The 72,089-nt window shown below is 42.9% G+C and overlaps 1 long non-coding RNA gene across 1 annotated transcript; it reads left to right on the top strand.

Moving 5' to 3' along the window:
- The first annotated feature begins 24,479 nt into the window (after positions 1-24,479).
- On the top strand, positions 24,480-66,142 carry LOC139037010 (uncharacterized). Its single transcript, XR_011489789.1, has 4 exons — positions 24,480-24,534; positions 47,346-47,418; positions 65,321-65,430; positions 66,059-66,142. It is a non-coding gene; the product is annotated as an uncharacterized lncRNA (long non-coding RNA).
- The last annotated feature ends 5,947 nt before the right edge of the window (positions 66,143-72,089 follow it).

Below are 72,089 nucleotides of genomic sequence, written 5' to 3'. Positions count from 1 at the left end.
AGACATATTTGTTTCTTCTGAAGCTTTAAAGAGTGCTGTGAAAAAAAAAAGAAAACATAAAGAGTGCTATGTTTACCCCCGCCACCCCGCTTATCTCTGTATGCAGGAGAGGCGTAGGGAGGGTTGGTGTGGAATTTTCATTTCTTCTCACTCTGGGATGATATGTTCAGGTGGATTACGGGTTTATTTTGGCAGTCTAGAATGTTTTCCCTTCATTTTCTTTTTCCAAAAACAGACCGTGACCTCCTGGGCACAGCAGGTGCCGTGTGACACAGGTCTGTCCACTCTCGATATTCTCTCCTCGGGAGCAGGCCCACCACGCGGCACAGCTCTAGTAAACACCCCATATTTTAGTGTGATTGCTGCCCCCTGGTATTGAGTGACAGGATATCCTTCCCCTGGAAATTGAGTGGTCTGAGAAATGGGCATGAGATACAGCAGGATCACTGGACTCTATTCCTGGAATTAATCTATGGAAGTTAGGAGACAAAAACCTTCCTTTCCAATCCGATTGCTAAAGAATCTGTCTGCCAAAGCAGGAGATGCATGTTCAATCCCTGAGTTGGGAAGATCCCCTGGAGAAGGAAATAGCAAACCACTGCCATATTCTAGCCTGAAAAACCCCGTGGACAGAGGAGCCTGGTGGGCTACCGTCCCTGGGGCTGCAAAAGAGTAAACATGACCAAGCAGCTCAGCAGCAGCAGCGAACGGGGATGCTGGGGAATGGGCTTTGGAGGCCATCTCCCTGCCTGCAGGCAGGAAGACCATTGCTGGGGAAAAGGATGCTGACGTCACAACACGAAGCAGAGAAGAAGGATTGGGAGGGAAAAAACCCTGATTAAAATTCCTATTTTTTTTCTGAAGCAAGTTCACATTAATAATATATTCTTAGAGAAATAAACATGCAATTTGGGTGAGATGTGACATCTAGAGAAAAAAAGAAAAAAAAGCTCAGCAGAATGCTCATACATATTAATTCTCCCACATTTTATTGAAGACACTTCTTGCTTTGGGGAGGCTAGTACATTTTGATTTTGTTGCCTACAGAGAAGAGGTTTAATGTAGAAATAATATTGATGATAAAAAGAGGAAAATAAAGCCTGGCCTTTATCTGAAATCATGATGACAATTAATAACAAGAAAGTAAGAAGGTTTATATAACACTTTAAACCTTAGTTTTTGAAAAGCAATTTCCATTTCTAAATCTATCTCATATTTTATATGCTTGATCATATGTAAATATGTACTATTTTACAAATATATTATTACGAGGTAAAACAACTTCTGTAACTTGTTGGTTTCATTTAATTTATCTCATTGTTTTCATTTTCAGTTATTGATGTATTGAGAATCATCTGATGCATTTTTGTCATCATTTTAATTTCTTTACCTTGAATTATCTATTGTTACGCTTTGTTCATCACTTAGGTTAACCTATGAAGCATATTAACAGTTCTCTCCTGATCTATGTTGTAAATATTTTTTCCAAAATTTTCACTTCCCTTTATATATTGTTTGACATTTTGCCATAGGAAAGCCTTTCTTATTTTCCACAGATTTTTCTAATAAAAATGTAAAATAGAGACTTCCATGCTGGTCCAAGGGCTAAGACTCCCTGCTCCCCATGTAGGCTGCCTGGGTTTGAGCCCTGGTCAGGGAACTAGATCCCACATACCACAGCTGAGATCAAAGATTCCATGTGCTGCAACTAAGACCTGGGGCAGCCAAATAAATAAATAAAAATAAATATTAAAAAAATATATAGCTCATTGTAAAGCAGTTAAATTGATATATGTGGTCCATTCACCACTCCCTGATGGCCTTGTTGTCCTTATTTAGTCACTAAATCATACCCGACTCTTTGTGACTCCATGGACTGTAGCCTGCCAGGCTCCTGCATCCGTGGAATTCTCCAGGCAAGAATACTAGAGTGGGTGGCCATTTCCTTCTCCAGTCTTGATGGCCTAGATTAGTGCTGTTTAGTAGGATGTGTAAACGTCCTGTCTGTTATCTAGTGACTGATCACATATGGCTATAGAGCTATGCAACTAAGAGAGCAAATACCTCATTTCATTCAATGTACATTCATTAAATTTAAGTAGACAATGGTGGTTACTGGGCACTGTTTTTTTATTTTGTGTGTGTGTGTGTGTTACTCTATTTTGCCTTCTAGCTTAACTTAAAAAAAGTTTCTTATTAAGCCTGACAGGGAAGAGAGAAGGCAGAGGAAAAAAGTCAAACGGCAAGTCTGCTTGTCCAGACTGGGCGGGAGAGTCGTGAGATCCTGGTCCCAGACCAGACCTCTTCTTACCTCACCCCTCCCATCTGAAACAGAATTACCTCCTACCACGGAAGCTGGAGTGCGTAGTTTGATGTCAAAAGGGTCTGAGTTTGAGAGCTGGGTTTTACTGGGAAATGGATCCGGGGTAGGGGTGGGTCACACTTTCGTCTGCCGTGCTCAGCTGTGCAGTGATCAGCTTGCTCTTTTACTTTTCTGCTGGTTAGTAGCCCACTTCCCAGGATGTAGACTGAGAGGGACGTTAAAGTGCTTTTTGTCTGGTCCAGTCTCTGCCCTGTGATGCCATAAGGCAAACAGATCCTTAGTAGGCTCTCTGCTGGGGATGCTCTGGCCGGCCACCTGAGTGGTCACTGTGGAAGTGACCTGGTCCCCCTGGTCTAGGGAGGAGGTGGGAGGTGGCCTCCCTAGTGCCTAAGTGGCATCAGAGCCACTGGAAGTCTTGAGCTGTACCATAACATCATACTGGAGTTGCAAAAGCGCTGTGTGTGATAAGCCGACTTTGATCTTATTATGATATAAACTTTGTTATTCACATTTCTCAGATGCAGAAAATGCCACAGAGTGAGTCAGTGGAAGAGCTGAGCCTGGAAGCCAGCCCCTCTGACTCCACCGTGTTATGGTTGATTTCCCACCAGATCAGGCGGCTACCTGCTCTGCGTGTGTGCATCTGTCTATTCTGTCTGAGACTCCTCTAAGTGTGCGTGTGTGTGTGTGTATTTGGGAAGAATGAAAAATATGGGCAAAGGCAGAATCTGTAGCTGTAATGTGAGAGAAGATCATAAATATAGTACATGAAATTGAGATTATGACATACAACCTCCTATCAATTCAGCCTAGATCAGTGTAGTAACTGGATGCTTCAGTAAAATATTCAAAACCATTTCCATGATAGCAGTCAAAGCAATTATTTCATCATGTCTTAAAAGGATACTCTGGTGGTGCTTGCTCTGAGAGTATAATTTCCCTGTTAGCACTAGACTGTGATACAAACAGTGGCCTGTTCTTGTGAAGGGATCAGTGCATCTAATCAGCAACCACAGAAGCTCAAAGCAGGAATACAAGGGAGTTTTCATCTTAAGTTCAACTCTGATTGGCAGTGGCTCTTTGGAGAACTGGACAGCATTGAGAAGGACCTACTGTAGAGGCTTTGGGCCTCAATAGGAAAGTATGCCATTCCTTGACTAGTGATGTCTGCCCTGGGCACTAAAGTATATTAGGGCAGGGACTGGTTTATGTCTGTTGTATTTATTGCTGGGTTCCAGCACCTAGACATGCCCTAGACACAGCACATAAATATTCATTAAAGGAATGAGTGGAAGAGAGGAAATGATAGCGTGAAAGCCAAGCATCCTTGGTAAAGAGATCAAAACACACGAGAAACCCTAGGACGCCCTCAGGTAGGCATGGGGCTCTACTTCCTGTCTTCCTGTCTTTAGCAAGCTGCTCCTAGGTCCCTACCTTGTCCTTCCAAGTCAAGGGGGAACGGGTAAGTGGTATTGCAAAGGGCCTCAAATGCTGTCCTCACAGGCTGCTGGTGCTTGAGCATTGATGCTGCAGTTCTGTCACTGCCCTCTCACCTGCTTCCTGGTCCCTGGGTCTCTTGGGTTTTTAGATTCCTCTGCTTCTCTGGATCTTCAACGTGGTCCTCCTTCCACTCTTGTCTGATTATCTTGCTCTGACTCCCAGCCAGGGCTGACTGCATTGCTAGAAATAATAGTGTTTTCTCTAATGAATGCTTACTATTTTCTAGGCATTCTACTTTATATTATTTATATTAATAATTGAAAAAACTACTCATTGATATGGCAATTAAAGGTAGTGTCGCATTTAATCCCCATAAGAACTTACTGCCAAAGATACTTAGTCTTTGCTGGGGAGGAGATTGAAGCACATAAATATTTCAACTTGCTTAAGGTCACACAGTGAGTAAATGGCAGAACTGAGATTCAAATTCACGACAGTCTGATCTCAACACTTATGAGCTTGACCATTATGGAACATTGCTTACAGGCTCACACGGAACTGCTTGGTCTTGGCACCTAGATAGACTCAGACCTCCAGACCATCCTAAGGTCCCCACTGGTCCTGGTAGGTGGAATATTTACTCATAGCTGATGCTTCTCCTCTAGTCCACAAGCAGAAGTCAGGCAAGTCCTCTATGTCCAACCCTCTGAACTCCATGCCTTTGCTAGAAATATGTCTGCTTAAATCTCAGGTGTCCCTGGCTTCCCAGCCCTCTTGAACAGGAGTCCAGAACTGGCAGCCTCTTCTAACTGCACAGAATGTCCAAGGGCATCAGTTTGCTTTTTAGCAAGTCTGGCTAATTCCCATGCAATTGTTGAATTGTTGTACGTGCTTCTCCAGGAAGCCTGTCAAGGGATTTTCTGCACAACAATCACCGGTGGAAATGCATTCCAATTCTTGCCAACTTTAACTAATAGCAATTTTCTCTTTATATCTAACCCAGAGATTTCCTGGATTCATTTTAGCTCAGTTCCTCCTCATGCCACTTTGCTAAGAGAATGAAAACTGCTGCTCTTCATTCCCCCTTCTTCCTTCATACAGTTGAAAACCTCAGCTGCTTCTTTACTGCATTAAGAAACTAGTAGTGTCATACGGTCATAAGGCATTTTACCATGCTTTACTTTATTGCGCATCTCAGATACTGCTTTTGTTAAGAATTCAGGTTTGTGCCAATGCTGAGTCGAGCAAATCTATTGGCACCATTTCCCCAATAGCATTATTTTTAAAATTAGGGTATATGCATTGGTTTTTCAAGACATAATGCTATTGCACATGTATTAAGCTAGAGTGTACTGTAAACATAACTTCTGTATGCACTGGGGAACCAAAAAAAAAAAAAAATCATGTGACTCACTTTGTTGCCTTGGTCTGGATCTGAACTCACAACATTTCTGAGGTATGCCTGTAATTTTTTTTTTAAGCTAGTCTTCTCTTTTAGGGGGCTATGCTAGTTTTCGATGGCTGCAATAACAAATTACCACAGACTTTGTGGCTTAAAGAGCATTAATTAAGAAACAAATATTTCTTTTAAAATAAAGAAATGGTTATTTAAGAGTAAAAGGTACTCTTCTGAAAGTCAGAAGTCTGAGATTTATTTCACTGAGCTAGAGTCAAAGCTGCTCCCTCTGAAAGTTCTGAGAAAGAGAACGTGTTTCCTGGCCTTTTTCAGCTTCTAGTGGCTACCAGCAGCATCCTTCCAGCATATTTAAAGTACATCACTCTAGTCTCTGCTTCCATCTTTTCCTCTATCTTTGGCTCCTCCTGCATCCCTCTCATAAGGACTCTTGTGATTACTTTGAGCTCATCCAGAGAATCGAGGAAAATCTCTCTCTCTCAAGATCTTTAATGACTTCAGCAGATTCCTTTTGCCAGGAAAGGCAACCTTGACAGGTTTCAAGGATTAGGATGTGGACATCTTTGGGAGGCGTTATTCATCCTATTACAAACTCACACATCCAGGCTGGAAGAATCTTGTTTTTGGCAGAATGCCTCATGACAATTCTACTTTGTCAGGGGCTAATTTTCACTGATTACCTTATTCTCCAGAAAGTTATGTTCCACAAAACTATGCATAGTGTAGAAAGTTTATAACATAGAGATAATTAAGAAGACAAAACAAATTTGTGTTTAATACAATCAACCAGAGGCTAGGTAAGTTTTTGGAGGAATCTACTCACCCACATGAAGAGTACTCTATGTTTCTAATATGTCATGAGAGTTTTCAGAATTTTCCTAAATGGCATCCTAATCCTTAGGTCCTGTAAAGAGGATCTTATCTCATCATTTCAGGTTTAGCATGTGGAGCATAAAGATCGGAATTTGTAAATGACTTTTTCAAGGTCTCATAATTAGTAAGTGAAGAACTCCAGGTCAGAAATTAGATTCCCTAGTTCCCAGTTCAGCGGTCCTTATCTTCCACCTTGCTGATGTTTTCCTTAAGTGGAATTATTCATTCTTGGTTCATTCACTGAAACAATACTAAGTACCTCTTCTGTGCAGGTCATTTTGCTGTTTTGGGAATACGTCCAATGTCTTTGGAGACAGAGAACACAAATGGACCTGGGGTCAGATGATGTTTCTGTGATGTACTTGCTATGTGGCTGAGGGTAAGTTGCTTAGCTCCATTAGCCTTAGCTAATTGAGCCTTGGCTCCATTGAGCTTCATTTTCCTAGCGTATTAAATGGGAGAACAATGACACCTGCCTACATTGATAAAGGTATCTTTGGTTGCATGAAACAGAAAAATTCAAATAAAATTGTTTAAACAATAAATTCCAAGAGTAAATGTAGCTTCAGGCAAGGTCTGATCTAGCATCTCAAAGCCCTGGTTTTCTCACTCTTTATTTCTCACCACTATGCCTTCAGCATTGGCTTTCATCTTGGAAGTATATCCCCTTAAGTGTCCAGAATGTCTTACAACACATAATGAGACCATATGCTCCATGTTCAAGTCCTACAGGGAAGAAGGGCACCGTATCTCACATCCCTGGCAAATTCCTGAGGTTTCTTCTGACTGTACTGCTCAGATCTCATCTGCCCGTGAACCAATCTCTGTGATGGTGGTGGCGGGGAGCATATACTGACGATGAAGTCAGCCAAGATCTACTTTCAGAGTTGGGGCTGAAGCCAGTGCCACAAAATCGTAAGGGGGAAGATGACAAGGAGGCATGGTTTCTCAAGGGAAATTCAGAGCACTGTTACCAGGAGGCAGAGGGAAATGAATGCTGGATGGTCAACAGCAGGTGTGTTCAATCAACTTTTCTCAGTGTTTTTGGCAGGATTACATGTGATAATGAACGTAAAGCATGTAACATCATGCTTGGCACAGAGGAGATGCCCAGTTAATATGAGCTTAGTATTTCACTTATTATTTCACAACTTCATGTGGGCATATGTGTGTGTGTGTGTGTGTGTGTGTGTGTGTGTAGGCTTCCCAGGTGGCTCAGTGGGTGAAGAACCCTCCTGCAATGCAGGAGATTCAGGTTCAATCCCTGGGTTGGGAAGATCCCCCGGAGGAGGGCATGGCAACCCACTCCAGTGTTCTTGCCTAGAGAATTCCATGGAGAGAGGAACCTGGTGGGCTATAGTCCATAGGGTCACAAAGAGTTGGACACGACTGAATCAACTGAGTATACATGAATGCACACATGCATACACACAAACACACACAGATATTGCTGACTGTTTCAGACGTGGATGAGATCTGAGCAGTACAATCAGAGAAACCCCAGAAATTATGTCTCTCTCTCCTCAAAAATATGTATATAGAGTAGAAGAAGTAGAAACTACAGATAAGCAACGTGAGCACCCCTGACAGCGTCCCTCTTATAGGAAGCGGGCAGATACAAGTCAGCCTTTCAGCTGACGGGAAACCGTGACCCTTAGGGGGACAAAGACTTGCTAGAAGTTCAAGTGGTGGCAGGATGGGAGCCAGACCCCAGTCCCTTGGCCCCCAGGGCAGCTGTCTTTTCCCCTTGAGCACCCTGCTCTCGTTAGCTGCCTGGCCTTTCCCAGGTGCTTCTGTAGAGCTGGACTTGGCAGCCAAACTGACACTGCTATATGGCCCTGGGAGTCCCAGGGAAGGGTACCCTGGAGCCACTATGAGCATGCACGTTAAAGGGAGCGCCTGCATCTGGAAGCCTCTGGAAGCTTCCATCCAAGGAAGTGCTGCCTGCCACTCTGTCCCTGCGTGCGCCCTGTCTGCTGTCATAGTCTGCCTCAAACCTGTCATAATACAGGAAGCTGCCAATTAGGGAGGCCACTTCCAGCTGTTCTCTTCTGTGCCCTACATTATAGAGATTCCCCCCCACTTCTGCCAAGTGTTTCCATTAGAGAGGGAAGGATCCCTATGGTAAGATTGCTCCCTGATGGCAGTAGAACACAAGACAGCCAAATTTATGTCCCAAAGCTGAAATCAGTTATCACTGACAACAGTAATAACGGTGTCTCCAACATGACCTAGTTTATTGCTCAGCACCTGGTCTCAGCTGATAAATTCTTTTTTGAGAGACTGACTGGTCATGTAGGCATCCGAAGGAAAAAAGAGCAGTAGGACTGTGATAGTTACGGCTTTAGGGAAGGAGAGAGAGAAAAGGGAGGACCAAGAGAGATAAGACACATTTATGCTCATTTATAACCAATACTCATTATTACCAATAATATCACTACTGTCTGTTAAGTGACAGTACAGGGATATGTGTTTTAAAAACATTTTCTCTAACCTTCATCAGAGCTATGCAAATCATCCCTGTTTCAGTGATTAGAAAGCCAGGGCTCAGAGAAGTGAGGCAGTTCACCCAAGGTCACAGAGCTAGTAAGTGGAAGAGCCCAGTTCAGACCTAGTTCTGTCTGATTTCAGAGCCCAAGCTCTTTACACATTGTGCTATTTCTGGTTATTATATTTAGCTGATGTCTTCTGGATCTCTTTCATGAGAGGGCTGACTTCAGATACATATGAACTAATAGTGGGTTTACATTCTTGTTTGGATTAATTTTGAGAAATGGAAGGTTCCTAAGACAGGAGCCTAGAGATGTCAAGGGGCAAGGTGTGTGCATGTGCTTCTGTGTGAATTCTGATCGTGCCCACTGTGGTTGTGGTTTGTGTCTGTAATGATATTTTATTAATTGTGGCCCTACATCTCTGCTGGCAGCCTAGAGTAAGCCAGAGGCAATAGGTTAGAAAGTGACTAATAAGGATAATTTCTTGATCGATGGGGCTTCTCTTTCTGGATTTAAAGGGGCCTTCTAAAAAGTGGTGGAGTCCCATTTTCACACTGTATCTTTAACATTTAGATATAAACCTTTTCCCCAAATAAGCCATTCCAGGTACTTGGAGGATGGCTTCTAGAATTGGGCTTTCTCTTCTGTCCCAGTTCTCAGACAGCCTGAGCAAGCAAAGCTCACAGAATCCAGCTGTTCTGAAGTGCCTCGTCCCTTGCAGGCATGCACTGCCATCTCTGGGAAAGCACCATTAGTAGTGAAGCACCCAGGTGGTGCCTGCCCACCTCTGGGTCTTACTCCTCTTTGCTAATGGCTCACCTTCAGGCCCCTTACGGAAGTGGGCAGCACACCGGTGTGTGTGGAGGTGCTTCTCCACCTCTGGGAGATGCTTTGAGGCACTGATCAAAACTTTCTGCCTTAAAATTTTTTTTTCTCTTATCTGGCATCATGTGCAAATGTTCATCCTGAGCCATTAATTTCTTTTAACTATAGCACTGAAACACATACATTACCATATGTAAAACAGACAACCAGTGAGAGTGTGACATATGAAGCAGGGCATCCAAAGTCGGTGCTCTGGGACATCCTGGAGGGACTGGGGGGGAGGGAGGGAGGTGGGAGGGGGGTTCAGGATGCAGGGGACACATGTATGCCTGTGGCCGATTCATGTTGATGTATGGCAAACACCATTACAATATTGTAAAGTAACTATCCTCTAATTAAAATAAGTAAATTAAAAAAATATTTGGGGAAATCTTATAAAATTTAAATCATCCAGAGAGGACAAACAGCTAAGGGACTATCATTTGTCACCATTTTGGGAAACTCTCTGAGTACACAGACCCTTGGAATTGGGAAGGGCCCAGGCAGGCACAGGAAGGGGGATGGAGGAGAAGGAAGGGCAAAAAGATGATTCTGTATCTCCATTTTGTGGAGAGGCAGCTGCCAACAGCTAGAGAAAAGTTCCAGCAAGAGCTTAGGCTCCTCTGATCCAGACACTGAAGGACTAGATGGCAAAATATTCCTTTTGTCAGAAAAAAAGGCAACACTTCTTGAAGAGAAGGTCAGGATTTCATATCCCTGTCAGATTAGCGTTTGGAAAATGCCAACTGATAATGTCCTTGACAACCTCCTCCCTCCATCTGATTGGAGCTCAGAGCAGGGTCCAAGCAGCCTGGGCCGACTGTCAACCTGGTGTGACCGGCAGGAACTGATTTCTTTCACAGGGTATGTGAGGATTGAATGAAGTGAAGGGTGAACCTGTTGCTCTAAAAGAGCGGGAGGTCCTTCACTTATTCTTTCTGGTTTCTCTGAAATGGTTGCTCGTAGTAAATAAGTTCAGGCTTCCACGGTGGCTCAGCGGTAAAGAATCCTCTTGCAATGCAGGAGACCCAGGAGACACCAGTTCGATCCCTGGGTCAGGAAGATCCCCCAGAGGAGGGCATGGCAACCCACTCCAGTATTCTTGCCTAGAGAATCCCATGGACAGAGGAGACTGGCGGGCTACAGTCCACAGGGTCGCAAAGAGTTAGACACGACCAAGCACACACATTCACACGAGCAAGTTCAGTAAAGGCTCCTGAATGCAGTGAATGAATGACAGGCTAGGCATGCAATCAAGGAGTGAAGCAGGGGTGAGAAAGGACACGGGGGTGGGGAACCTGACCTGGTCTGGGAGCTTAGAGGCCGCCTCTATGAGAAAGGGATACAAGAGCTCAGCTGGGAAGGGGCAAGAGTTGAGGGTGGGTGCTCCAGGCAAGAATAGCATGTGCTACGGCAGGAGTGTGATCATTCCTAGAGCTGCTGGAACAGATTCCCACCAACTTAGTGGCTCAAAGCAACACGAGCTTAATAACTCTCTTACAGTTCTAGAGGTAAGATGTCCAAAATGGGTCTCGGGGGCTAATTGGAAGCTGTCTGCAGGACTGCATCCCTTCTAGATGTTTTACGGGGACCTTCTGACTGTCTCAGAGGTTCTCAGTTCACTTAGAGTAGGTGGCGCATGTGTGTGCTAAGTCACTTCAGTTGTGTCCAATATGACCCCATGAACTGTAGCCCTCCTGGCTCCACTGTCCATGGAATTCTCCAGGGAAGAATACTAGAGTGGTTTTCCATGCACTCCTCCAGGAGACCTTCCTGACCCAGGGATTGAACTTGTGCCTCTTATAGCTCCTAAATTGGCAGGCAGGCTTTTTACCACTAACACCACCTGGAAAGCCCTAGAGTTGGTCGGTCATGAGCAACTAAGACTGCTGCTCCAAAGAAACCAGATCCTGGAAGGTCCTGTAGTCCTGGTAAGGACATTGATGTTTACTCTGAAAACAATAGGAAGCTAGAGAAATGTTTGGATTAGAAGCTTTGGGGGAGAGTAACATACTAAAATCCACCCAAGTGCATTCAGGTTTCAAAAACAAACCTTTGAAAAACAGATCATCCTGATATATATGATATACATGGCTGATAAAATAAAGATGTGGTGATGCAAAGAGCAGCCTGCATTTTCTATACCATGTTGGTTAGTTGTGGTTGATGGGGTATTTGTTCTGATAGAAAAGAAACATAGATGTTGTTTCCAAATTAGGTGGGGGTCACGAGTGGATTCCTGGAGGAGGAAATGGCAACGCATTCCAGTAGTCTTGCCTGTAAAATCCCATGGATAGAGTAGTCTGGTGGGCTACAGTCCCTGAGGTCAGAGTCAGACGTGATTGAGCGACTGAGCACACACGCACATATGAATGGATTTATATTAATGCTTTCCAACATGTTAAATACTGTGTCAACCTTCTTTAACACAACATGAGTAAGGATGGTTATATTCCTACAGCTGAATGGGGACATGAGGGAGGCTGCTCATGGCTGGAGGCCACTGACTGGTATCTCCAGGTCCCCCAAGCCTCAGCCAGTGCAGAGGGGTGCAACATCTGGAAACACCTGGGAGTCACTTGTAGCACAGGTGTGCCCTGGCAAGCGAGCAGCCTCGGGTTGGAGGACAGAGGCTGGATCTTGACCCTTTGACTGCTGCTTCCTTGTCCCTACCACCGCTCCTCTCTCGTGTCCCTTCATGCTCTCAGCCCGTCTCTCCAGGTCTCACGGATGCCACGCTGAGTGCAGCTGGTCTAGACACAACATGCTGCTTTCAATTTTTTAAGTGTGTGAGGTCTGATGGGTTAGCTTTGAAGAGGTCCCGGCTGGACCCAGCCTCTCATCAGTATACAGATTGTAGAAGTTAAGTTATGTCTCTGCTGGCTCCCTGCCGCCCCTCTGGTCTATGAGTTCTTTGGTGGGCATTGCCCTGTTCATGGAAGACCGTGGCTCAGTCATCTTTCAATTAAACTTAATAATGAAAACAAACCCTCAGACTCTTCTTGGTGGGAAAGGGCAGATGAATCTGGAGAGGCGTTAGAGGCTGAGGGAGACAGTTGGTTTGAATAAGGTCACAGATTAATTAGAATTGGGCTTAATTAACACTGCATGAGCATCTGGACGGCTTTGCCAACAAAGGGGATCATCTGGATACGGCTGACTGGTCCCTTTCTCCTTTGGGCACTCCTCCGGTTCAGGCTTTGGTCCCCACTGTTGTGAGAGGCTCTGGTGCCTGAAAGCTTTTCCAAGTCAATTATACAGGCTTCACTCTGGCTGGTTAGGTCTGGTTACGGAGCTATGCAATAGACGTCAAGGCTCGATCCCCAGGTGGGCCCTTAGTTTTAGTCTGTGCTGCAGCCTTGACTGCATATTTCCTCATCTGGGGAGGGAACACACTGCTTGGGCATGGAGTAGGTGCAGCTTCGGGGTGCCCTCCTAGGGTATTCCTGTGGAAACTGGGTGGACGAGTTTGACTTTGACAAGAACACCGACAGGGCATGCCTAAGGGCTGCCACACTCGTCCTTTTCATTGTCAAATCCCATTCTTCACCTGGCTGCTGCTTGAAAGTAGCAGATGAACTAGTTCACGCTAAGCTGGCAATGACCAACCATGGCTTAAAATGTTACCTTTACTAGAAATGCTTATATTTTGACAAGGACAATGAATTTTTTAAAATCAGTGCTTTTAAAACTATCGTGGAGGTGTATTTAGGGTTAGTGACCAACCATCCCGGTTTGCACGAAAGCTGAAGGGATTCCTGAGCTGTGGGACTTTTTGTGCTAAACCCAGAAAGTCCTGGGCAAACTGGGATGAGTAGGTCACCCAGGTCCAGGGTTTTTAGGAGAGGTGAGTGTGTGTGTGTGTGTGTGTGTGTGTGTGTAGGGGGCGGGGTCAGGCCAGGATGGCAGGGCCAGGGGTAGGCTGATAACACAGAGCTCTGGGGCTCTGCCTCTGCTTCAGCCAAAACACTAACACTCTGTATGTTTCCTGTTTTGAAGTTGTGGATAAGACCTTCCTTGAAAAGCATTTTGAAAACCTTACTCTTAAAGAATGAGGGTCAAAAGGAGTCTATGAGGAAAAAGAGCGGCGGGGGGTGGGGGGATATCTTGGGGCAGAGAGGTTCTGAGGGCCCCTCCTTTTCCCCAAGGAGGCATCACTACTCTGCTGACATGAAAGTAGGGTTTGGCGGTGGTCACAGCAGAGAAAAGGGGTGGTTAGCTTGTGCAGAGAATCAAAGAAAGAACGTGCTTTGGGAGTAGGATAGTATATGGCATAATCATTTGTATTTTTCTCTCCATTTTCCACCTTTCACTACCCCCTTTCACCCCACCACACCCCAGGACCCCGAGTTGTTAAGTTTCCTTACCTTAGGAGAGGTTGTGTTGAAGTGGAAAAACCTGCCTACACTGTGTTTTTCTTCCAGGCTTTCCCCCCATCTAACTGTTGCAATTATGTTAAGTATCTTTGAATACAAGGGAAGGGAGTAGAGGGAAGATTTCTGTAAACTTTAGGTGTTGCAAGACTGATGGTATTGAATATCAAGGCTCTAAAGAGATTGTAAGGCTTCCCTGGTGACCCTGTGTGCAAGTCAGTGAATGAGTGCTCAGTTGTGTCCAACTCTTTGCGACCCCATGGACTGTAGCCCACCAGACACCTCTGTCCACAGGCTTTTCCAGGCAAGAATACTGCAATTGGTTGCCATTTCCTCCTTCAGGGTCTCTTTCCGACACAGGATTTGAAGCTGTGTCTCTTGCTTCTCCTGCATTGGCAGGTGGATTCTTTACCACTGAGCCACCTGGGAAGGCCCAAAGAATCTGCCTGCCAAAGCAGGAGACGCAAGAGACATCACTGACTCAGTGGGCACGAGTTTGAGCAAGCTCCAGGAGATAGCGAAGGACAGGGGGCCTGGCGCGCTGCATGGGGTCGCAAAGTTGGACTGAACAGCTAATATCCATCTTTCCTCACATGTAGTATGACAGGATGAGTCTGCCTTCCTCTGGAGGCTCCTATTAGGAAACTTTACTAGTTTTCCTGTCACCAGGAACGCTGTCTCACAGCTCACCTGTTGTTGCCCTGACCCCTCATGACCGTGTAATTCTGACCACCCAATGCGCCCCCTCGTCCTCTCAACCTTTGGTTACACCTTTGGAACTCTCAGGTTATCATTTAGTTAACAGCTCTATGTCCTCTATGTCTTCTTTGAGTGCTGTATTTTTACCATAAAAAACAAGCTGTCCCCTGATGATATCGTTCGCACTGCAGACTTCCTGTGTGAAGCTTGTATCTCTCATAAATCAGAGCCTGGAAACAGAGATTGTGCCCTTCATATTTCCTTTTGCTGTTTGAAACTATTTCTTCCCTATCTTAAAAAAAAATCTCCTCCTTCCAGTTTTAAAGCAGAAGAACAGAGAAGCATTCCAACTATCTATTCTTGAATTTAAGAAAAAAGAATACTCAAAATTGAGGAACTGACATTCCATCTTAAAGAACACTAGGAGACATTTATAACTCCAGACTATAATATTTGAGGAAGAGATGTCAGAAAGAGTGAAAGTCAAAGAGTGGTTCTTCCATCAAGAGAGGATGTCTTTGTCTGCCAATCTTGCAAGTCTCATAGAGCGTTCTTCAAAATCAGTAATACACCCTTAGGGCCAAGGCTTTGCTGTTTTAGTTAGGATTAAGTTCAAGTGCATCTAACAGAACATCTAAAATAACAGAAGTGTGGTTTTCTCTCACATAAGAGAAGTCTAGAGGTTTGCTGTCCAGAGCTGGTGTAGTGGCTCCACTGTTAAAAAAGAAGCCGGGTTTTCCGCTTTTTGGGTCAGCTTCCTGGTGTGTAGCTTCCATCTTTATGGTAACTTCATGATGCAGGAGTTTGCTGGAGCATCAGTCATCACATCCACATTCCAGGCAACAGTAGGGAGGATAAGAGCTTTCTCTAGCTTTTTGTATGTTTTTAATAGAGACTTTCCAGAATTCCCTCCCAAAGATAGCCATTAGAATCTGATTGTATGTCACATATAGCTGCAAAGAAGTCCAGAAAAGGAATCTTTTAGCAGTTTAGCCTGGTGGCTTAGTTGTAAACAATCCTCCTGCAATGCAGGAGACTGCCTGTCATGCAGGAGACCCAGTTCAATCCCTGCATTGAGACGATCCCCTGGAGGAGGAAATGGCAACCCACCCCAGTATTCTTGCTTGGAAAATTTCATGCACAGAGGAGCCTGGCAGGCTACAGTCCATGGATTCATAAAGAGTCGGACACGACTGAACATCCGCATTGCTATCTCTAATGACAGAGAAGTTCTGAAATTATGAAACTGAACAGGACCCTGCAGGGCCTCCTGGGGACAGACTTCTGTGTCCCCTGCCTCTTAATTATAGAAAAACTTTAGCTTCCTAGGCCTTCCTCAAATTCCAAAAAAGCAAATTTAATCAGGGAAGTGAGAAAATGTAGAAACAAAGAAAAATAGTCAAGCAAGGCAAAATCCTAACAGTTTAGCCATAAAACAAAGTAATGGACCTTTAGTTCCTCCTCAGAGGCTACAGTTAATATCCTGAGCCATATCCTTGAGTTGTGTTGCGGATACTGAAACTCCCATCAGGTGGAAGAAGTTAATTGCATGCTGATGACCAGCATGCAGACCTCAGACTGGTTGGAACCATAAAGTTGATGATGTTGACTCCCAAAATACCATCTGGTTATCTCACCACCAAGATTGAGGGCAGGAGGAGAAGGGGACGACAGAGGATGAGATGGTTGGATGGCATCACCGACTCAGTGGACGTGGGTTTGGGTGGACTCCTGGAGTTGCTGATGGACAGGGAGGTCTGGCGTGCTGCGGTTCATGGGGTCGCAAAGAGTTGGACACGACTGAGCAAGTGAACTGAACTGAGCTGACTTCACCACCAGTCGATTAGAAGAACGTCCACAAGCTGATAAGGCACTCTGCAATCCTCACCCCTAATGTTGCCTTTAAAAACCCTTCCTCGGAAGCTACTGGGGAGTTGAGTATGAGCTGCCTGTTATCCTTTCTTGGCTACACGGTAGGCACCTTGCCATAAATCCTGCACTTTCCTTCACCACAGCCTGGTGTCAGTAGCCTGGCTTTTGCTTCCTGTCAGGTGAGCAGACCCAAGTTTGGTTCCATGGCAATAAGAAGAAAAGAGAATAGATGTTAGTAGCAGCTGTGGGTCTTGGTCTTATTCTCATTTGGGGCAGAGAGAATATGTCAGGACTAGTTACAAGGAATTTGCCAAGCCTCTCTGGTAAAGAGAATCACAGGCAGGACTGAATGAGAAATTACACAGACAAGACATAGCGACAGGAAGCAAACTGCAGATGAGGCAGGGTGGGGAGAGAGAATCTGTACTGTGAGATCAGACGGCTGTGGGTCACTGCTGATTGAGGGAAGGAAAAGTCTAAAACTGTTTAATTCCACTGACAGCTTCATATGACAAAGAGGAATCTCTCCAGTTTGGCTTCTAGTTGTTGGTGACATTTTCTATAAACATTTTTATAGAAATATTTGAAATATTTATAGAAAAATATAGAAAAATCTTTTTGGGAGGGAATTCTGGAAAGTCTCTGTTAAAAAAATGCAAAAAGCTGGAGCGAACTCTTGTCCTCCCTATTGTTGCCTGGAATGTGGATGAGATATTTTCTATAAATATTTAATTTTGTTAAGACCCATCTCAGGCTTCCCAGGTGGTGCTAGTGGTAAAGAACCCACCTGCCAATGCAGGAGACATAAGAGATGTGGGTTCGATCCCTGGGCTCAGAAAATCCCATGGAGGAGGGCATGGCAGCCCACTCCAGTATTCTTGCCTGGAGAATCCCATGGACAGAGGAGTCTGATGGGCTACTGTCCATGGGGTCGCAAAGAGTCAGACGCAAGTGAGGTGACTTAGCACGCATGCACACAAGACTCAACTCACTTATGAGTCACGGTGAAAAGAGAATGATCACAGGATGTTTGTATAAAGACATTAGAAGTAGACAGAAAAGGAATGGAAACAACTAATGGCAGACAAAGAATATTCACCAGAAAAACATTGTGAAAGAGTAATAAACAAAAATTATCATCAAACATATCATCATTAATAAGAAAATAATATAATGAAGTAATTGCCTCCAGAAAACAAGGTTCAAAAAAGTGAGATGGTAGAAAGTGATGCTCTGTGACCTGACAGAGCTTTGGGAAGAGATGGAGGAGAGAAGTAAGTTCACCAAAGGATTGAATGCAACACTATAAAGGGAAGACACTGGTGAACATAAGACACAGGAAGAAATGTAAAATACCAGGAGCATTTTTTAAAAGATTAGGACAAAATAATAGATATCGAAGACAGAAAGTCTAAAATACCCATAGCTGGTATTAACAATGAAGATAAATGAGGAAGCTGAACTAATATGTAAAGATAATTTTTAAAATTGAAATTTTAGAATTTAAGAATTAAAGAAAACTAGAATCTATAAGTAGAAAGGTCATATTTTATCCCAGAGAAAAAATTGCCTTGTTGAGAGAAAGAAAAACAAGGCATAGATTAGTATGACAGAGGCTACACTATATATAAATAAGCCAATTTTGTATGCATTGAATATTTCTGAAATTATCTCAAAAAAGTGACAGAAGCGCTTGCCTCTGGAGGGGAGTGTTCTCAGTGGAGACTTAACCAAACATCCATTTTCCTGTTGTATCTCAAAATACAGAATTTCAGCCTTGCCATCTGATATTTACTATTGAGATCAATGGTTCTCAATGGGGCATATCCCTCCTTCTGTGGGAAACATGGCAATATGTGGGGATGTTTTAGTTGTTACAGTTACAACTTGGAGGTAGTGTGAGGGACATGTTCCACTGGTGTCTGGTGGGATGCTAGTAGAGATGCTGCTCAACATCCTACAATATATCAGACAGTCTTCCTTTGTATAACAAAGAATTATCTTTCCCAAGATGTCAACAATGCCAAGGTTATGGAAGCATGGCTTAAATTATGGATGATGAGAGAAACAGAGATAAAATGTGGACTTCTGGGAAGTCTCCTTAAAATAAAGCGGGCATGCCTTTCTTCCTCCTTCCTCAGTCCTGCTGCTTAGAATGTGGATGTGATGTCAGAGACTGGGCAGCCATCTTGGGTCATAAGGAAAAGGGTCACATCCTAAGGACAGTGAAGTGGGCAGGTGGAAGAATTCTGGGTCCCTGATGTGCATTTTTTTCTTCTTTCATTATTCATTTATTTACTGAATGTTAATTTCATGTATACTATGTGCCAGGCACTGTTTCCGACAGTGAAAACATAGCAGAAAACAAAACAAACAAGTGTGTCTTTATGAAACATATTCTGATTTGTTTATAATAAAATAATAGATAAGTAAAGTATAAAGTACGTTGCATATGTGCATGCTAAGCTGCTTCAGTTGTGTTCAACTCTCTGCGACCCTATGGGCTAGAGATTGCCAGGCTCCTCTATCCAGGGGATTTCCCAGGCATGAATACTGGAGTGGGTTGCCATGCCCTCCTCCAGGGGATCTTCACGTTTCAGGGATCAAACCTATGTCTCTTATATCTCCTGTATTGGCAGGCAGGGGCTTCCCTGGTGTCTCAGACAGTAAAGAATCTGCCTGCAAGGCAGAAGACCTAGGTTTGGGAAGATCCCCTGGAGAAGGGAATGGCTACCCACTCCAGCATTCTTGCCTGGAGAATTCCATGGACAGAGGAGTCTGGTGGGCTACATAAAGTCCATGGGGTTGCAAAGAGTCAAGACATATCTGAAAGACTATCACTTTCACTTTCTTTACTACTAGGGCCACTGTGGGTGATAAGTGCTGTGAAGGACTGGAGAACATGGAAGTGGTTAAAAAGTGCCTGTTAGGTGATGTGTTTAATTTTAAATGTGATTATTAGGAAAGGTTCCAGTGAAAAGTAAAGAACTGAAGGAGAGGAAGGAGTAAGTATTATGAATATTTGTAAAGTTTCCAGCAAAAGGAGCAGCAGATAGCCCTGTGGTGGGAGTGAGCTTGGAATGTTGCAGGACCAGCAGGAAGACCAGGGTGTCTGGAGTGGAAGGAACAAGGCGTGAAGAGGGAGGAGTCTGAATTGGAGACGTGATGGGCGAACCCAATGATATAGGCTTTTGGGGCAATTATAGGACTTTGGTCTTTACTTTGAAGGAGATGGGAAACTACTGGAGAATTTTTAGCAGAATAGTGATGCAGTCTGAGTTAACATTTGAGAGGGCGACTCTGGCTGCTGGGATGAATTAAAATGGGAGAAGGGTGCACGAGGAGAAAATGATTGCAAAAAGTCAGGTAGTCAATAATGGCACCTTAGACCAAGGTGATATTGTGAAGGTGGGGAGAAGTTATTTGATTTTTGATATATGTTGAAGGCAGGCCTGGCAGGGTTGACTTGTTGATGAATTCGACACATGGTTTTAGAGATGGGATGGGGAATACATGTAAATCCATGGCTAATTCATTTCAATGTATGACAAAAACCACTGCAATGATGTAAAGTAATTAGCCTCCAACTAATAAAAATAAATGGAAAAAAAAAATAGAGATAGAGAGGAGTCAATGATTACTCCAGGTTTTTAGCTAGAGTGAAGGAATAATAGGATTGCCATGTAGAGAGAGGCAGATGCGGGAGGGGAAGATCTGGTTTTGGATAAGCTATATTAGAGATACTTATTAGAAATATATATTGTGCAGTTGATCTACCTAAAATCACCCCCTTTTTGATCCATAAAAATGGCAATTTTGTATGATTTAAGCTATATAATTCTGAAGTTCAGTGGAAAGGTCTGAGGTGAGTTTCTATATTTTGGAATCATCAGCATTTAGATGTCATTTAAAACCATGAGATTAGATGAGGTCACTGAATAGATAGGACCAGCCTGCTAAACCAAAAACAACACTTTAGCAGAATGGCTCTCTTTCCCAGGCTGGGAAAACATTTTCTTCTGTCTTCTTCAAACCCCCAGAAAGAATGCTGGAATTTTGCATTTGTGAGCATCATCATAGTTAGGTACTGGTGTTTGAATCGCCTCAGGATGGGGTTGGTCTCTGCCTGGCATGTCGCATGAAGTCATGTCCAATTGGCAGAAGAAAGTGACTAATATTGGACTTGCTTCAATTCATTTATTTCCTGCGCTTTTGTAGGCAGTTCTCCCTTTTCATTCTTTCCCTGTTCATCCTCAGTATGAAATAACTTCTTTATGAAATATAACTATATATGGAAAATTGCATAAATTCTAGGTGAATTTTTACCAAGTGAACATAGAATTGTATGTTCATAATTATAATAAATATAATCAGCACACCCAGATCAAAAGTACACATTTTACTAGCATCCCATAAACTTCCCTTAGACTCCTTTTCAGTTGTCACTAGTCCCACAAACATAATAGCTATACTATCAGTTAACACCATAACACAATTTTCCACTGTATGAATTCTGCTATGGATGGCTATTTTCTAGTTTTTGGCAGTAATAAATCATGCTCTTGTTCATGTCTTTCAGTGAAAATGTGTATTCATTTTTGTTGGCTTTCTATATGGGGATGTAATTGCTGGATCACAGGATAGGCACATATTCAATTTTTTAAAAGTGGTTATATCAATGTATCATTTCACTAGCAGTGTATGAGAGTTCTGAATACTCGATACCCTTGGCAACACTTGGCATTTTCAGTGTTTTTCATTTTAGCCACACTGAGATTTTAATTGCTTTTTTTTCCTTTTGATGATTAATGAAGTTGAGCATCCCTTCATATAAATACTGGCTATTTGGATAACCTCTTCTGTGGTGTGCCTGTTGAATTATTTTTGTCCATTTTTCTATTAGGTTATCTGTCTTTTTCTTGCAAACATCTGTTATGTATCATGGATGTGAGTCCTTTATAGGATATATATATACATCTCATAAATATATAATATATATTATATCCTATATATATAAATATATATATCATATATATATAATATTTCTTCCCACTCTGTGCCTTGACTGTTCACTGTCGTAACGGTGTCTTTTGGTGAGCAGAATTTCTTAATTTAAGAAATTAAATTATTCTCCAGGCAAGAATACTGGAGTGGGTTGCCATTTCCTTCTCTAGGGAATCTTCCTGACCCAGGGATCAAACCTGGGTCTCCTGCATTGGCAGGCAGATTCTTTACCATTTGAGCCACCAGGGAAGCCCTCTTAATTTAAACAGCATTCAATTTATGAATTTCTTCCTTATGTTTAGTGTATTTTGTCCTGTTTAAGAGATTTGTTTATCTCAAAGTCATGAAGAAATTATCCTTCATTTTCCCTTAAAAGATGTATATTTTATCGTTCACATTTTCGTTTACAGTCTATCTGAAGCTGACTTTTGTGTATGGTTTGAGTTATGATTCTAACTTCACTTTTTTTTTTATGGGTACCCAAAACATTATTTATTGAAAAGACCACTCTTTCTCTACTCCATTTTGATGTCATCTTTGCCATAAATTGAGTGATCATAGATATGGTGTCTGTTTCCATACTCTACTCCATTAATCTGTTTTTTTTTTAATACTGTACCTCTACTTACACTGTTAATTACTGTAGCCTTATAGTGTCTTGGGATGATAAGTCTTAACAACTGCCAGTATAAGTTTTCCAACTTTGGTCTTCCTTTTCATCATTATCTTGGATAGTCTTGGCCTTTTGTTTACTATGCAAATGAAAAAACTAGATTGTAAAATTCTTAAGAATAAAGGCACCAAGATTTAGATTTAGATTTTGATATAGATTGTTTTAGATTTACATATCAACTTGTGGAGAATTACCAGGTTATCAACATTGGGACGTAAAACCCAAGAACCCGGAATATCACTCAATTTATTTAATCTTATTAAATTTCTCTTAACAACATTTGGTGGTATTGCAGAGAAGAAGCCAATTCTGACTCCAAGTTGGAAACTGTTTCTTTGACTTGCTTTTCAGGGCTTTTGTTATTACAATCATACATAATGGCTTGCTTAAAAGGACTCTGCCCCTCTGCCTGACTGTTAAAGTGCCTTTGTTCAGAACCCTGTCCACCTGTGGATGGTAGGAAGGAAGAAATTAACATATCCCCAGCCTGAGTCTTGCCATTCTAGGAGATGTTTGCAAGATAATGGCCTTTTTGCTTTGCTTCCTCACCTCTCCCTGTCTTTGATCTATTAAAGAACCTGGCATCCAGACCCCAAAAAGATGGTTATTTTGGGGGGCTAGTCTAACATCTTCTGGCTTCCCTCATAGTTCAGTCGGTAAAGAATCTGATTGCAATGCAGTAGGAGACCCTGTTTTGATCCCCGGGTGGGGAAGATCCCTTGGAGGATGAAATGGCAACCCACTCCAGTAGTCTTGCCTGGAGAATCCCATGGACACAGGAGCCTAGCAGGCTACAGTCCATGGGGTCTAAAGAGTCGGGACAGGACTTAGCGACTAGACCACCACCACCAGCCTGCTGTCTTCTAGGTCAGCTGGCTTTTCAAATAAAGTCTTTTTCCTATGGACTTCCCTGGTGGCTTAGATGGTAAAGAATCTGCCTGCAATGCAGGAGACCCTGTTTTGATCCCTGGGTGGGGAGGATCCCCTGGAGGATGGAATGGTAACCCCCTCCAGTATTCTTGCCTGGAGAATCCCACGGATAGAGGAACCTGGTGGCTTCAGACCATGGGGTCACAAAGAGTCGGACAGGACTGAAAGACTAACACTACAACAACGCCTCATGGCTAGGATTCATTGGCCTGTTGTGTGGTGAGCAGAGTGAGCTTGGACTTGGTAACAGTGGTTTTCTTGTATATCTTTTGTTAGATATAGTTTTTGGCATTTGATTCTTTTTATGTTATTGTAAACGGTGCCTATTTGAGAATTTAATTTTCTTCTTTTTGGTTCAATCTCTAGTCCAGAGCCTGAAGCCTCAGAGGGTAGGAATTCATTCTTCTTTTTTTCTGTGGCAGAAAATAAGGGTGAAGGAGAGGGAGAAAGCAATTTACCCAGCAAGATAAAATCTAGAGCCATTTGGGAAATGGACTGAAAAGATGCAGGCTCACATAAGGGCACTTGAAACATCTCCAGAGTGACCACTGTTTGCAAAGTTCCAGACTGGTGGCTGTCTGTGAGATTGTGACCTGTCTTTTAACATGGAGCTGGTTTATTCTAAGAGGACAAAGCAGCTTTTTTGAATGATTCTTAAGTGATGACCAACTCTGAAAGTGTTTTGGACTTTTTTTTTTTTTGGCTTGATTTTCACTTCTTTTGATTTTCTGCCAGAGTTCTACAAACTCCTCAATCAGATTCTGTATCTATCAGTGAGGTCATTTCAGCTTCAGAGACAAATGCCTCTGCCACTCAGCGTAAACCCTTCTCTTCTTCACACTGATAACCTTTATGAAGCATGAGGCTTCACCCTTTCTTCTCTTCATCTCCTGCAGCCAGTTAATTACTTTTAAGCCAACAGATAAAAGAATGGCAATGTACATTAGTCTGTTTCTTTGGGTACAAATCTAACCCCATACTTCAGGGTTTGCGTCATGTTCCTGAGTCAGATTGCCTGTACAAATGTGGCCCAAAAGGGAATAATCAAGATGGGTAATTCAGTTTCTTTAAAAGACTTGAGAAAAGACACTAGTTAGGCAGGGGTACAATATAGTTGCTCAAGTCGTTGAATAAGTTCTTGTTTTTGCTCATGAATGTAATAGATGTATTGATTTTTGCCTCCAAGCATCTAGTCACCCTTCTTCTTTTTGAGTTGTTATTATATTTTTAAAAGTTTTTATTGGAAAAGAAGCATGCCTATTCCTTTTCATATTATATATTTTATGGTTAATGTCTTTGGTCTTCTTTAAGATATCACTGTTTTTGCCAAGGTCATAAAGATTTTCTTCTTTACTTTCTTGTAGAAATTTTGTTGAAATGATTCCACTATTGAGGGATCTTAGTTTCCTGAACAAAGATTGAACCCACGTCCCCTGCATTAGAAGTGTTGAGTCTTAACCACTGGATCACCAGGGAAGTCCCTAATCACCTTCCTTCTTAAAATGGACTCTGTTTCTCTTCTAGGTAACCACTTCTTCACTGTTTGAATGGAGATGACCGAAGCTCTGGCCCCATAGGTAGGCATTTAGCTGCAGTGTGGCTGACCAGAGGTTTGCATTTTCCCTACCATGACTGCTTCAGAAATGAGTGTATCCCTGGTGGCTCAGAGAGGGAAGCATCTGCCTACAATGCGGGAGACCTGGGTTCGATCCCTGGGTCGGGAAGGTCCCCTGGAGAAGGAAATGGCAACCCACTCCAGTATTCTTGCCTGGAAAGTCCCATGGATGGGGGAGCCTGGTAGGCTACAGTCCATAGGGTCACAAAGAGTCAGACACGACTGAGCGACTTCACTTTCACTTTCACTGTCAGAGCTAATGGGTCATGAGGAGGTAATTCTGAGAGTGTTGGTACGGAAGCACACTCTCATTCGTGATGGTGTTGATACTCAGAGATTTTGTTCTGGAAAAGATGGCAGCTTTGAATACTGTATCACCAAGTAGAGCCTGCAACTGAAGCCTGCACGTAGGCAAGCAAAACTGGGAGAGGACAAGATATCAGGCACTTGTGACTTTCTTTGAGCCTCTGAAGTTGAGACACCCTAGACTTTTAAGTTTTGTGAGCCAATGCATTTCCTTTTCTGCTTAAACCAGTTCAGCATTTACTTGTGAATTGTATGTGTGTGTGTCTGTATGTGCAACCAAAATGTTTCTAACTCATATAGTGGCAGTGGAGGAAAAGAAGAAGCTTAGCCATAGATTAGCTTAGCCTTTGTGTAGGATTCCTTTTCATTGACTTGATTCTTGCCCATATTATTCTATTTTGTAAAGGCTAAATGTAGTATAGTGACTTTTAATTCAAATGTAATAACATTTCTAAAATTATCACCTCCTCCAACTTCCTCATTTTCCATTGCCATGGGGTAGGGGACAGAAGTTGAATATAGATCAGAGCTCTTATGTCAGTATAAAAGGATGCCTTCATTGCATGAAGCCAGGTGACAAAATGAACTGAATTCTTGTTTCCATTTTCACATTCATTGTAACCAAACGTAACCTTGGACAGGTCCCTAAATCAGGGTGGGGCTCAGTTTCTTTGTCAAAACACTGGAACTGTCTCTAGGTTATTGTGAGACCCCAATGAGGCTAATGTAGAAATATTACTAATAGGATTTATTCAATTTAGTGTATTATTATTACTTTATTTTCACAGAAGGAAGACTTAGGAATGATTTTGAATATGTCCATGTTTCTAAGTCCTGGAGAAAAAATGTTTCATACTAAATTCTTGCAGTGTTTATGTATATTTCTAATGTAGTTATTAGTATATTTTCTGAAAGGCAGACATTTCATCTGGCTTTGCTTCACTGGGTTTGTCAAACCAACCAGAATGAATTTACATATAGACATTTAGGCAGTTTTTCATCCAATTAATGGCCTATTTGAAAAAAAAAAGAAGAAAGAACTAATGATAGTTTTTAGTGAGCTCCACTGGATACTTACCTAGCATTCATTCTCTCCAACTCATGTTGAATCCCATTTTTGTTTGTATTTCTTTCCCTTCCTCTGCTCCAGAAGGGACCCTGATTTCTAAGATAATTAGCACATGGCATTCCTGTGATAGTATTGGTTAGTCTAAGAGTGGAGGTCCCTGACTGGGAGAGCCTTTTCTTCTTCTCCTGCTGGATGTAGAAAGGCAGGTGTGTAGCTCCAGGAGGCACTGGCCACCATGTTGCTATGAGGAGGGAAAGCAGACCTTTCTGGAAAAGATGGCATCTATTAACACTAGTGGACATTGAGGAGAGCAGAGGGGTAGAGAGAACTTGGGGTTTTAGCGCATCATTATGTTTCTGAGCTTCCAATTATAGGCTTTCTGGCATTTCCTTATTATTTGAGCCAGTTTGAGTTCACATTTTCTGTTACTTTCAGCCAAAGATATTTTCAGTGATGCCATGTATTTTTAGAATCTTTCTGGGAACCCTTGAGATGGAATTACAGCAAAGACTGTGTGTTGGGGTGCCATCTTCCCATATTTGCTAATCTGGAGTCAGTTTTCTTTTCCTTCTTAGGAAGATCAGAACAAAGATGTTAGCAATCACTTGGATCCAGAATTGAGAAGGAATCCATCTTTGACCTATAACTATGCCAATCTATCATTGCCATTTAAAACTTGTCAGCGAATTTTAGAAGGTGCTTATTTCATACGAGGACTACTAGTGGGCAGTCAGACTGGGAGTTCCAGGGACTTGGGTTGCCAGATTTACCAAATGTCCAAGTGGCACTAGTGATAAAGAAGCTGCCTGCCAGTGCAGGAGACTTAAGAGATGTGAGTTCAATCCTTGGGTCAGGAAGATCCTCTGGAGCAGGGCGTGGCAACTCACTCCAATATTCTTCCCTGGAGAATCCCATGGACAGAGGAGCTTGGCAGGGTATAGTCCATAGGTTTGCAAAGAGTCAGACACAATTGAAGTGACTTAGCATGCAGCACCCAGCAAAACTTAAATTTCAGATAAATAATGCATATTTTTAAATGTAAGTATGTTCCACACAGTATTTGGCACATACTCATACTAAAAAATTATTTGTTGCTTGTAAAAAATTCAGAACTCTGCAACGTCAATGGCTAAAGCATTTTAAAATCTATACATATAAGTGAGAAAATGAAATTATAGGCTAAAGGGAAAATCTTACTCTCTTCAAACTTGTCTCTAAATGTATACTGGCTAAATGCATATCAGTGTTACCTAAATTTGAAATAGTCTTAAATAAGGTGATGACTAAGACACATTTATAAAATGAATCTTTAAGACTTTTAGATACTGGGTGAAGGAGATATTTTTCACAGGGTCTCACATATCACACTACACATATAACCTTTTTACTATAATTTTGAGTAAAATGGGCTCTGAGCTTAGAGCAATTATTCTTTCTTTCCAGACAAATGTGAGTCTCAGCTAAATTGCTTGATGTATATTGAAGGGCCAAGTCAGGGAATTCCAATCAGTCAACAAGTACAAAGGGAGTGAGTGGGATGCAAAGGGGAAACAGAATCAGGAGTCAGGACACAGGATGTTGGACAGAAATAGTAGGGAATGTAGCAGGGATGATGCTGGGTGCTTGCTGAAAATCTGGGCACAGCATCCAGATATCTAAGTCATCTTTTAGGTCATTCATATAGAATATGATTTTTTTTCTAGGATGCCATTTAGGGTAGAGCATCAGAAAGAACATTATTATACTCAGAATTCCCAGTAATTGTGCCTATTCCTTTCTAAGATAACATCTTAAGTACATCTCTTCCCGTTTCAGAGTTTGCGCAGAGGCCCTACAAGGTGAGAAAAATGCAATTAGATGCAGGTAAAATGTTGTCATAAAATGATGTGCTGGGCTGTTGATGAAGGGCATGCCAGTGAGAGCACAAGGGGTTTTTCAGCACCGGTGACCGCCCGTCCACGTCTAGCCCACACAAGAGGTCGGAGAGAGCAGTCAGGGCTGTGTCTTTCCTGCACCATGCTCGAGGAGGCTGGGCGTTGCTTCTCTTCACCTTAAGCCCAGGGAAAGGGGCTTCAAGGGGAACTCTTGGAAAGCTTGACATGTGATCTCTGGAATTTACAAAGCGTAAGACTCCTATTGAGCAGAGATCAGAGGGGAACTTCTTTGAGTGATGCTGTGAGCTTGGCTGCATGGGGAGTGAGCTGCATGGGGTAAAGATGCCTGGCTTGAAGTAAGGAGCCAGCCTGTGTGTGTGTGTGTATGTGTTTGTGTGTACGCGTGTGCATATATGTGTGTTCCAAAGACTTCCTCTCAAAAAGACTTCTGGGAAAGACAAAAAGACAGTGCTGCAGGGAGTCCTTGTGGGGTGGGCGGATGGAGAAGAGCCACGCGAAGTTTCCCAGCTGGAGGATTTCTGAAAAACCTGTTAAGCTGACCCATGGAAGAAACTGCTCCACATGCCAGGGGACCCAATATCAAGTTACAATGGTCCCTCTGGGCTTCCCTTGTGGCTCAGCTGGTAAAGAATCTGCCTGCCATGCGGGAGACCTGGGTTCGATCGCTGGATTGGGAAGATCCCCTGGAGGAGGGAAAGGCTACCCACTCCGGTATCCTGGCCTGGAGAATTCCATGCACTGTATAGTCTATGGGGTCTCAAAGAGTCAGGCATGACTGAGCGACTTTCACTTTCACTATGCCTACTGGGCCCTTTCCTTCTTCACCTCTCTCCCTCTGAGCCAGCGCCCAGACAGCCAGAAACCATTTCTAGAAACACGTGGAGTGGGGAGGAGTTGGGGAGGGGGGCAGAGGGATGAAGGTGGCCAACCATGCCCCTGCCCTCACTGCAGGCTCTGAGTCTGAAGCTGGGGGCACCAAGAGGGGAGGCATTTTCCCTTGAGGGAATTTCATTGAGTTTTGGTGATTATATTGGATAAGCTGTTTTAATGACTGAAGTGAAATTGTTCTTGACCTGAGGAGACTGGGAAGCCCAGGGGTCGGCTTGACTACTGTCCCAGGCTGGGGGTAAGGGATTCAGAAAGAATTGAGCTGGACAGAGGGGAAAGACTCAAGTTGTTTTATGATACCATATCCCCCATTCAGTACGGTGATTACATTGGCAAATTTTATATTCCTCCTTGTAACAATGCTCTGAAGACGAGATATTTGCCAGAATTCTTAAAGAAGGATTTAGGTCAACCTCTTTGCAGTCTGTGGGTCTCCATGGGATCTCCGAATCCTTTCTGCTTCTTCTCCATTGATGGGAAAATGTATAATAAGCATAATCCTATAAACCAGAGCTTGGAAAAGACAATATTTTTTATTTCTAAATTTGGCTGTTAAAGAAAAAATGTGTAATATTCCTTATAAAGATTTGATCAACAAGGACATGTAAAGTGTGTGGTCTGGGTTTGAAAAAAATAAAGCACAATCACCTACATTTTCTATATCATATCAGGCAGTAAGAATTGATATTCTCAATCATAACCACAGGATACTACAGGATCATGAATCTTAGACATAAATTCTTTTCAAAAGTCTCTCATTCCCATTACTGGAGTAGTCCAGATCACCATGATCTTGAATTTGAATTCTCTGGTAGCCTCCTAATTGGTTCTCTTTCTTCCAGTTTTGTCTTCCTCTAATCCTTTTTTGATACAATAGCCAGAGTGAAGGAAGTTACATGCTTACTCTTGCGGAGTTGTATTAACTAAGGAACTGCTTATTCTTGCGGAGTTGTATTAACTAAGGAACTGCTTATTGCAGAGTCGTACTCATTGCTGATGCTCAAGAGATGCTCATTCTATTGCTGCAGTCACATCTACTACTGCCTATTTGTCCTGTAATGACAATGGCTATCACCAAACCTGCTGTCATCACCATCACCATTATCATCACCACCACCATCACCACCACCATCGCTATCATTCATTGTCATCATTATCATCATCATCATTTCCTTCCACATCCTGAGTCTTGTTAGGATCAAATATAAACTCTTTAAGGGCTTTCAGAGTCCATTATCATCTTACCCCTGCTTATTTTTCAGGATTCATCTCTTACCACTTGTCTCCTTGCATGTTACACTCCAAACAAATTAAACTCCGTCCTTCAGAAATTTCCCATTCTCTTTCAGTTTCATATTTTGGCACATGCAATTCCTTCTACATTGAGCATTCTTATTCTTCACAAATTGAATTGCCCTTTAATGGATGTTTAATGAATGAATGAATGAGCAATCCCCAATAGTATGAAATAAGGATGACTCTGTTATGATGTTGGTGTGGTATTACAGGATTCAATATAGAGAATATAGTCTTACTCATCTTTATTTATTATTTATTTTTGACTGTGCTGAGTCTTCTTTGCAGTGTGCAGGCTTCTCATTGTGGAGCACAGGCTGTAGGCATGCGGGCTTCAGTAGTTGCAGCTCGAGGATTCTAGAACACAGGCTCAGTAGTTGTGGCTCACGGATTTTGTTGCTTCACAGCATGTGGAATCTTCCGGGACCAGGGATCGAACTCGTGTCCCCTGCATTGGCTGGCAGACTCTCAACCACTGTATCACCAGGGAAGTCTAGTCTTACTCATCTTTATACCCCCATATTTCAGTGCCATTTTATTTCCCATAGCTAAGTTTTCTCATAGCTCTCATAAAGAAGTGGGACAGGATAATCTCTAAGGAAAACATGCAGCTTCAGAGGACCTGTGTCAGTTTGAGGTCAGGCATTTTGGTTGAAACTGTCATATTATTTTCTGGACATATTGACAGTTCATTCTAAGGGCAATTCTTATTGTTGATATTATAAAACAACACCATTACTTAGCCTTTATCTTTTTATGGTTGTTTCTGCAGCACTGAAAACATTGCTTAGCATATAGTAGGTGCCTAATAAATATTCACTGATTGCAGGGATGAGCTACTCAGTATTGAGAATCTTTAGTGTTATCCTGTGTTGGGGCTTTACATATATCATCTCATTTAATCCACACAAAAACTCTAAAAGGCAGGCATGTTCCTACCCACTTTAGGGATCATGAAACTGGGACTAATTGGGGCTCAGGAAGCAGCCCAAGTTTTCATAGTTAACAGCTGGCAGAACCAGGATTCAACTTAATTTGGACTCTTTCTGAAGTGTGTGGTCTTTCTGCAGTGTCGTGCTGCCTAATTTTTCACTCCCTGATAATCTTTAAAGTTGGGCCAGCTTCCTCATGGTATTTCAAATATGGTGTATTTTTGTGTGAGGGATGATAGCAGGGAGAAGGATGTACGAAGTAATAACCATCATCATGGTAGAGGTTCTATTGGAATGTAAAGAGATTTACTTAAAAAAAAGATGAACCCTAAATAAAGATAATGAAGATTTAATCTAGCTGAATAACTATGAAATCTCTTTAATGCTATGATGTTAATAGGGATAACTCAGATTCTCCCAGAATAAATGAATCCCACATATTTCTTCTGCCTATACAAAGAGGTCAAGCAGGCAATTGTAGACGTTCCTTATGAGCAAGCTTACAGCACGGCTACCACCCTCTTTCCATCTCCTCTCCTGTTATTGGCCAGTCTGATCAGAACCTGAGTGCTCGGGATTTTCTCTTATTCCTTTCCATTTTATGATACTGTTTTTATCCTGTAGTTTATGGCTCCCCTTGTACCTGCCAAGCAAACTGGCAGAATTTAGCTGCTCCTCCACTCTGATGAATTTGAAGCCTTTTGAATTTTGCTGCAAGCTTTCTAATGATTTGCTCACAATGGAATGCTTAAAAAAAAAAAGAATTTAAAAAGTTTTACTTTTTAAAAATGTGGTAACTGGAAATATTTAAATTATACATACAGCTCACATTGCATTTCTTTTTAAAAAATTTATTGGAGCATAGTTGCTTTATAATGTTGTGTTAGTTTCTGTTGTAAAATAAAGGGAATCAGCTGCATATATAAATACATCCCTTCCCTCTTGGACCTCCCTCCCAACTCCATCCCCCGACCTCACCCCCCTAGATCACTACAGAGCCTGGAGCTGGGTTCCCTGTGTTGTAATGCAGGTTCCCACCACTCATCTATCTTACCCGTGGTGGTGAGTATGTGTGTGTGTTAGTCATTGAGTCTGTCTGACTCTTTGTGACCTAGGGACTGTAGCCCACCGGCTCCTCTGTCTATGGAATTCTCCAGGCAAGAATACTGGAGTGGATTGCCATGCCCTTCTCCAGGCGAATCTTCCCAACCCAGGGATTGAACCTGGGTCTCTCACATTGCAGACAGATTCTTTACTGCCTGAGCCACAAGGAAGGTCCTGGTGGTGTATATACATCAATTCGAACCTCCGGATTCATCACCACCTTTTCCCCACCAGTGTCCACACATCTCTTCTCTACGTGGGTGTCTCCATTCCTGCCCTGCTGTTTTCTAGAGTCCACGTATTTGTGGAATTCCACATATTCCATATATTTTCTAGATTCCACGATATTTGTTTTTCTCTTTCTGACTTTACTCTATACAGCAGACTCTGGGTCCATCAACATCTCTACAAATTACCCAACTTCATTCTTTTATGTGGCAGAGTAATATCCTACTACTCACGTGTGCTGCGTCTTCTTTATCCATTCATCTGATGATGGGCATATAGGTTGTTTCATCACGTTGGATTTCTCCTGTATGTCACTGACCTGGACCCTGGGTCAGCAGCATCTCTTGGACCTACCAAGAGATGCAATAGCCCATGCACTGTTTCTCAAAGGTGCAAAAGCCCCCTGTATCTCTGCTTCAGTGCCTTTGCTTATGCTGTTGCCCTTCACTGCTCAGATTGCCCCTCTTACTCACATGCTGAAATCCTGTCCCTTTTTAAGGCCCAACTCAAATATGATATTTGGAAACATTTGTAATGCCTCCCCTCAGATTTTCCATGGCAACTTAGGAGAGTGCCTGTTTGGAACATCTAATTTAGGGCTGACCAAGCCCTGGCAATCGTGCCACCACTGCCATCTTTGTTCCTGGCAGGCATTGCTAAGCTATCAATGTGCTATCCTGCTGACCCTGATCTGTTTATGAGAATCCTCAGGACAGCTCTCTAGGCAGCAACCCCCAAAGAGTCAGAGGAGAGGCGTGGTTTGAAATGTCAAAGTGCATTCAGAGGCCAGTCACCCCAGAGGTCTAACATGAACCCTGTCAAGAATTTCTGTTCAAGTAGAGTTCTCAGGGAAAGATCCAACATCATTGCTCTCAAGAGAGAATCACTGTGGGGCATCGTATGCTTGCACAGTATCTTTTTCTTTCTTCTGATAGCCTAAGTAATTGTTTTCTGGTAGCTTTGCCATTCTCTGCATCTTTCCTTAAGTGTTTCTGCAAGCCTGCTGATAATATAAAATTTTGGCAAACTGACTCCTTCAAAGAAGATTGTTTGCTAAGGACCCTGGCCAAGGACACTGTGGGGATGTTGTGAATAATTGAATACTTCATGAGGAGATGAGACTCGTGGATAGTACAAACATAGGCAATCTCTGCTGTTCCCTTGTCATGAAGGTTGTTTAGGTGATGGGAAGGGTTAGAACTGAGGAAGTCTGGAGGAGAGAAGAGTTTTGTGGAAGTTCCTTTTCACAGTAGGTTTGGGCATTATTTATCTCTTCCTGTGGAGCAAGTGTGATGTGGTTAACATAATTTCCCACCTTTTCTGAGCTCACATTCACTGTCACCCTCTGGGGCTTTAAGGTGTTACAGCTCCTGAGTGCTGGTACAGGCAACAGAAACCTATTTATGACTCTTTTATAATTCTTATTCATCCTACAGTATAGGGAACACATGAAGGCAAAATGTATATGTATGCAATTACAGTGTGTTATTGTGTGTGTGATTTTAGTTGAGTGACACAAAGGCAAAGATATACCAGGTACTTTGGCTGAGCACCACTGCCAAGACCCTCAATGCAGATAACAACATATAATTTGATCTCAGGGAATTTGAAATCAGTTGGTGACAAGCCCAAGACTTATTTTAATTACTAAAGAATTAAATAACACAATGAGATATCAAGAGAACAGATAACACTAGCAAACAGTTGTGTGGCCAAACACATTTTGCAGATACTGAGTTCAAAGGTTCATCAGAGAGAAAGATCCCTGGGGGGAGATTTTAATATGAGTATGTCCTTCTTCAGGTTTCCATGCCAGAGGGACCCCTCATAAGTGAAGCAGCATTGTAGTAACAAATTGGAGCCCTTGGCCAACATCTACATCAGAATTACTAAATTCCCAGTGTGCTGAATGCTTTAAAACCCAGTGAGAGAGAGTTGGCTCTCGATTTACAGGGTTGATGGAGACTAATGGGAAGAGAGAACAGTCTCTTTTGATCAGAGAAGTATTTTTTTTTTGGCAGATGGAGAAGAGGAGAAACCAGGCTAACTCCAGGGACTAGATACACGACTGCTCCTCCTCCTGCTTTTTAACTTAACTCTGGCTTCTTCAGAGGAAAGGCCTTTTCCTCTGCTTACATTGTCAACAATTCTAGCCAAAAGAAGATCTTCCATTCATATATTCATATTGGATCTGTGATAATGCAGAACAGAGGAGTTCCCTCAGTGTAGTAAGATCTGCGATGCCAGAGAAGGGAGGAAACTGATCTCTTTGGCGATATTAAGTGCCCTCCTATGAAATGTTTCTTCTGCTATTGTAACCGAACTGACAAAGGACAGTGCCAGGACATGCATAAGAAAACTCAGTAATTAATCTTTGGAGACACCTATGCAATGGATCCAATTCAAGATAAGGTATTTCTTGGCATTTTAACACTGCTTAAAATTGGCATCAGAAAATGACCTCTTGATGGTAAGGAAGGTGCATAGTGTTAGCATGAGCTGGTCTTCTTTTGTGTATTTGCCTTGGTCTGTTTTGTTTTGCTTCTTTTTTCTTCAGTTTAATTCATGTTAGTTTTTTTCAGCACTGAACCTGAGCTGAAAGGTGACTGAACATGGAAGTTATGAACATTCCCAACAGTAGGTATGGATGTCCAGATACCCAGCCAAGGTTTTTCTAAAGATAATGTTAGTCGCTGTCATGTCCGACTCTTTGGGATCCCATGGGTTGTAGCCTGCCAGGCTCCTCTGTCCATGGAATTCTTCAGGCAAGAATACTGGAGTGGGTTGCCATTCCCTTCTCCAAGGTATCTTCCTTACCCAGGGATTGAACCTGAGTCCCCCACTTTGCAGGCAGATTCTTTACCATCTGAGTCACCTGGGAAGCAGAGTTGTTCTAGGTTTCCAAATCACAGAAAAATCATGAAATTCTGTGTGAGCTCCTGGAGAAAGACTTGACTGTGAGTTCAGGTTTTTGTTTGTACAAACCACTTAGTTTCTCTACACTGCAGAATTGGCCTCCATAAAACAGTGATAGCCATCATTTGCTGCTGCTGCTGCTAAGTCGCTTCAGTCGTGTCTGACTCTGTGCGACCCCATAGACTGCAGCCCACCAGGCTCCCCCGTCCCTGGGATTCTCCAGGCAAGAACACTGGAGTGGGTTGCCATTTCCTTCTCCAATGTGTGAAAGTGAAAATTGAAAGTGAAGTCATTCAGTTGTGTCCGACTCTTCCGCGACCCCATGGACTGTAGCCTACCAGGCTCCTCCATCCATGGGATTCTCCAGGCAAGAGGACTGGAGTGGGTGCCATTTCCTTCTCCAATAGCCATCATTTAGAGAGCACTTATTAAGTGCTAAGCACAGCATTCTAAGCATTTTATACACATTACCTTGATCCATCTCCAAAATAACCCCACGAGCCGGGTTCAATTGTCACTGTTTTAGAGACAAGGAGCTGAGAGTTAGCAAGACTCAGTGTTTACTCAAGGAGGTGAGGAACAGAGCCAGGGGATCTGACTTCAAATCCAAACCTTCCTCTGCCGTGTTATTCTGTTTCTACTAGAGAACTTCTCAGCTCCCTTTCCACAATAAAATATGAACGTGAACGTGTTAGTTACTCAGTCATGTCTGACTCTTTGCAACCCCATGGACTACGGCCCACTAGGCACCTCTGTCCATGGGATTCTCCAGGCAAGAAGACTGGAGTGGGTTGCCACTCCCATCTGTGGGGGATCTTCCTGTCTCCGGATCGAATCCTGGTCTCCTGCATGCCAGAAGATTCTTTACCTTCTGAGACATAAGAGAAGACTTTGCCCCAATAAATGCCAGTGATTCTGTGGGCACTTGTTGTGCTAATTAGTGACAGGAAGTTCACTTCAGAGCCATGAGTTCTGAGGGAGAGTCTTGTCTAATTTGGTCTCACCTTTTATTTTCCTTTGAGTTCTTCTAATGGATGTGGCATAAGAAGACACATAGTCCCACTAATAGAAATATTTATGTATGCTTCAAAGTTTAAAAAAACCAAATTTTGTGGGCACAGGATTTTCCATTTAATCTTTATCATAGACTATTAAGGTAGGAAATGAACAGAGTTAATGTTGTTGTCCTCATTTTTTCAGGGCCTTAGAGAGTGAAGACATTCAGCTCATGTTACTCATCTAGTAAGTTCTGGAGCCAGGACTGGAATTCTGATTGTCCTAAAATACCCTATTGTGCCAGGAAAACCCACTTTGTCTTCATTAGTAAGTGTAAGCGTTAGTTGCTCAGTCATGTCCTACTCTTTGTGACCCCATGGACTGTAGCCTGCAGGCTCCTCTGTCCTTGGGATTCTCCAGGCAGGAATACTGGAGTGGTTTGCCACTTTCTTCTCCAGGGATTGAAGCCAGGTCTCCTGCATTGCAGGCAGATTCTTCACTGGTTCTGTCCTAGAGCCCAGGAAAGAGCTTGGATAAAGCCGCTGCAATGATTTCTTAGTGAAGACCAGAAAATCCTTCTTCTTCAGGTTTTCAAATGCATCTGAGGGCCTCTGTGTGTACTTCTAGGACAGAGTTCTGTGAATTTTAATGAGTATTTGTCAGGTGGATCAGCCCTGCATGAGAGGTGTACAGTGCTGGGAAAGTGAAATAGAAAGAGCTATGTGACAAAGGGGTTCTGACACTGTCTCTCCAAGGCAGGTGCCCATCATTCCACAGGGTTCCTCATTGGGGAACACAGGCTGTCTGGCCGTGCAGCTTCCGTGTGCTGAGGTCTGGACACAGTTTAGTCACCTGTCCTCAGTCACATGCAGAATCAACGCCAGGGCAGCTGCTCTCTGGACATTGTTCTTACTGATGGGTTTCCTGACCCCCAGGCAGCCTCATTGGGTTTCTCTGGTGGCTCAAACTGTAAAGAATCTGCCTGCAATACAGGAGACCTGGGTTCCATCCCTGGGTCAGGAGAACACCCTGGAGAAGGAAAGGGCAACCCACTCCAGGATTGCTGCTTGGTGAATTCCACGGACAGAGGAGCCTGGTGGACTAAGTCCATGTGGTCAGGAAGAGTGGGACGTGACTGCGCCTTCCTCAGGCGGCCTCATTACCTTTCGGGGACACACTCCGAGCTTTCCACCTGCCGTGGTGGCTGGAGGCCACCTGTGCCTTTCTACTAGACTCTAGCTCTGTGAGCTTCGAAGGTCGACACTTGCTCTCCCTGGATCTTCTCCAAGTGCTCCAGGGCCTGCTGGTGTTCATTCTGGACCTCTCGTCCCCTGGCAAGCATTCCCTTCCTCCATCCAAACGATCCGGGACAGCAGAGCCCCCTGAGGATTTGCTCTAACAGGGTCTGTGTTGGTCTCTGCCAGCTTTGTGCTGTCGTTTGGCTATGCCCGTTAGTAAGGACGGTCCAAACCCAAATCTGATCATGCCTGAGATGTGAAGATGAATCTCTCCCATATAATTTTTCACCTTTGCCCCCACCCCACATGTCCTGGAGGCTTTGGAGTCAGAGGGTTTGTTCATTCTTGGCTGGAACCAGGAGGGTCCTGGTACAGATGCAGCTGGTGAGTCTAACTTGGCCTTGAGCTCCGACAGCCCAGATCCCTACCATTATTCTTCTCTGCTCTGGACTTGGGGGGGGCGCAGCTCTTTGTGGGCTAAATTCAGGCCAGCGGCAGGGACCAGGTGACATTTCCTTTTCAGGCTGGAAAAACCTTGTCTTACCTGACAAAGTACCTGTGTTTACGAAAGCCTTAGGCTTGAAAATGGATGCGAATTTACTCTTACCAACCTCGAAGGCAAGGACAGTGTCTCGCATCTAGAAAGTTTCCCTGATGCCAGCACTCCTGGCCACATCTCTCTGTAAATAGTCATTAGTGGCATCTTAAAAAATGGTGATGACTACTAATAAAAGTCCCTTACTCTCTGGATTTGATACTTTCCAAAGCACTAGCATATACTATCATATTCAAGTCTCAAAGGTGTTAAAAATATTTACAGCTGCTAAATATTCTGGTCTTACCCACAAAGCCCAAAACACTTTCACACATATAGCCTGTGTCTCAAAATTCCCAAATTTTCATCACTCTCTTTTTGCCATTTTCATTTTCCTCTTATCTATGGGTTCTCAGCCCTTGGGTTGGCTGTTTATGAATTACACAGGATCTACTACCTCAAATGATTTAAATATCTTAAGAGTTTAAATGCATGTGAAGCAAGGGGAAAATAAATGCAGAGATGTCCCAAACCCCATAAACCAGTTGAAATGAATTGGATCAAACTACAGTACCTTAGGGGCTTCCCAGGTGGTGCTAGTGGTAAAGAACTTGCCTGCCAGTGGTGGAGACACAAGAGATGTGGGTTTGATTGCTGAGTCAGGAAGATCCCCTGGAGGAGGGCATGGCAACCCACTCCAGTATTCTTGCCTAGAGAATCCCGTGGACAGAGGAGCCTGGTGGGCTACACACCATAGGGTCGCACAGAGTCAGACGGGACTGAAGCGACTTAGCATGCATGCACATACGCATGCACGCACAGTACCTTAGACTTGGAAGGTTTTCTCTTTGGACAGAATGGTTGTCCCTGCTCAGTAGAGAAGGAAAGGCAGCGAACTAAGAAGCAAAATGAGCTATTAAAAGCACAGCTGGGTTTTCTTAAAGGAACAGGGAAATAAAAGAGGTAAGTAGACTACCAGAGGCATATCCCACTGCTGCAAGGAAAGATGTGACATATGGAAATATCTTGCTGCCATTTAAATGGTTATTCAAGGCTCAGGCATTAAAAGACCAAGCAAAGGCTAGACTTTTGAAAAGAATAATGGCAGAAGTTCGGTTCTCATTGAGCCCTTGGGACACAGGTTTCTAGAACCATCTATGACAACTTTAGTTCAGGAATCTAATAGAGGTGGTTCTCAAGCAGAAAAATAATATAGGTATAAAGAAACAGGTTTTCTTGGCTCTAACAATTCCGAAGCCTTTGGCACAGGACTAAAAGAATCTGTACTCAAGGCGTTAACTCACTTGATGGGGCTCACTCTTAATTTAGCATTGGTGTGGTTGGAACTCAGGGCTCAAAAAGAATATAGAAATGAAGAAGACTTACTGAATAAGGTAGTGAAGCATCACTAAAGGAAAACCTGGTGATTGCAAAAAATATGGTTGACATCATTGCAAGTTCTTAAATTTTATAAGACATGAGTATCTCAATGTTATTCTCTGAAAGGAGAACCTATCCCCTATGTGTATTAACCATAATGTTATAATCAACATTTAATGATTAACATCTTTTTTTTTTTAATTATGTATGGTGGCTCAGATGGTAAAGGATCTGCCTGCAATGCAGGAGACCCAGGTTCCATCCCTGGGTGGAGAAGATCCCCTGGAGAAGGAAATGGGAACCCACTCTAGTATTCCTGCCTGGAGAATCCCATGGACAGAGGAGCCTGGCGGGCTACAGTCCACGGGGTTGCAGAGGGTCGGGCACATGACTGAGCAGCTAACACTTTCACTTTCATAATTGCTTTAGAATATTGTGTTAGCTTCTACCACACAACTGAGTGAATCAGTTATGTGTGTATGTATATCCCCTTCCTCTTGGACCTCCTCCTCCCCCATCCAGGTCATCACAGAGCGCTGAGCTGGGCTCCCTGTGCTGCATAGCAGCTTCCCGCCAGCTGTCTATTTTGCAAATGGCATACATGTGACAGTATACATGTCAAGGCCACTCTCAGTTCATCCCACCATCTTCTTCCCCTGCTGTGTCCACAAGCCCATTCTCTATGTCTCTGCCTCTATTCCTGCCCTGCAAGTAGGTTCATCAGTACCATTTTTTCTAGATTCTACATGTATGTGTTAATATACAATATTTGCTTTTCTCTTTCTCACTTTACTCTGTGTATCAGACTCTAGATTCAGCCACACTAATGCTTAACATTTTCTTGTGAGGTTTCTCATACTTGAGTGTAGCATCAAATGTAGAATTTTCCAAACTATGATAGACTCCCTGGCATCCTGCTGAGGTTGAACAGGAAGGATCATTTCAGCCTTCCCTCCTTACCTTGGAGACTCTATTGTGATCTCTGTCTACAGTAGCATGGGATTAGATTTCTTCAGGAATGGATTTGGGAAATGTCATGTTGCATATGAGGTAGAAGGTGAGATTGACTTGTGTCCTATTACATGTGGGAATATAATTTGAACTTGTTACATTCCCACATTAAATAGAGTGTTTTTATATTGCCTTTTGATTTCTATAAGACATTTGGGAAGTTAGTTATTTTGAATAGAGTAACTGCATAATTTGGGATGGGAATTGAGCTTAGGATGCAGCGTAGCCTTGAATTTAAATTAATTAGTGTATTAGTCAGCTATTGCTGTAAAAATGTGGTATAACACACTTTGCCAAAACTCAATAACTTATAGCACTAGGCATTTATTTTTCTTACTCAAAGGCCTGCAGGTCTGCTGGGGCATTTCTTCCTCAGGATGCTGTTTGGCTAGTTTGGCACCAAGCTGGGTTTAGGTCTGTTCTATGCATCTCCGTATTCTTTCTGAATGAAGCACCTGCCATATTCTCATGATTGATGGCAGGTGTTTAAAAGATAGAACACCCTCTTAAAACTTTGGTCCTGGACTAGACACTGTCATCCTATCCACATTACTTGGGATACTTACCCAACATCAATGGAGTGGAGAGGTGTACTCTGCCCACTCTTGGACATGGCAAGATCTTATTACAAGAGACAGTGAAAAACTGAGAACTGTTACCTAATTTATCACAGTAACATATTCTTGTTGTACTTGTCTTATCATATTTTATTAATTCAGAAATATGGTGAAAAGTTTACTCAAGATCTCTCAAAAATCTTCCATGGTTCCCACATACTCAGGCTCATTAACTGATTACATTGAGACTTACCTTAAAATTATTAAATTGGAATCTTTCTGGGATGGACATCAGGAATTCATGTTTTTTTAATGATCTTGGTAGATGACATCAATGCAATGCTAGATTTTAGTGATTAGTCCACTTTACTTAGAAACTCCGCTCCTGTTGAATAATGAGATCACCCTACTCAATTTATCACCTACTTGTTAATTATTAACCGATTGAAAACCTTTCTTCTTGTGTGTTTGGCAATAGTTCAGGCTATGTTAGACCTCTTAGAATTCTTTTACAGTTTTATGCCTTATCCATGTTGCTCCCCATTCCCAGAACACTTTTGACCCAAGTGTTCCTACCTAAATTCCACTCCAAAGTGAACCATGTATATCTTAAAGTTCATTTCAAAGGCTACTTTTTTCAGTTCACATATTCTCATGTTGTGTTCCTGTATCATTAGGTCACAATTTTTGTTAAAGGTAATTGCATCTAGATCTTCATGTCCAGATTAAGGGCATGTCGACGGCAAGGACATGCCTCATTTATCTCTGTGTCCTCTTGGGTTCCTTGTAGATTACCTTTGCTGGCTTTCAGAACTTTCCTATGTTCCCTTTGAGTTCTGTCCCCACCTGTGGCTTTCTTTCCCTCACCAGCTCCCCGTCCATCCTTTCTTCCTTCAATCCTGCTGATTTTAAGACCCTGTGGGTGGTGTCTTCAGGTTTCTGAGTCTTCCTTCTGTTATCACTCTATCTGTAAAAACTTCTCACGTGCTCTTTGATTTTTCACTATTCCAGCTCCAATTTTGCCATTTTTGTCTCTTCTGGTTCTGCACTAAGTATGTTGCCGCAGAGCAGACAGCTGTTTCTCTTTGAAGCCTCTGGCTTTAGTCTTCTCTTGAGAGCTTTCTCTGTATCACTTTGAAAAAACATGCCCTGCTGTCCTCTACCCCTTGAAAGAGGAGGGAGGTCTTCCCATTCCTATTTTGATCATTGGTTTTAATCATATTTGAAAATCTCTTCCTAATTCAGTTGGAGAATTTTCTTACTCTGCATCCATTGATAGCAAATCCTCCAGCTCTGCCGCAATTGAAAAAGTGAAAGGGTTAGTTACTTGGTCGTGTCTGACTCGTTGCGACCCCGTGGACTGTGGCCTGCCAGGCTCCTCTGTCCACAGAATTCTCCAGGCAAGAATACTGGAGTCGGTTGCCATTCCCTTCTCCAGGGGATCTTCCCGACCCAGGGATCAAACCTGAGTCTCCTGTGTTGCAGGCATATTCTTTTATCATCTGAGCCTCCAGGTAAACTCTTGCTATGTTTTAATGTGATCTGAAAGGGAGCTGATGCTTTTGAACTGTGGTGTTGGAGAAGACTCTTGAGAGTCCCTTGGACTGCAAGGAAATCAGTCCTGAATATTCATTGGAAGGACTAATACTAAACATGAAACTCCAATGCTTTTACCACATGTGAAGAACTGACTCATTAGAAAAGACCCTGATGCTGGGAAAGATTGAGGGTGGGAGGAGAAGGGGGTGATGGAGAATGAGATGGTTGAGTGGCATCACCGACTTGATGGACATGAGTTTGAGTAAGCTCTGGGAGTTGGTGACGGACAGGGAAGCCTGGCGTGCTGCAGTCCATGGGGTCCCAAAGAGCTGGACACAACTGAGTGACTGAACTGACCGACTGCCTGGGAGTTCTCTCGCACTTTACACTTGACTCCTTCTTTTCTGCACATAAATCTTAGTGATGCTAAAGAGCCCCATTCTTCCTTGATAAGGATATTCAGTGATTATTGTCTCTGGTTTTAGAGTGCTAGTTAAGGATTATGAATATTTGGCTTTCCAAGATCACTTCTGGATCACTCTAGCATTGTCACTTTGTGCTAAGATACTGTCATAATCTCTTCCCAAAACCACAGTTCTTACTGTCAGTAGAGAATGTATCACTCCTTAATGTATTTTATCCTCTTTCCCATTTTGCAGAGAATAATTGTTGGGGTGGGCACAGTCTTTCTCAAATTTTACAATCTTGAACAAGACCAATGATATTGTAACACAACTGCAATTTTACTTTTATTTATTTATTTTTGTCTTCCATAGACCCTTTAAAATTTGTTCAGTGGGGGAAACCTCCCCCTGCCTCCTTATGCCCATGACTATTATCCCTCACCCATAAAAGAAAGTTCTCAGATTGCTTAAGTTGAAGACAAGGGTTGGCCACAGGAAAGAGAATGTCAGCTCTAAGATTAAAATGATGAAGTCTTTAAGTCAAGTTCTCTCTCCTTGTTCACTGGGGGCCAGCCAGCCTCAGGCTGGCAGCTGGCAGGATCCGGGGGGTTGGTTGACTTTTCCCGGTTTCTACCTTCTGCTTCTTTCTCTGAAGCTTGCTGACTTGGCACTGACTCTTCCCAAGTTCATTGGTGAGAGAGAAGGGTGGAAAAGGGGGAGGATATGTCTTACTGGACCTCTGTATCTGAGGCTGGTTTCTCACTCTTTGGGGTGGTGACTGCTTAAAGCTGAGTCTTTTTCTCTAGGGTGACAGTGAAGTTAATTTCAGAGGCCTCATCCTGTGGACCTTACTCCGTAGTTCTTTTGACTGAGAAGCATACATTTCCTCTTCCACCAGTGGGTCCTTCTACAGTCCTTGCCTAGAAATCTAGCATTTACACCCCATTTCTGCGGCGGTTCCTTTGTCCTTTTAGGCAGCCCCAGTGGACACGACCCAGGACACCCTTAAGCTGGTGTTCCTTCACGTGTGGTCCCAGCTGGTGATGCCAGCATCCACTCAGCTACCCAGATCACTGCAGCCTACTTAGCTTTCTCGGCATGCATCAGGCACCAGCCCTCTGCTTCAACGGCAGGGAGCACCTTCAAGCCACTAACTATTAACTGAATGTTCAGTTCAAGGGTGATAAAATTGCTCTTCCTTCGAGGGTTGTCTGGGGGAAGGCCCAAAACAGCGTTCTGTTAAGAAGGAGGCAGGTGCAAAAAAACAAAATCAGGCTCAAGAAATCCAAGAACCCACTGTTCTTCTTGTGAATTCCCTTGTGAATGTTTTCTTGCTCCCCCAGGCCCAGGCAGGCTTGTTCTCCCGTCCCCACCGCTGGGTCTGCAAGAAACCCTTGCAGCCTGCACTGAACTTCCAGCTTCCTTTGTCTCCCCCTAGTGGCCAAGCTGATTTGGTCCCCGTGGGCACCTCCCAGTCACACGTGAGGTTCACGACTAGACACGACATGGGGAAGCACACACAAAAACGTTCATGGACATGTCCTCCGAGAGCAAGTCTCAACTCATGGTTGTTTTCCCCCCTTATTTTGGCTGGCATGGCATGTGAGATCTTAGTTCCTGACCTGGGATCAAGCCTGAGCCCCTTGCACTAGAAGCGTAGAGGCTTAACCACTGATCCATTTGGGAAGTCGCATCAACTCATGGATCTGAGCTCTTTATCCCGACCTACTCTCTGATACTACCCAGATCCCACAGACCCTGGCCTGGGTCTCTGGCTCTCAGAACACGTGAACAGATGGATTGAGAACCCGGAAACCACCAAAACCATATATTTAGTATTTTTTTCCAGGTATAGAGCAGCCCAGCCCTTTCTTACAGCTAGGTGATGACTTGATTTAAAATTTCACTTTTTTTTTTTTTTTCCATTCAGCGAGCTCATCCTAATTGCTTCCAACTGGCCTCCTTCTATGTCTTTAAGAGCTTACTCTTCTGAACACACTTGCTAAGGGGAGGGGGTAGGAAAGGGGTGGATTGGGAGTTTGAGATTAGCAGGTGGAAACTATTATATAGAGAATGGATAACAACTGTGCTTCCGTATAGCACAGGGAACTGTGTTCAGTATTCCGTGATAAACCACAATGGAAAAGAATATGAAAAGAATGTGTGTTTATGTGTGTGTGTGTGTGTGTATATAACTGAATCACTGCTATAGCAGTAGAAATTAGCACAAGATGGTAAATCAACTATACTTCAATGAAATGAAAGTTTTTTAAAAGCTTCACTAAAACTTTTTAAAAGCTAAAAAATAAAGGGGACTCTTCCCCTGAGCTCCTCTCTGGTTACGCTGTCTGTCCCACAGCACATTTTCCAGGTTGCTCTTCTCCCCAGCCTGCTGGCATGCCCCTGTGGTCTGTGCACTGCACAACTCCAGGGGGAGATTTTCACGGTGCCCGTGATGTGAGCAGAATCCTCTGGAGCTGAACAACCTGGCACTCCTGTGTCTCCCTGCACTGCCTTATCCCAAGCGCAGGTACAGCTCGTTCCTTTGGTTCTCAGAGAACATTAACACAAAGCTGGTTTGTGCAGTAACAGAACAGAGATCTTAAAGTTGGTTGTCAGCTATCACCTTGCACGTTGATCATTAACTTTTTGCTCTTTTGGTGCTGTGTCTCCGGCCTCAGAACCCCCCATCCCCCCACCCTGCCCCTATATTGTAAGGTCAGTTTTGCTGTCAGGTCAGAATCTTCTTTCCTCTAATTTCCTGAAGAAGAAATGGATCGGTTAGCAACTTAATGCCCTTCCAGAGATGCTAGCTATGCAAAATATTGCTTCCTCTTCCCTCCCCTTCCTTTCTCTCCTCTTTCTTCGCTCCTTCCCTTCCTTCCTCAAATTATCTACTGTCCCCTCTGTTTAAGGCTTGATTCCAGGTTCAAAGATTTAGTGTTAAACAATCAGACAATGGCCCTGCCCCCATATGACCTGCATTCTGCTAGCAAGGGCACAACACGTAAAGATACTACTGCAGATAGCTGCCGTTTTATGAAGAACAAGCTGGATAAGGGCCTAGAAAGATGATTCTCAGCCTGGGCCTCCCACTGGAACCTCCTGCAGAGCTGGAGTTTCTGATCTGAGTGGTCTAAAGTGAGGCTTTACTAGATGCTAAAGCTCCCCAGGTGTTTCTAGTACGCAGCTGGTTTTGAAAACCACTAGGATAGAGAGAGACAGTGGATGTGCTATTTTCAGTCGGGTAGTTAGGGCAGGTTTTCTGAGATGGCACTTACATAGAGCAGGGACAGGGCCAAAGGAAGATTTCTGGGATAACAAGGGATTTCTGGTTCATGTTTAACCACTGGCTCTCCCAGAGCAAGAGCACTGATATGTAGGCATGGCACATTTCCAAGATGTAAACATTCTTTCTGCAGCCAATTTCAGACAACCAATGTGAGCGCATCGAACAGAGTTGGGAATAGATGCTAGCTAGTAACTGGTTTGTGTGAGCCTGTTTAAGAACTGACACCAACATGCCTCTGGCAGAGATTAGGCTGTGCAAAGGCCCTGGCACTTGCATTATTTCATAGGGTAGTTCAGCTTTGATTTGGCTCTACCTCTCCCTTTAAGAAAAAAAGTGAAAGTGAGAGTTGCTCAGTCCTGTCCAACTCTTTGTGACTCCATGGACTGTCCAGTCCATGGAATTTTCCAGGCCAGAATACTGGAGTGGGTAGCCTTTCCCTTCTCCAGGGGATCTTCCCAACCCAGGGATGGAACCCAGGTCTCCCGCCTTGCGGGCATATTCTTTACCAGCTGAGCCACCAAGGAAGCCAAAGCACACTGGAGTGGGTAATCTGTCCCTTCTCCACGGATCTTCCCGACCCAGGAATCGAACCCGGGTCTCCTGCATTGCAGGCAGATTCTTTACCAACTGAGCTATCAGGGAAGCCCTTAGGGCCAGGCTTTGAGCATTTCCTCTATAGAATCAAACTCTCCACTTAAAAAGTCCCCTATCCCACAAACAACGCCCAGCGAACAGACAGACAGGAAAACCAACTTGCCTTTTCCTTAAGGCAGCTTCCGTGTCTCCTCCAGACTTGACGTCTCACAGTGGCACCGTCTGGTTTTTCATTTCGCTTTTGGTCTGTCACAAATAGCATCCTGCGTATCTTATCTTCCACCTACCAAATCCAGGTGTGCTGTTTCCGCTCCTCCAGTTTCTACACAATTTTGACACTTTGAGTAGTGAGTACGTTAGTTCTCCTTGAGTCTATGGTGTTAAAAACAAAAAACAGAAACAAGAGTTCCAACAGATGTGTGTATGCGTGTGTGCTCGGTCATGTCTGACTCTTTGCGACCCCGAGGACTGTAGCCTGCCAGGCTCCTTTGTCCGTGGGATTCTCCAGGGAAGAATACTGGCAAAGGTTGCCATACCCTCCTCCTGGGGATCTTCCCGACCCAGGGACTGAACACAGCTCTCCTGTATTGCAGGTGGATTCTTTACTGCTGAGCCAGCGGGGAAGCCCCCAGACAGAGATGCAGCCTTCCTCAAAAGCATCCTCAGGTTAGAAGGAAAAAGCAAGCCTCCATTTCTTCCTCTGAACAGAGTGGCTCTTCTTTCTGGACCTCTTCTTGGAATGACATATCAAACAGGCTCAGCAAGAAATGGAGAGTCAGGTACAGGACGAGAAGCAGGCGAAATTAGAGTGAGTGGTTCTTCAATTGTAGAAGATCAACAGTTTTTACTCTGGGGAAGTATGCTAATCTTCCCCCCCCTTGATAGCAGACAGAATGTCAAACACTGGTTGTAACTGGGCCATGTGATTTACATACAGATTAATCCGTTATTAGCCTAAAGGAGACTCTTGATTCAGCAAGAGGATATTTATCATCCAGTTGCTTTGTCACATAATGCAAGCGACTTTGTAACTTTAATTGTATTGCCTGTTCTAGAAATATTGCCCATGATTACAGCCTGTTTGAAATAATTAGGCGGTAATCAGCATCACAGGTTTCTTTTAAATATTCTATCATTAGAGAGATTGCTAAGTGATTTACCTGGCACCACAGATTAGATTTTCTTGGCATAAATACCTTTCTCCACAGAAGGGGCAGGGATGTTCCAAGGCATTCAGAGGGCCTGTTTTTGTTTGAAATCACTACTGGAACAGATTACCTCCCATTTCTTATCTCACAGTTTCTGTGGAACAGAAGTCTGGTGGACTTGACTGGGTCTCCGTTTGAAGGCCCGGAAGACTTCCTGTCTGAAGGCACTAGGAGATATGGCATTTCCTTGCTGCTTCAGGAGGTTGGCAGAAGTCTGTTCCTTTCTGTTGTCAGACTGAGCTCCTGGCTTCCTCACTGATGTCAGCAGAAGTCCCTTCCCAGGTTTGAGAGGCCCTCAAAGGCTTTGCTCATGTTCCCTCCATCTTCAGACCACCAGTGACAGGTTGAGTCCTTCTCATCCTTCAAATCGCTCCTGTCTTTTCCTCTGGAGCATCTCTCTGACTTCTGAAGCTCTCATTTAAGTCTCCTATTGATGGCTCACTGGTAAAGGATCTACCTGCCAATGCAGGGGAAGCGGGTTCGATTCCTGTGTCGGGAAGATCCCCTGGAGGAGGAAATGGCAACCTCCTCCAGTATTTCTTGTCTGGAAAATCCCATGGACAGAGGAGCCTGGCAGGCTGCAGTCCACGGGGTCACAAAGAGTTGCACGTGACTTAGCTACTAAACAACAGCAACAACTGATTCTATTGGGCCCACCTGGATAATCAGGATACTGCTTATTTTCAAGTTCTTTAACCATAACCACATGTACAAAGTCTCTTTTGCTATTGTTGCTGTTGTTTAGCTGCTAAATTGAGTCCAACTCTGTGATCCATTGACTGTAGCCCACCAAGTTCCTTTGTCCATGGGCTTTCCCAGGCAAGAATACTGAAGTGGGTTGCCGTTTCCTCCTCCAGGGGATCTTCCCCGACCCAGGGATTGAACCTGCATCCCCTGCATTGCAGGTGGACTTTTAGCACCTAGCCACAAAGGAAGTCCCTCTTTGCTATAGTGGGTAGCATTTGCGCAGAATCCAGGGACTAGGATGTGGACACCCTGGTGTGGGGCGAGGGGATTCTCAGCATGTTATAGAACCTGGGCCGCATGTGTGTTTCATTCAGAATATCGTTACTTCTCAGAACTGGTAGTGGTATAGTAGTAATGTCTCTCTCTCTTTTGGGTATTGACTGCCTCCGTCAGAAAATAGGACCACTGAATGCTTGAATACTTAGGGTATATCAAGATGCTATTATAGGCAGAGAAAAGAGAACTTCTGTTAAGTTTGACTGATATTTTTGGGAGAGGGTGTGTCTTAGCAAGCTGCTGATTTTTACAATATTGGCTTGTATAGTGATCTAACGTTTACTTATTGAAGGGATATTCGTTTAATTGTATGTTGTCTATATCTTCCAGCCAAATATAAGTCCTTGAAAACAAGGACACTGCCTGTCTCTTTCATGATTGTGTGCATAGAACCAGGAAGCAGGTCTTGCATGAAGTAGCTTAATAGCTACTTGATACGTATTTATTGAGTGAAATCCTGGTCTAGCAATCACTATGAGAAATCTTGGCCATGTTGGAGGGTCCAGCAGTGAAACTGACAGACATGGCCCCTGCCTGCCTGACCTTAAAAAGATATGAAAAAAAACATTTATACAAACAGTTGATTGTAAATGGGGGAAAAAACAGGAAACCTTGAAAGTGGTCCACATGTACTTTAATCATTCTATTTTAACTTCATGGGTACAGTTGTTCACCAATATTTGGATATAGAGTCAAGACATCTTTCAGTAGGGTTGGCTGAGTGAAATTCTATATCTTCTTTCTTATATAAATCATTCCTTCTGTGATTTGAGTTTTTGCTTCTCTTAAATGGAGTGAGGACTCAAGATTAGGGGTTGGCACATTGTGGCTTGAGCTAAATCAGCTTTGCCATCTGTTTTCATAAGGCCCTGGGCTAAGAATGGATTTTACATTTTTCAAATGGTTGAAAAGAAGTTAAAGGAAGAATAATATTTTCTAAAGGGTCTTCCCTAGTGGCTGAGCAGTAAAGAATCTGCCTGCAATGCAGGAGATATGGGCTTGACCCCTGGGTTGAGAAGATCCCCTGGAGAAAGGAATGGCAACCCACTCCAGTGTTCTGGCCTGGGAAGTCCCGTGGACAGAGGAGCCTCAGAGGCTACAGTCCACAGGGTCACAAGAGTCAGACACAGCTTAGCAACTAAACAACAACAACAACATTTTCTAAGATGTTAAAATGACATGAAATTCAAATTTTGTGTTCAATCAACTTTCATTGGGTCATAATCACGCTCAATTATTTAGGTATTGCCTATGACTGCTTTCACATTATGGTGACAGAGTTGAATAGCTGTGACAGAGACCCTATGGCCTGCAAAGCTAAGCTAGAGCCTGTTATACAGAGTGAAGTAAGTCAGAAAGAGAAAAACAAATATCGTATACTAACGCATATGTGTGGAATCTAGAAAGATAGTACTGATGAAATTATTTGCAGAGCACGCTAGTAAAGTGATGCTTAAAATTCTCCAAGCCAAGAGGGTGTGGAGAAAAGGGAACCCTCTTACACTGTTGGTGGGAATGCAAACTAGTACAGCCGCTATGGAGAACAGTGTGGAGATTCCTTAAAAAACTGGAAATAGAACTGCCATATGACCCAGCAGTCCCACTCCTGGGCATACACACCGAGGAAACCAGATCTGAAAGAGACATGTGCACCCCAAAGTTAATCGCAGCACTAATAACAATAGCCAGGACATGGAAGCAACCTAAATGCCCATGAGCAGACGAATGGATAAGGAACCTGTGGTACATATACACAATGGAATATTACTCAGCCATTAAAAAGAATACATTTGAATCAGTTCTAATGAGATGGATGAAACTGGAGCCCATTATACAGAGTGGAGTAAGCCAGAAAGATAAAGAACATTATAGTATACTTACACATATATATGGGATTTAGAAAGATGGTAATGATAACCCTATATGCAAAACAGAAAAAGAGACACAGATGTATAGAAAGACTTTTGGACTCTGTGGGAGAAGGCGAGGGTGGGATGCTCTGAGAGAATAGTATTGAAACAAGTGTACTATCAAGTGTGAAACAGATCACCAGCCCAGGTTGGATGCATGAGACAAGTGCTCAGGGCTGGTGTACTGGGAAGACCCAGAGGGATGGGATGGGAGGGAGGTGGGAGGGGGCATCGGGATGGGGAACACATGTAAATCCATGGCTGATTCATGTCAATGTATGGCAAAAACCACTACAATATTGTAAAGTAATTAGCCTCCAACTAATAAAAAAAAATTCTCCAAGCCAGGCTTCAGCAATATGTGAACTGTGAACTTACAGATGTTCAAGCTGGTTTTAGAAAAGGCAGAGCAACCAGAGGTCAAATTGCCAACATCCACTGGATCATTGAAAAAGCAAGAGAGTTCCAGAAAATCATCTATTTCAGCTTTATTGACTATGCCAAAGCCTTTGACTGTGTGGATCCCAATAAACTGTGGAAAATTCTGAAAGAGATGGGAATACCAGGCCACCTGACCTGTTTCTTGAGAAACCTGTATGCAGGTCAGAAAGCAAGTTAGAACTGGACATGGAACAACAGACTGGTTCCAAATAGGAAAAGGAGTACATCAAGGCTGTATATTGTCACCCTGCTTATTTTACTTATATGCAGAGTACATCATGAGAAATGCTGGGCTGGAGGAAGCAGAAGCTGGAATCAAGGTTGCCGGGAGAAATATCAATAACCTCAGATATGCAGATGACACCACCCTTATGGCAGAAAGTGAAGAAGAACTAAAAAGCCTCTTGATGACAGTAAAAGAGGAGAGTGAAATATTGGCTTAAAGCTTAACATTCAGAAAACTAAGATCATGGCATCCAGTCCCATCACTTCATGGCAAAGAGATGGGGAAACAGTGTAAATAGTAGCTGACTTTATTTTTTTGACCTCCAAAAATGACTGCAGATGGTGATTGCAGCCATGAAATTAAAAGATGCTTACTCCTTGGAAGGAAAGTTATGACCAACCTAGATAGCATATTAAAAAGCAGAGACATTACTTTGTCAACAAAGGTCCGTCTAGTCAAGGCTATGGTTTTTCCAGTGGTCATGCATGGATGTGAGAGTTGGACTATAAAGAAAGCTGAACACAGAAGAATTGATGCTTTTGAACTGTGGTGTTGGAGAAGACTCTGGAGAGTCCCTTGGACTGCAAGGAGATCCAACCAGTCCATCCTAAAGGAAATCAGTCCTGGGTGTTCATTGGAAGGCCTGATGCTGAAGCTGAAACTCCAATACTTTGGCTACCTGAGGCGAAGAGCTGATTCATTGAAAAAGACCCTGATGCTGGGAAAGATTGAGGGCAAGAAGAGAAGGGGACGACAGAGGATGAGATGGTTGGATGGCATCACCGACTCAGTGGACATGGTTTAGGTGGACTCCAGGAGTTGGTGATGGACAGGGAGGCCTGGCGTGCTGCGGTTCATGGGGTCACAGAGAGTCAGACACGACTGAGTGACTGAACTGAATTGAATTGAATGGAGAAACAGACAGAGAGAACAGACTTATGGAGACTGGGGCTGGGGGGAGGAAGGAGAGCTTGGGAGGCATAGAGAGAGTACCATGGAAACTTCCGCCTGTGAAATAGATACCCCATGGGAATTTGCTGTGTGGCTCAGGGAGCTCAAATGGGCTGGGTAACAAACTAGAGTGGTGGGATGGGGAGGGAGGTGGCCGGTTCATGTTGTTATTTGGCAGAAACCAACAAAATTCTATCAAGCAAATTATCCTTCAATTAAAAAATAAGTAAATTTAAAATTAAAAAAAAAAGTACATGCAGTCTGACCCTTTAAGGAAAAGCTTGTTGACCTCTGCTCAAAATACTTGAGAAGTAACTTGAGTTGAGAAAACTGACTCCTCTCCCAATTAAATTCTTGGTGGTGTGTGCACATAGGGAGGGGTGTTTGGAGGGCGGCAGTAGACTATTTTCTAGTAAACTCCATCTTAACTATCAATAATCTTTTTGTGACTCCACTTTGTCAAATCTTTCCAAGCATTCAATTTATTTTTCATAGGAACATCTCTTTTTCTTGTTTAATTCATGTTATCAATTTAGCCTGTCCTTAATTAAATTACACAGTGATGCTAACAGATGCAAACTACCATAAATTAGGTTGGAGATGTGCACGTTTATTAAATTACCATGATGTATACTTCACATGCCTTACAATTTTATATGTCAATTATACCTCAACAAAGCTGAAATAAAAAAAAAAAACTCTTAGAAGAAAACAGAGATCTGTTTGGAGATGAACATAGCAGACCCCTGGTGCAGATCCACCTCTAAGGGTGGGGACAACAGAGAGCATCGTCTGAAGAGAGCAATCCAGTAGCCTCCAGTTATAGAGCTAGCGAGGTCCTCTGCCCCAGAGCTTTCCAGAGGAGTGGAGAAGTCTGCTTAATACCACAATCGGGTCAAGTGGAGGTCACTAATGAGGGCTTCTGCTGCATAGAAAATTTGGTCCAAATTAAACATAGATTTGCACATTATAATTAGAGCCAAGCTTTTGTAACTGTCACATAGGTATCCCTCATGCAAGGTGACTTGCATCTAGAATTTTGAATTTTCGGCATTATTAATAGGGGAACTATTCATGTTACAGAACCTGAAATCTCTATCTTAAGAGACTTTCTTTCAGGAGTTCTGAGAACTCTGATTTGACTTTCAGAGAAACTCTGTTTTCTAACCATTATCAAAGTGAAATACTTCACCCCCACTTTCTGTAGACTGCAGTCTCAGTGCTTTCCTGAGAGAATATTCCCCCTAGAATCTCTAATTCAATGTAGAATAGACATAACATCTAGGGCTTCCCAGGTGGTTCCGTGGTGAAGAATCCACCTATTAATGCAGGGAATGAAGGAGACACAGGTTTGATCCCTAGGTCAGGAAGATCTCCTGAAGAAGGAAATGGCAACTCACTCTAGTATTCTTGCCTGGGAAATCCCATGGACAGAGGAGTCTGGTGGGCTACAGTCCATGGGGTTGGACATGACTAAGAGGACTGAGATGCAAGCAGACGTAACATCTCTGCCAATTAAAAAAAAAATAGGCTCAGAAATGTATTTCTGTGCTCCCTTAAAGCAATATTTCTTCTCCTGAATATTAATTGCAGCTTATTAAAATGAAGGTAATCATTGCAAAATGTAACAGGGAATTTAAAAGTAACATATCAGTGAGATATAGGTGTTAAAAATAGCATTGATGCAGATTTAGTATCACTTCCAGTTTAGAAACTTTGTCTTCGCATATTTCAATAGGTCCTTTAGCCCTGAAACATCACCACTTCAGTGAGCAACTGGCCCATTTTTATGCCATAAGGCCCTGGGATTCCAGAGGGAGAAGTAACTTCTATCCATCTTTTCTAATTTGCTTTAGTGAATGCAGTATGGGGAAAAAAAAATACACGGCATTAAGGAAGGATCTTTTCTTTCTTTTTCATTTCTCTTTCTGGAGCCAAGTTTAAAATGGAATACACTCATTAAAAGGTGATCTAGTGTAACAAGCTCCCCACCAAAGGCAGAGCAGAAGGTTCTATTCCTCTGTGAGTTGTTTTATGAAGTAGGTCATGGCTGACAACTAGTGAACTAAATCCTTCGACAAGGAGAGATTTACAAGGACTTGTCTACAGAGATGAAGTGCTTCTACAGATTTGAGCAGAGCTGGGACCAGGGAATAGGAACTCTGCACATAAATAGTTTGTAGCTTTGGGATTCCACAGCTGGGAGCTCTCAACAGCCACTGTGAATAAATATGCCTATGGAGTTGAGTTCTAAATACTGACAGTCCTATATGCAGGATTCACGTGGCTTCCAGGACCTCAGTCAGTTAAGTTGCTCAGTTGTGTCTGACTCTTTGTGACCCCATGGACTGCAGCATGCCAGGTTTCCCTGTCCATCACCAACTCCCGGAGCTTGTTTAAACTCATGTCCATTGAGTCGGTGATGCCATCCAACCATCTATCTTCTGTCGTCCCCTTCTCCTCCCCACTTCAATCTTTCCCCGCATCAGAGTCTTTTCCAATGAATCGGTTCTTTGCATCAAGTGGCCAATGTATTGGAGTTTCAGCTTCAGCATCAGTCCTTCCAATGTATATTCAGGACTGATCTCCTTTAGACTGGCTGGATCTCCTTGCAGTTCAAGGGACTCTCTAGAGTCTTCTGCAACACCACAGTTCAAAAGTATCAATTCTTCCGTGCTCAGCTTTCTTTATACTCCAACTCTCACATCTATACATGACTATTGGAAAAACCATAGCCTTGATTAGATGGACCTTTGTTGGCATAGTAGTGTCTCTGCTTTTTAATATGCTGTCTAGGTTGGTCATAGCTTTTCTTCCAAGAAGCAAGCATCTTTTAATTTCATGGCTGCAGTCACCATCTGCAGTGATTTTGGAGTCCAAACATAAAGCCTGTCACTGTTTCCATTGTTTCCCCATCTATTTGCCATGAAGTGATGGGACTGGATGGGTTGAAAAGGTGTTCTCCAGACACATAGAGCAACCATAGGGCTCATTTTCTTGAGTCTCTGGAAGCTATGGTGCTTAAAATGTAACTGGAACTAGGAAGGAGCTATCTGATTGAAGTTTTCACCACCATCTCCTTTTTCTGACCCTTGACTGTGTGAGAGATATCTCCTTTGTAAGAGATGTCTCTTGGAAAGTTTGTTAGCTGTTGGGGTAGTGAGAATGGTGAGTGCAGTATGCTCATGGACATTTGCTATGGCCTGAATGTTTGTGTCACAGCCCCCCCAAATTCATATATTAAGATCCTAATGCCTAGTGTGATAGTCTGCAGTACCCAGTCTATAGTAGGTTATAGCAGCCCAAAGGGACAAAGACAATATTCAATTGCACAACCTTGTTTTGATAGGATGCCTAATATTAAAAAATTAATTGTTTTATGTCCAAATGAAAGAATTGAAGATCAGAAATTAATTGTACCAGGGCCTTTGTTGTTGTTTAGTTGCTAAGTCATGTCTGATTCTTCTGTGACCCCATGGACAGTAGCCAGCTAGGCTCCTCTGTCCATGGGACTTCTCAGGCAAGAATACTGTAGTGGGTTGCCATTTCCTTCTCCAGGGGATCTTCCTGACTCAGGGATCGAACCCATGTGTCCTGCATTGTCAGGTGGGTTCTTTATCACTGAGCTCCCTGGGAGGACCAGGACCTTAAATGCATAGAATAACATAGCTTGAAAGGATATTAAAAGATGCAGAACATCGCTGTAATTTTTTAGGTGAGAAAACTAAGGCCCCAGAGGGTGAATGACTTGTCCATGGACACAGGGATGGTCTAGTCCAGTATGGGGATTAGGACCTGCAGAGTATAATAGATGGCACTGCTTGTGTGGTTTCCAGGTGTAGTTATTAGAAACAGGTGCTTTGGAGCCAGGTTTCCCTTCTCTGTCATTTACTATCTGCACAATCATGGGGAGTGCGTTTAACTAGTTGATTAAATCCTTTACTTTGCTGATTCAATGGCCCCCTGCCATAGTAAATTCAAAGATGAGATGACATAAGCAGAAAGCCTGATGGCATATGTCAGTTTTACTCTGTTCTAAAGAACTTCAATTCATGGTCCTGCAAAAAGTATCTATTATGGGAATGTTTACAGTACTTCTGTTAATCAAAAAGCCTGGAAGCAACCTAATGACTATTGAGACAAAAATGGAGAAACAAATTATAATTTACAACAGGATAGTACATGGCAGTAAAAATGAATGAACTATAGCAATATACAGTAATTTAAATGAATGGTGGTAATGTATAGTGAGTAAAATGGCAAATTCCAGGAGATAATGGATAGAATGGCATCCTTATAATGTTTAAAAACAAGACTAAACAATATATTACTTTAAAATATATATGTAATAAACTCTGCTATTGCTTAGTTGCTTCAGTTGTGTCTAACTCTGGGCAATCCTGTGAACTGTAGCCCACCAGGCTCCTCTGCTCATGATTCTCCAGGCAAGAATACTGGAGTGGGTTGCCATGCCTTCCTCCAGGGGATCTTCCTGACCCAGGGATCAAACTTGGGTCTCCTGCATTGCAGACAGATTCTTCACTTTCTGAGCCACCAGGGAAGCCCGTGATAAACTCTATCCCTATACAAATATATACATTTATATACCATTTCTAAGTAATAAGTAAATAGATAAATAAAAATAGAACATGTATTGCCCAAGGGCAGTATTTATTGTGATTAATCCAAATCCATGCATCTGAGGTCCAAAGCAAAAAAAAAAAAACAAAAACAAAAACACACGACAACAAAAACAACAATACTTTCAAAGAGAATGATCTCATAGGGCCATTGTTGTGCAAGAAATAAAACTTCCAGGTGCTGTTTGTACTAAGCCAAAACCACAGAGTGTGACTTGGAAATGGGGAACTGTTATTTAAAAGTCTTTAAATTTTTGTTTTGTTTGATAACATATGTCCTCTGTAGCCTTTTTCCACTCTGTGATTTCCTGCCAAGACATTGCTATTTGTATTTGAGACCATGGGGTAAGGCTAGGAGATAGCCTTTGTAGGACTCTGTTTGAAAGAAAGAAAATTCAAGCACATTTCCATTCCCTCCAGTCCTGCTGCAGCCCAGAGCAGAAAAAAAGGCAACAGATTCTGAGGGCTCATCCTTCAAATACATGGAAAAAAGTCAAGCTACTCCTTTCTTCTGCCACTGACTCTGCTTTCATCACTGCTGTTTGTTTCCTTACTCGGGTGTGCAGTGGAGGATGAGTCCCAGAGCAAGGACAAGCCTAGAGAAGATGCGCCGTTCAGCCTGCCAGCCACCTGAGAGCCGCATCATGTCTGGGTTTCTCTTCTCCACACATGCCTGGTCTTCGTTGACTTTCAAGTTGAATGACTGCTGCTGAATAATAACAAGGGGCAAAGTTGCATATATCATAAAGGGCAAGGGTGAGCTTAGAGGAAAGGGGTAGACCGCAGAGCCTGTTTTCCCTCTTTTCCTTTTATCTCCCCTGATGACAATAAAGACATACTTGTGAGATAATCTTAGAGTCCTAAGCGGCTTCCAGTGTTTTGACCTGGAATTTTCCAACTTGCAAATCTTCCTTCTTCAAGGTCTGATGTGGAGAAATCTGAATGAATTTCCTCTGTCTCTCTGCGAGATTGAGAGAAAATTACCACCTAAAGGGCACCAGGGAAAATGAAGCCAAGTGCTTCTCAAACATTCCTGCCCAAGTCCCTTTAGCTGCAAAGTGCAGAGGACTTGTGCACCCAGGGCCCTGGGAGCGTAGTCCAAATCAGCCTGCCACCCATGGCTTTTGGAAGCAAAAGCCTTTGCTGACCTTTCACTCAGTAATATGTCTGTGCTTGTTTTAATGCAAAAAGTTTTTTTTTGCCCATTTTGTCAAGGAAATACAAAGCTTCTAGAAGATGTTTATCCTATGACTTCTGGAATCAGTGGAACACTTTACTATGTATCCCCTGGGGTATTCATACCTCAGTTTGAAAAGTATAGAGTTGGGTAGCATCAGAAAGTAGCAGTGCTTTCTTTATTCTTATGTCAGGTTGTTTTAATCACAAAGTTAATTCTTAAAATGAAATTGATTAATTCAATTTAAATTGATAAATTCCTCAATCATTATTCTGCTAAACTTAATATCAAACCACAAATGTGTAACCAGTAGTAAGGTGATAATTATTACTTTGTTTTATGGATGAGATATAAAAGAGACAAAATGCTGCTCTAATAGGCAGACAGTTCTTAGCATATGACACATTTTTGTCAAAGTCACCTTATATTAATTTTTCTTGAACTAATGTGTGTGTGTGTGCTCAGACACATCTGGCTCTTTGAGACCTCATGGACTGTGGCCCACCAGGCTCCTCAGTCCATGGAATTTCCCAGGCAAGAAATACTGGAGCAGGTTGCCATTTCCTCCTCCAGGGGGTCTTTCTCACTCAGGGATCGAACCCACATCTCCTACACTGCAGATGGATTCTTTACCACTGTGTCACCTGGGAAGCCTGGAGTGTAAATAAGTAAAAACACATAAATGCATTAACTAGTAGAGCAATTACTATAGTGGTGTGTGACTAGGATGTATATTACTGAATTAATCATCTAAGAGCCTCACTAAAATTAATGGCCTGCCTTCCATTTCTCCACATTTCTTCTCATTTTTTCACTTTGTCATTGAAATTGTCTAAGAAGGAGTTATACTACTTTCTGTTTGTATGGAGCATCCAAATTTGTATAATCAGCTATCACCTCTCTCCTGAGTAGCATATTTTGCTTAAATATCTTTATGATGTTTAAGAGGTATCTTGAACTTAACATGACAAAGCAGAACTCTGTTTTCTGTTTCAGTATATGGCACCACAATCTACCCAATTACTAAAGTCCCAAACCAGGTACTATTTGATTTTCTCCCCCTCACCTACTTCATATCTAAATCAACAATTCTCTTAACTTTCTCCATCAAACATGGACAGAATCTGTCCACATCTCTCCATCTCCATTATTACTACCCTGCCTATTTTTTCCTTTCCTGGGTTAAACCCTGGCTTGTACTTTCAGCTCCTCCTCCCTTTCCATTCCCCCAGAAGCCAGGGTAAACTTTTTTAAAGTTCTTATTTTTACACAATTAAAGGCTACTTTCTATTTACAGTTATTACAAAATTATTGGCTGTATTCCCCATGTTGTATAACACTTCCTTGAGCTTATCTTACCATGTAATAGTTTATATCTCCTGCTGTCTCATTCCTGTATTGTCCCTCCCCCCTCCCCACTTGGTAACTGCTAGTTAGGTCTCTATGAGTCTGCTGTTTTTGGTTATATTCACTAGCTTGTTGTATTTTTTATATTCTATATGTGTGATGTCATACAGTATTTATCTTTCTCTGACTTACTTCACTTAGTACCCTCCAAGTCTATCCATGCTGCTCTACATGGCAAAATTTCATTCTCTTTCATGACTGAGTAGTATTCCATTATATATATATATATATACACATACATATATACATATACATACATACCACATCTTCTTTATCCATTCATCTGTTGATGGACACTTCCATTGTTTCCATGTCTTAGCAATTGTAAATAATGCTGCTATGAACATTAGGGTGCAGTATCTTTTCGAATTAGTGTTGTTGTTTTTTTCAGATGTATGCCCAGGAGGGGAATTGCTGGTTCATATGGTCTTTCTATGGAGAAGGAAATGGCAACACACTCCAGTGTTCTTGTCTGGATAATCCCATGGACAGAGGAGTCTGGTAGGCTACAGTCCATGGGGTTGCAAGAGTCGGACCTGACTTAGCGACTAAACCACCATGACCATAGTCATTCTATGTTTAATTTTTTGAAGGACCTCCATACTATTTTCCACAGTGGTTACACTAATTTATATTCCTGCTAGCAGTTGCAATGGCCCCGTTCTCTCCGCCTCCTCCCCAGCATTTGTTATTTGTAGACTTTTTGATGATAGCCACTCTGACAGGTACGAGGTGATGTCTCCTTGTGGTTTTGTTTTGCATTTCCCTGATGATTAGCGATGTCGAGCATCTTTTCATGTAAAAGTATAAATCAGATCATGTCGCACACTTGCTCAGAGCCCTCCACTCATGTCCATTATGCTTCTGTGTAATACCAACCTTTCTTCTCTGGCCGCAAGGCTGTGCAGGGCAGTTTCCTTGCCTCCCTCTCTCATCCTCTTCCTGCTCCTCCCCTCATCTTCATTGTACTTCATCCGTAATAGCTTTATGTCTATTTCTGGAAGTCTGGCTTTCACCCTCAGGACTGTACCTACTGCTTGCTTGGCCTAGACTGGGAGCTTCTGGATCCTTCTGTGCCTAGGTCTTCTCTGTCACTCAGGTCTCAGCTCAGATGTCACCTCCTCAGACACCTTTCATGACCAATCTAAAGCAGCCCCACCCTTTAAGTCACACTTCAGGCACAGTCTTAGTTAGACTCTCTTCTTGGTATTTGTCATCTCTAAAATAATTTTGTGTTCATTTATTTGTAGACCCAAACATGATCTTCATCAATGCAGGGACTTTCTCTTTGCTATTCACTACTGTGTCACCTGGCTCAGTAAATACCTGGCATTTGTGAATGCCTGGGCAACACTTCATCGACTTCATTTGGTCCTCAGAGCACGCCTCTGGGGTAGTTAGTGTGAGTGAAACACGTTGCCTGCAAGTGAGGAAACACGCGACGTTGCGGCCATCGAAGCCACTAGCGCCGCCTGAGGAGGAGCTGAGGGGTTCAGGGTGGAGGCACACAGGCTGCCCACTGCCGAGCCCTGTCATGGCAGCCGCCCCAGATGGTGTGCCTGGGCGGGCCTCGGGATGGGGAAGAAATACGGGCCCTAGTAGCTAAAGTGAAAGTGAAATTTGCTCATGCGTCCGACTCTTTGCGGCCCCATGGACTATACGGCCCATGGAATTCTCCAGGCCAGAATACTGGAGTGGGGACCTTCCCAACCCAGGGATGGAACCCAGGTCTCCCGCACTGCAGGCGGCTTCTTTATTAGATGAGCCGCTAGGGAACCCCAAGCATACTGGGGTGGGTGGCCTATCCCTTCTCCATGGATCCTCCCGACCCGGGAATCAGACTGGGGTCTCCTGCCTTATAGGCAGATTCTTTACCAGCTGAGCTACCAGGGAAGCACTCCTAGGTGGCTAAGGTGCATATCAGAAGAATGCTTTCGGTGAGCCCAGAGCCTTTCATCTTCTTGTACATACAAAAGTGCTAAATTCATTAACTTGAGCTGTCTAGTTTTCTTTAACTAGCAGTAGTCTTTTGAAGTTCAACCTCCTGGTCTTTACTGCAAAAACTCTTATCTGTCCTCTTTTCCTTCTTTACCTTTTTAGAGCAATCCCTCAGAACTATCTGAGAGACTGTATTCTGGGCTTAAGTCCTCAGTATTATCTGCCAAATAAAACATAATTCTCAAGTTTTTAGGTTGTGCATTTTTTTTCAGTCACCAGTAGACACTGCTATAGCTTCCTGCTAGAGATTGATGTCTTAATTACTGGTGTGTCTTGAGGACCTTCTAACAGGTCCACAGTACATGTTGAAAGAATGCATGAATCTTATTTTACAGGAAGGGAAGCCTCACAGTTCATAGAAGCCACTTGAGTTTGTCCAGCATTATTAATTATGTAAATAGCACAGTTGGATCTCAAGCATGTGTCTTTGGTCACTTGGCTCCTAGTTATTTGCTATTTCTGTCTTAACTTGTTGCTTCCTAAATGGAAGTGTCTCTTGTAAAACTCTAGAAGAAAAATTTGGATGGAATAATTTCTAAGGTGATGTTCTACTGTATCCCACAGTAACTGATTAAAGGGTATATTTAGTTAGATGCTCAGATATGAAATTGATTTACTTAAAGCATATAATCAACATACTTTTCATTGAGTGCCTTGATTTCCTTATTTTTCACATGGTTTTCATATGAGCTTTATTCATGTCCTAGTGGAAAATGTTGGAAAAGTTTGGAAATGTCATTTTGAAACATTTACTGTTGTGTTTGCCTAGTATTCTCTATTTTGCTCTCTCTGCTTAGCCAAAACCCACTTATCCTTTACTCAGTACATAGCAAGCTTTTTGAGTACAAGACCTTTTCTTGGTAGTAATATGTAATAGAGATTATCCAGTCACTCTTTGGCTCAACATCTTTTGATTTCAAATTCAAGCTCTATTTTTTACTGAAAATGGAGTAAAAAAATCTTAATGTCTGAAAAAAATCTTTATGTCTCATTTTTCTCATCTGTTAAGTAGATATAATAATAGTACATATTCCCCAGCATTGGTAGGAGAACTTAACATTGTAGTTGCATGATAAAGCCTGAGTCCATTATGTAGTACATATTGAATATTTTAAAACATTTAGTTATTATTTTCCATTTTTGTATTTCTAGTACATCAGCATAGACACTAGCATTTAGGAGAGATCTAAAACCTTAGTTAAATTAATTCAGGGGCTGTGTTATCCTCTGGATCTCTGACTAATGGGTTTATCACTTTCATCAATCTCCTTAAAGTAGAATCAAGAATTGTATCCATTGTTGTCCCTAATATTTGTCATACATTGCCTAACCAAACCAAATTTCTGCCCTAGAGCTATTTGACAGAATTTCCAAAAATATGGATTCTTTCAACTAAAATTATTGTTAACATGAAAAAGTATATTGTTGGGAGAGCCTCTGCTTTTGGCTTGGAGTTTGAATCGCCAGTTCTCATTTATGTTGGTTGTGATGACACTCCTCCCCAAAGCTGGTCATTTTTTTCTCAAGCTAAATTACTCACTATTTGTCTCTTTCCTGTGTACCTACCTCTTAATCCTAGCATGCTCTGTTACCTTGTTGCCCCTGTTGATGGAAACATCATTTTTCAATATTGCCTTGAAGCGGAGACGTTCAAATGTACACGTGGATTTTCAGAGTCAGAAAGATCTGTGCCATCTGCTGCCTTCTTTTGAGTTTGTGGCTGCTGAAGGGGAGGCTCAGCATGCTTTCTGCTGGCCAATTATAAGGGAGGTGACTGGTGGGTCTTTGGAAAAGGGATGGCATTATCATTTCATGGGCATGTGTTCACACAGACAGGGAATCTCCATTTCCCAAGCCATCAGTTTCAGTACTGGTGTGTATAAAGCAGAGATACTGAGATGGCACCAATCTTGTCAGAAGAAAGTGTGCTTTCCTATCTAAGATGTTCATCCAAAAAAGGTATAGAAAACGAATGAATCAACAGTGAGGACTCTGTAGTAAAAACCCCTGTTTTTAACCTCCTTTGTTTATCAGTCAGTGTCTAATTGCTTTAAGGTGGAGAGGTCTTTTCCTTTGTAGTCACAGGCTATGTGGGACAATAGCTCCTCTTTTCAGGAGGATGATAGAAGGAGCGTTGTATCATATGAGAGGAGTGATATTGGGTAATCAAGTTTTAAAAACACGGACAGTGGCATCAGGTGAACTAGTTTTCCCAGAAGAATGAAAAAGAGGTCTACTGACAACAACATAACCCTAAACCCCCTGGACCCAGAAAAATCAGGACATATGATTACCCAGATAAAGGTCACCTCCATCCTTCTGTGGTTTCATAGGTTCAGGAATGTTCTCTCAGCTGCTCACCAAGCCCAACAATTGGGCTTAGACTGTCAGATGAGCTTCTGATGTAGTTTTCAGTCTCTTCCCACTCCAGCTTGGTCCCAATGCTCCACTTCAACCAAACTGCATCATCTGCCTTCCTACTTGCTATGCTTTTTCTGTTGGAAAGACACTTGATCTCCACTTCTTGGCTGCACACAGCTTGATCCTTCTGTATGTTACACGGTTTCAGACCGCAGTGATTTTCAAGCTAAATTGGGTGTAATTCTCAGTTTTAGATGCTTAGTAAATGCTTGGTTTGCATTCATTTCAGGTTTGGCAAATAGACCGTAAACTCATCATTGGCTGTCACAGGGACTGGCAAGGGCCTGCGGTTCTCTGGCTGTTTTCTATCTTCAGTGAGAGCAGCTATTTGCTTCCTCTTCTGGTGGGGCTCCCCGTCAGGCAGCTGATGAACGTCCATTGCTGTCACCCTGCCCCCAAGCTCATGAGCGCCAGGAGGAAGGGAGCCTGGCCCTGGGCCTGGGCTGCAGTTGGATTAGGGGGCCAAGGATAGGTGTCTATCATCTCCTGGGCCTTACTCAGTGCTTCAGGGAAAATAATTCTGCTTTCACCTGTTTTAATTATTTTGTTTGGAAAGATTTTCCCTATTAAATTTTCTTGAAGACCACAGTTCTAACGCATATCTCAGCAACTAACTTCCTCTGGGTTCATCTCTCAGACTCCCATGTCTGTGTCTATGGTTGGAAGGTTCTGGAATGGCTTCCAGTATGACTGCCTGCTGGTATTCGCCTCTCCCACCCGCTGCCAACCCTGTGCATGCATGTCCCTCAGTCATGTCCAAGGCTTTGCCAACCCCACGAACTGTAGCCTGCCAGACTCTCTTCTGTCCATGGAACTTTCCAGTCAAGGATACTGGAGTGGGTTGCCATTTCCTCCTCCAGGGGATCTTCCTGACCCAGGGATCAAACCCATGTCTCTTGCATGTCCTGCATTGGCAGGTGGATTCTTTACAACTGAGCCACCTGGTAAGCCCATTCACCTCTTAGGTATTTTGTTTCTTATGTGTGATGTATGTCTTTTGTATTCCCCTCCTCCTTGAGCATGGACTGGACCTAGTTACTTGTATCTAATATATAGAACAGTACAGCAAAGGTGATAGGATGTCCCTTCTGAGATTAGGTTACAAAAGGCCGTTACTTTCATCTTGCTAGCATTTTCTTTTCTTCTCATTTGCTCTCCTGATGCAGTCAGCTTCTATGTTGTGAGCTACCCTATGTGAAGGCCAACAACTCGTGAGGAGCTGAAGTCCCCAGTTCAAAAGGCCCCCAGGGACTGAATCCTGCCAGCAAGAACATGGGTGAGTGGAAGTGGACTCTTTTTTCCCCCATTGAAGCCCTGAGATGCCTGACTGTACTTGTGTGAGAGCCCACTGAGGCTGTGCCCAGATGCCTAATCTGTAGAAACTATCAGATTAAAATGGTGTTGCTTTAAGCCACGAAGCTTTGGAGAAATTTGTTACATAGCAATAGATGACTAGTAGTGTTGATATCAGTGAGGCAGCAGTGAATGCTGGTGTGAAATGAGATCTTAATTCCCTGCCCAGGAATTGAACCTCGGTAGCCTGGATGGGAACCAGGAATCCTAGCCATCAGACCAGCAAGAGCTAGAGGCTAGAAGTTATTTTTCCCTGGATCTTTGCTGCCAGGGAAAAATCATTTATTGCAGAGGTAGAAACTGTAAATGAAGGTACAGAGTTTCCTATTAGAGGCATAGCACAGCAACAAGCGGGAAGCTCACAGAGAAACAGTTTGTTTAGCTAAGACAGAAGTCAGGCAGAGATGCACACCCAGAAAGAAGGGGTGTGGGTTTCCCCAAAAGTGAGGAGGAGAGCAGTAAAGAGGAGGTTATGTCATTCATATAGGTCAGTTAGTCTGGATCTTTGTTCTTCCTTCAGGCCAATAATCTGCTTTCTTTTTCCACACCAGACCTATCCTGGGACCCTCCTCTGGGTGCACAGACACCCTTTAGCCAAGATGGATCCTGAGGTGAAGGCTTCTGGGAGAAGTAAGACTCATTATGGCCTGGCATTTTCCCTTGACTTTTGACCCACAAAGAGCCTTTCTTCACATGTGTAGTACCTCCCTTGTCCCCAAAGAGGGGGGAGTGGAGATGCCTTAATCCTTCACGCAAACAGGGTTGGTCCCTCTTTGTCCTTGCCATGGCTATGACCTTGACTATGGCCATGGCTATGACCTTGACTACGGCCATGACTATTGCCTTAAGGGTGTTTACAAGAGGCAAACTCTGGATATTTATCCTGTTTCTGTGCGACTTCCATTGTGTAGAGCAAACAAGAGGCTGACTATAAATGCCTTAACTGGAGTCCACCTGTCTCTTATCTCAGAAAATACTACCAGCTCCAAGTATCCAGTCTGAAGTCCACTTCTTCTGCCCATATGAAATGCGACCAGGAGGCCGGTTGTAAATGTCTAGCCTGGAGCCCATCTATCTCCTACATCACTGTCCCATTCACAAGGTCATTTCAGCCATGGCCTTGCTTCCTTATCTTTTACCCTGGTGTGGTGGACCAGTCACCAACATTGCACAGCTTAGTTAAGAGGACACTACTAAAACTGTCTTCTCAATCCTACATCTAAGTTTGTTTCTTCCTCTCTTTCCTTCTTTCTCTCTGCATTACTTATATGCAGAACTCTGCTAGCATCATCAAACCCTCAAGTATTTAAGCTAATTAAAAATGACTGAATGGGCAGTAAAACTAACGAAAAAAAAAAACCCAACTTTACCCTTTTTCTTCCTGCGGTGTGCTGTCTGTATCTCAGTAAGATGACAAACTATGAGTTTTAATTTCCTTAGTAAAATGCTAGTGATGCTGTCTACGTTTTGGAGCTTCTGAATCTTCTAACAGCAGCACCACGCTCTTGCATGGAAGGATATCAATGTGGATTTGACTGTCACATGTTGCTTGACAAAAGCCCTACTGAGAAAATCCATATTCCAATCTTAGAGACAGTTGAACCATTTATTTTACCAGATTCTCTAGGCTTTATTGGTTTCAAAGCACACCAGGAGTTAGCCACCTACTGGAATTTATTACTCTGATTCTCTGTAGACATGCCTTGACAAAACTACAAGTTAAAATTATTCCCTAAATTTTGAAGTAAGGAATGATCATGAATAGAACTGTATATATAAGCTTTTCAAAAATCATTATCAATTATATCATCTGTTTTTGTTGTTCATTGTGATTTCATTATGATTAATTCTTTTCAGCTCAACAATCACATGAACCATAGCTTTGCTAACTCAGTGACTTAGCTGAGTGCCGAATAATTGATGATTTTGAAATGTAGTGTTCGAGAAAACTCTCGAAAGTCCCTTGGGCTGCGAGGAGATCCAACCAGTTAATCCTAAAGGAAATCATTCCTGAATATTCATTGGAGGGACTGATGCTGAAGCTGAAACTCTGATACTTTGGCCACCTGATGTGAAGAACTGACTCATTGGAAAAGATCCTTGTTGCTGGAAAAGATTGAAGGCAGGAGGAGAAGGGGATGACTGAGGATGAGATGGTTGGATGGCATCACTAACTTGATGGACATGAGTCTGAGCAAGCTCTGGGAGTTGGTGATGAACAGGGAAGCCCAGCGTGCTGCAGTCCACAGGGTCACAAAGAGTAGGGCATGACTGAGCAACTGAACTGAACTTTCAGCTCAAAGTGAGGAAATTGGTATATTCCCTTGGAGAACTGGATACCTGTCTGTTTAATAAGTAATAAGAAACATGCAACATTGCTTTGCCTATGAAGAAACACAGCTCTTTTATGATTTGTTTCCTTAGCCTAACTTTCCTGCTATATTCTTTTTTGTTCCTTATTTTATTGCTTGGCATTTAAAAAAATTTTCTTTTAATATTTTTGTGGTTTTGTTGTTTTGGTGCCTTCATATTTTAATCTGTGACATTTTAGTAGGTAGGTGGTGAAATTTTCATTCTTTTTTTAAAAATATTATTTCACTGAAGTATTGTTTTTTGTTGTTCAGCTGCTAAATCGTGTCTGACTCTTTGTGACCCCATGGACTGCAGCATGCCTGGCTTCTTTGTCCTTTACTATCTCCTGAAGTTTGCTCAAACTCATTTCCATTGAGTCAGTGATGCCATCTAACCATCTCATCCTCTGTCATCCCTTTTCCTCTTGCCCTCATCTTTCCCAGCATCAGGGTCTTTTCCAATGAGTTGGCTCTTCACATCGGGTGCCCAGACTATTGAAGTTTCAGCTTCAGCATCTATCCTTCCAATGGATATTCAAGGTTGATTTCCTTTAGGACTGACTGGTTTGATTTCCTCACTATCCAAGGGAATCTCAAATTTCTCCATAGTTGATTTATAAAGCTGTATTAATTTCTACTGAACAGCAAAGTGATTTAGTTTTACACACACACACACACACACACATGCAGGGCTTCCTTGGTGGCTCAGACAGAGAAGAATCTGCCTGTGATGCAGGAAACCTGGGTTCAATTCCTGGGTCAAGAAGAAACCCTGGAAAAGGGAATGGTTACCCACTCCAGTATTCTTGCCTGGAGAATTCCATGGACAGAGAAGCCTGGAGGGCTACAGTCCATCAGGTTGCAAAGAGACAGACAAGATGAAGTGACTAGCACTTTCACTTTCACTGTGCCACTGGATAGACTCTGTGTGTGTGTCTGTGTGTGTGTGCATGCACGTGTGTGTGTATATATATATACACACATTCTTTTTCATATTCTGTTCCATTGTGGTTTATCACAGGATATTGAATAGAGTTCCCTGTGGCACACAGTAGAATGTTATTGTTTATCCATTCCATATGTACCAGTTTGCATCTAAGAATCCCAAACTCTCAAGCCAGCCTTCTCCCATCCACCTCCTTCTTGGCAAGCATAAGTCTGTTCTCTGTTTCTGCTTTGTAGGTAGGTTCATGAAATGCTCGTGAACTTAAAATGCCTTCTCAATCTTAAATGCTTGAGAAAAGTTTTATGAAATTAAATAAAGGAATGTTTGTTTCACTTTTTTCCACGTGCACGTGAAAACCTAGTCACAGACTCTGTAACATTTTTCTGTCAGTAATTTCACAATGTATAAATTTATAAAATAGATAGGTGGGTCTACCTTGTTTTCACCCATGTTGTTGACTAAAATGTCAACAGGATCCTGGTTCCGCCAGCAGAATTGCAATTGAAAGTGAGCAAAGTGAAGTGGTGGCTGGTCGAGGGAGTCAAACCAGTGCCCGGGATGGTGGTGGAGAAGCCCCCTCTGGAGGAAAGTGTGACGGAGCTGTATGTGTGTGTGATTCTGAGCGCTCTTGCTGCGGAGGGGGGTCCAAGTGGCATATTCAGGAGAGTAACTCCATCTGTGGTTGCCTTATTCTGGCTGGAGTAGCTCCTTATTCTCTTCCTCTTACCCTCTCAGCTTGTTCATCCTCAGCTAGGATATTAAGTATCCTTTAATAAATGCTTTTTTTTTTCTCTTGAAAAAATTACTTTAACACTTTTTTTTCCTGCTTAAACCTATCACAACAGATTTTATTTTGTGGGTCTAAGAAACCTGACCAGCGCAGACATATAAACACACATGCCCTAGGGGCTGGTCAATTAACAAAAATGCCTGATATGGGTCAGCTTGAGCAGGGAGAAATGAGCAGAGGTGGGAGGAAAGAGCATGCCCCTCCTACATGCGCATGCTCAGTCGCGTCCATCTCTTTGGGACCCTTTGGGCTGTGGCCCACCAGGCTCCTCTGACAGTTGGATTTCCCAGGCAAGAATACTGGAGTGGGTTGCCACTTTCTCCTCCAGGGGATCTTTCTGACCCAGTATTAAACCTGAGTCTCTTGTATCTCCTGCACTGAAGGCAGATTCTTTACCCAATGAGCCATCAGGTAAGTATGCCTCTTCTACAGAGGTGTTCAATTCAGCTTTTTCCAAACACCACCTTTATCAAAACTAACTTGGTTGTGCCTGCTCACTGAATTTCACTTTTGGGCCTCCCTGTGTGTGACTTTTGACACTCAAATTTAATGGAGTTTATTTAAGAATTTTTTGGCCTGGGTTTTTATAATTCCTTGCTTGTCTATTTTTGAAGTTTGCATTTTCCACCTTCATATTTTGCCCTCTTAGCAGCATGACCTGTGACTGTGGATGCTCATGAGTTTCTACAAGGCCAACTTGTTCTGATTTTCCTTGTGGTGAGGCCAGTACTAGTCCCAAGTGAGAAGGAAAGAATCATCTCTGACATTGTCAGCCAATCGCAGCAACATTTTTCTCTGGCAAATCCTTATCCCCATGTCTCAGAGAATGGGATCCCAGGAAAACTCTCTTCTAAGTGGAATTCAGTGTCCCCACTAGTTCCTGACTTGCACCTTCTTTTAAAACAGCCACAAAACTGGAAACCTCGTGGACATTTCCAGCCTTGAGATACAGCAGAAACGGGAAGTTCTGTTGCAAGTGATATGCCTGAAAATTACATGTGAGTGAGTTTATCAGAGGGTCTGGTGGCCAGTTTTCAGAGTGGCAGGTGACTGGGGTGGCGCTTGGGGGAACCTGTCCTCTGTTTCATCCTTGTTCTTAACCGTGGTTTGAAAACTGTATTTGGATTGCATTCTGTGTTGTGATTCATTCCTTGTTGGAGCGGCACAGCCACCAGCCTCGTTAGCTCTAATAGACCTTTTAGCACTCTCAGGGTTATGTGGTTTCCAAGTATTACAAACTCATTCATGTCATTCTAATTTAAACATGATGCTGTTGTTATTACTGCATCTCTTTTATAAACTACCCCTTGGCTTCCTTTTCTGTGTATCGGGTGAATGAGAAGTGGAAGATAGCATTCCAATCAACTTTGGAACTAAAAAGTCTGGGTAATTGCATTTGACAAATATTGAACCCTCAGCTCCTGAGTACTTGCCACACGTTCCTTCCTGACATTGGCCATAATGGAAACGTCGTGGTGCTAATGAAGGATTTCTACCGCGGGCCCTTGAACACTGTCCAAATAGTCATCGTCAGGCATAAACCATTCAGATTTCTTGGTATTGCTTTGCCCTTCAGCTCAAGGCAGGCCTCTGTTTTTTTTTCAGGATGACAAAGATGTACTTATTCTAGACATAAGTCCTGAAATCTTTGAGAAAAGGCCAAAAGGAAAAAAAAAAGTGTGGGAATAAAATGAGATGATGACGGCTGTATGCATAGGAAAGTCATTTTAATCTTATGTAGTTGGCTTTTTTAGCTCCCACAGACACAAGGGGGAGAAATGACCATCTGGGGTATCATTTTTGAACAGGGAAGTGTTTCTTGGGAGCTGTACGTCAGCAGAGTTGGGAGAAAGTTTAGAGCTGGTCTTCTCTGATGCCTTTGATTTGCAGGCAGGGCAGTGTGGTTTAGAAAGTAGCAGTGACTTGTCTGGGGAGGTCGTGATTGTGAAGGAGGAAGTTGATAGAGAAACATATCCTCCATGAGAACAGAGCACCCAGCTTCTCGGAGGGAATAAACAGTAAGTGAAAGTGAGTACCTTTAGTGAGGGATATTAATCACCAGTGACAGAAATGTGGCAGATCAATATCTTTTGAAATACCTCTTGATCTTCCCTCCCTTCCTCTCTCCCTTGTGCCCTGCCTTCCTTCCCCTCCCTCCATCCTTTAGTTACTCTTGGGTTTATCCTCTGAAGCTCTTTCTCCATTAATTCTAGGTCATGGTTTTCAGCTGAGGGTATATTGCCCCAGGACACATTTGCCAATATCTGAAGACATTTGTTGCCACAGTTGGGGAGATTGCTATTGGCATCTGTTGGGTAGAGACCAGAGATGCTGTCATGTATAGGACACCCCTGACCCAGAATTAAAGATTTTCTGATTCAAAATATCAATAAAGTTCAGATTGAGAAACCTCGTCTGTACTGATGCTTATTGGAAAAGAGGCAAGACCAGGGGATACTAACTTGGAAGGCAGGAGACATGCTATGGGCACTAAC

This window comes from Odocoileus virginianus, chromosome 10 (assembly GCF_023699985.2).
Source record: "Odocoileus virginianus isolate 20LAN1187 ecotype Illinois chromosome 10, Ovbor_1.2, whole genome shotgun sequence".
Classification (NCBI taxonomy): Eukaryota; Metazoa; Chordata; class Mammalia; order Artiodactyla; family Cervidae; genus Odocoileus; species Odocoileus virginianus.
The sequence above is the reverse complement of the archived record's forward strand: the minus strand, read 5'-3'. Positions and strand labels throughout refer to the sequence as shown.